The sequence below is a fragment of the Elaeis guineensis genome, chromosome 13, assembly GCF_000442705.2.
Source record: "Elaeis guineensis isolate ETL-2024a chromosome 13, EG11, whole genome shotgun sequence".
Taxonomy (NCBI): Eukaryota; Viridiplantae; Streptophyta; class Magnoliopsida; order Arecales; family Arecaceae; genus Elaeis; species Elaeis guineensis.
This window is the reverse complement of record NC_026005.2, coordinates 74,904,879-74,976,967: the sequence shown is the minus strand read 5'-3', so window position 1 is coordinate 74,976,967 and position 72,089 is coordinate 74,904,879. Positions and strand designations below refer to the sequence as shown.

The 72,089-nt window shown below is 38.6% G+C and overlaps 1 protein-coding gene, 1 non-coding gene and 2 pseudogenes across 2 annotated transcripts; 3 read left to right on the top strand and 1 right to left on the bottom strand.

The window, feature by feature from the left end:
• The first annotated feature begins 6,254 nt into the window (after positions 1-6,254).
• On the top strand, positions 6,255-8,038 carry LOC105055964 (probable UDP-glucosyl transferase 73B6; annotated as a pseudogene).
• Positions 8,039-29,384: 21,346 nt separating this feature from the next.
• On the top strand, positions 29,385-49,936 carry LOC105055933 (cholesterol 16,22-dihydroxylase CYP90G4-like; annotated as a pseudogene).
• A 679-nt stretch (positions 49,937-50,615) lies between these two features.
• LOC105055966 (uncharacterized) lies at positions 50,616-64,518 on the bottom strand. Its single transcript, XR_012136160.1, has 5 exons — positions 64,412-64,518; positions 64,029-64,114; positions 55,512-56,622; positions 52,371-52,868; positions 50,616-51,255 (listed from the first exon to the last, which is right to left on the bottom strand). It is a non-coding gene; the product is annotated as an uncharacterized protein (transcript).
• LOC105055936 (probable receptor-like serine/threonine-protein kinase At4g34500) lies at positions 64,428-71,033 on the top strand. The gene is given in 10 exon segments (XM_073247533.1): positions 64,428-64,811; positions 64,814-64,841; positions 65,619-65,723; positions 65,817-65,939; positions 66,334-66,504; positions 66,715-66,844; positions 66,920-66,992; positions 66,995-67,123; positions 69,746-69,866; positions 70,774-71,033. Coding segments are annotated over 9 exon segments (1,011 nt in total). The 5' UTR covers positions 64,428-64,675; the 3' UTR covers positions 69,862-69,866; positions 70,774-71,033.
• The last annotated feature ends 1,056 nt before the right edge of the window (positions 71,034-72,089 follow it).

Below are 72,089 nucleotides of genomic sequence, written 5' to 3'. Positions count from 1 at the left end.
GTGCTGCTGCAAACAAAGTCAAGGGTGAAGTCCGGCTCTGATAGGAGTCCGGATTGAGCTTACCAGCGATTGATATTGAGAGCGGAGCCCGGCTCCCGTAAGAGTCCGGGCGGAGCTGTTTTGATGTCGGTGGCGGAGCCCGGCTCCCGTAGGAGTCCGGGCGGAGCAGCGCTTGCTGATGGCGGTGGAGCCCGGCTCCCGTAGGAGTCCGGGCGGAGCTGTGCTGATGTCGAAGATGGAGCTCGGCTCCCGTAGGAGTCCGGACGGAGCTGCACTTGCTGATGGCGGTGGAGCCCGGCTCCCGTAGGAGTCCGGGCGGAGCCGTTCTGGTGGGAATTTCGGCCGCGGGTATTCTATACCCAACAGTAACCAAGTTGTTTGATTTCATCGAAAACGAAGAGGAACTATATGTATATAAAAGGATCAATGGGAGTGCGATAACATTCTTCGTATTGTACGTGAATGATATTCTTCTCATTGAGAATGATATTCCCATGCTAAACACGATCAAAAGATGTTTGTCCAAAAAATTCTTCATGAAAGACTTAGGGGAAGCATTCTATATTTTTAGAATAAAGGTCTATAGGGATAGACCTAAATGGATACTAGGCCTGTCACAAAAACTGTACAGCATGAAAAACTTCAAAAGAAGACTCTTACCTCTTAGGCATGGTATTAATCTTTTTAAGACCATGTGTCCGACCACATCTGAAGAAGTACAGTGCATGAGTAGGATTCCTTATGCCTCGATCATAGAAAATCTCATGTATGCCATACTATATACTCGATCTGATATTGCACTTACTGTGAGTGTCACGAGCAAGTATCAGTCGAATCCAAACAAGGAGCACTGGATACCTGTGAAGAACATCCTTAAGTACTTAAAAAGGACTAAGAATTTATTCTTGATCTTTGGAAGAGATTTTGAGTTGCGAGTTGAGAGATATACTGACTCAGACTTTATGTCTGATCCTAATGATAGAAAGTCTACGCTAGAATATGTGTTCGTTTGCAATGATGGCGCAATTAGCTGGAAGAGTTTCAAACAACCCATCATAGCGGATTCGACCACAGAAGTTGAGTATGTCGTTACTTCGGATGCTATAAAGGAAGGTTTTTAATTCAAGAAGTTCATCGCGAAACTTGAGATTATGACATCGGATGCCATACCACTCTACTACGATAATAATAGAGTCATAGCACTTGCTAAGGAGCCGAGGTCTCATGAGAAATCAAAGCACATCGAGCGGGGTATCATATCATATGCAATTACCTCGAAAAGAAACATATCGAGGTATGAAAAGTAGACTCCACAGACAACGTGGTAGACCCACTGACAAAGCAATTGATCCAATCGAAAATGAAAGTCCACCTTGAGAAGATAAGGCTTAGATTAGTGGCCAATTGATTTTGGTCCAAGTGAGAGATTGTTAGATGTATGTCCTAGAAGCCAATATGGCTGACATATTGTAATAAATCTAGGATATAATTTAATACTTAATATATTGATATGATCAATAAAAAGATAAGTTTATCTTTCATTCAAGTGTGATATGTCTTTGTGTCGTCCATGAAATTAACTTTCGATATATATTCTCAAAGAGTTGAGAATTAGAGATATGTATTTAATTCCTAAATGCTCTTGATCATAGGATCATCACGAGGATGGTGATCAACTGGATAGACTGACGCACATATCATTTTCTTCAGGATAGATGGATTTCTAGTCTACAATATAGAGACACTGGACGACGAGTGCGGATAGTTGTTAGAGAATAACTAGTACTGAACGTGACCATACGAGAGATCACTTGATCATCATAAGGACAGTGATCGATCCGGATAGACTGACGCACAGATCATTTTCTTCAAGATAGATAGATTTCTAGTCTACAGTGTAGAGACACTAGACGACGAGTGCGGATAGTTGTTAGAGAATAACTAGTACTGAACGTGACCATATGAGAGATCACTTGCATTTCTATTCAATCGTCAGTGATTATCTTGATACTGTAGTTGTGTGAATGGTCTTTTAACCTGAGATTGTACTACTACTCGCAGTATGACTGCTGGAGTTTGATCGACACATAAACATGGATCTCAATAAGCCCTTATAGTGGATGTTGGTGATAGTTGATCCGCTGTAGGAGTAGGATGCGCTTCAAGATGGGATCTATCAATCTTGATAGAGAGGAGTAGTCTTATGAGATTTGAGAGGCTAAGTCCGAGAATCTGTAGCCACAGTAGTGTGATTGATGAAAAAAAATTTTCATAAAAGTTATAACTGAACTTGAGCTAATTGAATCTATCATATGACTGATGTTGAGGTTTGACGATTTATCCATAACCTACCATTTAGTCGGAACTCATGATAAAGAGACTGAATAACACGTTAACTATATCTAGAGGTTCATTTCAGTTCTACTAGGTTGCCACTATATACTGCTAGATGTCACTGGTAGATTGTGAGAGTACACTAGGATTGTTCTGGATCGACAATCTTTGATGAGTTAGAGTGGAATTATTCTGATCTATTAAAAAGAGTTTCAATGATACTTTGATAGAGATCATTGTATATCTCACTATCAGATATAATTGAACCTATGGGATCACACAACAAAAAAATTATATCTGAAATTAGTAATTGAACTTATAAAGTGTCAATTAGGTTTAGAGAAATTCGATTGGATTCCAAATAGCCTTGCTAGCACATGGTTGGACCCAATTTTTTTCTTTCCGTTTGAATTTTTTATTTGATAAGATAATTCAAACTTAATTATCTACTAATAATCTAATGAATTAATTCATTAGACTCCAATTGTTGGGTGTCTAAGATTTTGGATTAATTGAATTAGGGTGTAAATCTCTAATCAATATTTCTTGATAGTTATTATGGAGCGCCACCTTGATTAGATCAAGTTGGGTATGTCCCATGATTAGAGAACACTTTGATTTCATATAGGACATCCCTTGGGTGTAAAAGAGGGTGTGAAATAATAGGTATAAGGGCTCCAAGAGTTGGCACCTAATAGAATTTTCAATATAAGTTGAATAACTTAAGTTATTAGGAAATCCAATGCAAGTATGTAGGACTTGTATTATGAGATTGAATAGAATTCAATCCTCATATCTATTTAAAAGGACATCTCCTAAGATCTCTAGAGCATCCAACCAGCAAGCCCCACGCCATAAAGAGATCCCCCCACGCCCTCTCTTCCTTTCCCTTCTCCTTCTCCCTTGGCATCCCACACGCCCCCATACCTTGGGCATCCCACTTCTCCTCCACGCCAAGGGCACTTGGGTGTCCACCTTGTGCTGGTTTCCACCTGCTGATAGCAACATAATTCAAGAGGAGAAAGGTAAAAGAAGAAGAAGATCAAAAAAAAATCAAGAGTTGATCGTGATCCAGACTTCGTTCAGTTTAGTAGGTTGAATTTTCTTAAAAAAGAAAATTTAACTTGAAGAGGGCTGATCCAGGCAGATTCTGAGTAGATATCCATAGAGACTGGATACTTGTGTAGTTAGAAAAAAAATCTCTTCTCTTTCAAATTCAGATTTGAAGAAAAGAATTGCAAAACAGGTATGTAATTTGATCACAATCTGAATTTCAGCATATGTCAATTTCAGCACATAAACTAGATCCTTGTGGTTTTATATTTTTATGCATGCATAATTTAGATTAAAAATATTTTAAATCTTGTATTCTACTACAGTGTTTAGAAAATAAAGTTTTGAAACACACATGCATGCCCCAAACCTTGAATTCCAACAGCAGTTGCTTGTGCAGTTTATTTATTGAACAGGTTTTCCTCAAAAAGGCTTTATAATATACCACCTAAGGAAGCATGGAGTTCATACAAGCCTAAAGTTGATCATCTTCGCATCTTTAGAAGTGTTGCTTATGTCAAAGTGCTCGAAGAGAAAATGACCAAACTTAATGACAAAGGAGAAAAGTGTATTCTTTTAGGCTATGTTGAAAATTCAAGCGGCTATAAGTTGTATAATCCTATTATAAAGAAAGTGATCTTCTCAAGAGATATTGATTTTGATGAAAAATAAATGTGGAGTTGGCAAGATAATAGCAAAATACAAAAAAATAAGATATATATTAAAGAAGAAGAAGAGCCAAAGTATCAAGAAGAAATTTCATCAACCCCACAACAAAGTCCAAGATATCCATCTCCACAAAAAAGTTCAAGTAGCTCATTCTCAAGAAGAACATACAAAAGTCCGAGTATCCAAGAATTGCTTGACGTCACAAGGCATCTTGATGCTAATGATTATACTATATTTTGTCTTTTTGCAAGTTGTAATCCAATTGAGTTCCATGAAGAGTAAATAAAGAAGAAAAATAAAAAAATGCTATGTATGAAGAAATTTCATCAATCGAGAAGAACGACACTTGAGAACTCACAAATCTTTCCCAAGGTCATCAAGCCATTGGAGTCAAATGAGTGTACAAGATAAAAATAAATACAAGAGGAGAAATTAAAAAGCACAAAGCTCTCTTGGTGGTGAAAGGCTACAAACAACGATATGGTATTGACTATGATGAAGTTTTTTCTTCCGTTGTTCGAATGGAGATGGTACATCTTCTTATTTCTTTAGTGGCTCAAATGAAATAAAAAAATTTTTAAATGGACGTGAAATCAGCTTTCTTGAATGGCTATTTGGATGAAGAAGTCTATGTAGAACAATCTTTAGGTTTTGTTCAAAAAGGACAAGAAGACAAAATCTACAAACTCAAAAGAGCTCTCTATGCATTGAAACGAGCTCCGCGAGCTTGGAATACAAGAATTGATAAATATTTTACTGAAAATAATTTTTAAAAATATTTTTTTGAACATTCTCTTTATATAAAGACTAACAATATTGATGGTATTCTATTTGTCTGCCTATATATGGATGATTTGATATTCATAGGAAATAGTTTTGTAATAATTAAAGATTTCAAGACTTCAATGATCAAAAAATTTTGAGATGATGGATCTTGACTTAATATCTTACTTTTTAGGCATTGAAGCCAACCAATCAAATGAAGACATATTTATTTTACAAAGTAAATATGCAAAGAAGATTTTGAAGAAATTCAACATAGAGAAGTGCAATTCTAGCAACACTCTAATCGAATATAACACCAAATTGAGCAAAGATGAAGAAGAAGATCTTGTCAATCCAACATATTACAAAAGTTTGATTGGAAGCTTAAGATATTTCACAAGCACAAGATCGGATATTGCCTATAGTATTGGAGTTGTAAGTCGTTACATGGAGAAGCTAAGAATGAATTACTTAATTGCCGCAAAAAAAAATTTCGATATATCAAAGGTACACAAAATTATGGTATCTTTTATTCATCTACTAATCCAATAAAGCTAGAATTAGATTTTGTGATAGCAATTGAGCTGGAGATATTGATGATAAAAAAAGCACAAGTAAATTTATTTTTTATATTGAAGGTACAGTATTCATATGGTCTTCAAAGAAGCAACAAATTATTACACTTTCATCTTATAAAGCGAGTATGTTGCAGTAGCAAATTGTGTTTGTCATGCACTATGGCTTCAAAGACTTCTACAAGAAATGAGGATTTCACAAGAAGAGCCAATAAACATTTTTATTGACAACAAATCAGCGATACAACTTGTCAAAAATTCAGTCTTCCAAAATCGAAACAAGCATATCGACACAAAGTTTCATTTTATTCAAGATTGTATCAAAGACAAAGAGATATAATTTCTCCATATTCTAACAAAAGATCAAGTAGCCGACATCTTCACAAAACCTCTCAAGATGGTGGATTTCAAAAAGCTAAGAAGCATGCTTGGAGTTATGAAGGTTCAAGTTTAAGAGGGGGTGTTGGAATTAAATTTGATTTCTCTAGAAAGTTCTATGAATATAGAAGAAAATTTTTTTTGAAGGCCTACGAATATAGTGGAAAAATTTCTCTAGAAGGCTCTACAAAAATCAAAGATTTTTGTAATGAAATTTTAAAATAACTAATATGTAGAAGGTTCCATGAAGTTCTATAAATATCTCTTGTAATTTTTTTTTATAATCAAATAAAATTTTTAAAATTTAATTTTTTTTTATTTATCTATCTCCTATCCTTTATCTTTTTCTGTAATAAAATTTCTTTCTACTTCCTTTCATCAAAGATTTAAGCTGAACTCATGGCTAATTTAAGGGCGGACCTCCTAATATGTTATGAGTTTGTCGTTACCGGTTATCTAATATCTATTGAACGGGCCAGCTTCGTACACTCCGGTGATCGAATATTTTGGATCAATAAGTTGACCACAGGATTTTAAAGCATGTGATCTCCCAAGACCTAGAATGCTGAGTCTCTAGTCCCCCCAGTCACCCATCTCTCTCTGCCTCTCTCCCCGTTCCTGGTCCATCAGCCATGGGAACCGAAGCTCGAGATCCATTAAAGATATTCTTCTTCCCTTTGATGTCCCCGGGCCACATGATCCCCATGCTCGACATCGCCAAGCTCTTCTGCCGGCGTGGCGTCTCCGCCACTATCGTCACCACCCCCGGCAACGAGCCCCTCCTCCGGCCTTCCATTGACCGCGCCAACGCCACTTACCACCACCCTCTAATCCACCTCCTCCTCCTCCCCTTCCCCCCCTCCGTCCACCACCTCCTACCCTCCGGCAGCGAGAACCTCGGCTCCATGTCCACCTCCGACCACGTTGACTTCTTCATCGCCATCGACGCCCTCCGCCGCCCCTTAGCCGAACTCCTCAGCGCCCACCGCCCCGACTGCCTCGTCTCCGACTCCATCTTCCCCTGGACCGCCGACGCTGCTTTCGCCCTCGGCATCCCCCGCCTCGTCTTCCACGGCCACGGCGCCTTCCCCCTCTGCGTCCACCGCAGCCTCGAGCTCCACAACCCCCACGCCGGCGTGTCCTCCGACTTCGAACCCTTCGCCGTCGAGGGCCTCCCAGACCACATCCAAATGACCCGCTCCGAGATCTCCCCCATCTTTTTCCACCCCGACTTCCTTCGAATTGTAGCAGAGGCCCAGGAGAAGAGTTTCGGCGTCGTCGTCAACACCTTCTACGAGCTCGAGCCGGCCTACGCCGAGCTCTACCGGAAGCCACCCGGTCCGCGAGCGTGGTTCGTGGGCCCGGTCTCCCTCTCCGACAAGGACGACGCCGATCGGGGTGGCCGGCCCCCCCGGACCACCGCCGATGGCTCAGCTGGTTGGACTCCAAGGCCGAGAACTCCGTCGTCTATGTGTGCTTCGGGAGCCTCTGCGAGTTCACCGGCGAGCAGCTCCGAGAGATCGCGCTGGGCCTCGCGGCTTCCGGACACCCGTTCTTCTGGGTGGTGAGGGAGAAGGGTGACGTGGCTGGCGCGGATTGGCTGCCAGAGGGGATCGAGGAGAGTGGGATGGTGGTGAGGGGGTGGGCCCCGCAGGTGGTGGTGCTGAACCACGCAGCCGTGGGGGGTTTCGTGACGCACTGCGGGTGGAACTCGACGCTGGAGGGGGTGGGGGCGGGATTGCCCATGGTGACGTGGCCGCTATCGTACGAGCAGTTCGTCAACGAGAAGCTGTTGACCGAGGTGGTGGAGATCGGTGTGAGGGTGAGGAGGGGAGGGGGCGGAAGAAGTGGGGTGGTGAGGAGGGAGGAGGTGGCGGCGGCGGTGGCGGCGGTGATGGGCGGCGGAGAGGTGGCGGAGGGGAGGAGGAGGAGGGCGAGGGAGTACGCGGCGGCAGCGAGGGCGGCGGTGGAGGAGGGAGGCTCGTCGTACCAGGACATCGGCCGGTTGGTGGCGGAGCTGGCAGCCGCCCGCGCGGCGAGGGGCGGGGAGAAGTGACCGTGAAAGGAGACGAGTGATGCCGTGGCGGTACCGTCGTAAGATGGGAAAGCTTTGTCGTTTACTTGAATAAAAAATAAGATGGGAAAGCCTTGTAGGATTTACGCTTGATTTTTGTTTTTTTAAAGAACTTTTTTTTTTTTTTGTTTGGGGTGGGTAAACGCTTATTGTTCAAACCAGCAACTGATTCGCCAGACTTGTTTATTAACCTCCCGCCCTGCGTCATCATTGCTGCGCTGTGTTTCTTTGTCGCCGTTGGACTCTATGAAAGTCCATGTAAAAAGGACCGGCGCCTAAAAATACAAAAGCCAGCACTCTCACCTAAAAAGGACCTGTATCTAAAATATCCAATCCCGTAGAACGTTGGTGCGTGGAACGAGTATTTGATGAATAAATATGATATAAATATTTATATCGCGTGTAAGCAATCCCGACGCATCGCAAGTCATTTCAAATAGAATTAAATTTGAAATGAAGAACAAAAAAGAGATAATGACTGATTTGAATTTCTAGGTAATGGAGAGGCTATGGCAATTGCTTAATTTCCTTCAAAGAAGATTATGGTAACCTCTCAAGGGATTCTCGGGAGAATAAATTTTAAAAGAGAAATTTTTATAGCTCTAAATTTTCATGATAAGAAATTTTTAAGTCCTCGTTCATTATTCCAGGAGATTTTTAAATTTTTATTTATTATTCTACTTCTCTTTCTTGTAAATCAGTAGGACTATGAGCTATCATGAAATTGAGATAAAGATGAAGGCTGAGGACAAATGGAATCCAAGACCAAGATGGAAGCCAAGATCAAGATCAAAATAAAGGCTAAGATCAAGATGAAGATTAAGGCTAAAGTAAAAGCCAAGGATGTGGTAATGAGCGAGGTCGAAATGAAAGCTAAAATCAAAGAGAAGACCGAGCTCTTTGTTGAACGTAGAGAAAGGAGTAAAAGAGAGATTATTTTTTATTATATTCAAATGGGGTAGAGTAGTCCTATTATATACAATATTTAGTCTTTTTACAAGGAAATAGTACAATCCATTGTCATCTTGATTTTTTCTAATTAAAGAATCTAATTAGAAAATATATTATAATCCAGAGTTACCACTATCCCTAATTAGAATATCTAATTAGGGTAATACAGCTCATTTTCCAACACTCCCCCTCAAGATGGGCGAAGATATCATGCAGTCCCATCTTGTTACAGATATATGAAAAGATTGGAGTACTAAGCCCTTTTGTATAAATATCAGCTAGTTGTTCGGAGGATTTGATAAATGTAAGGCAAATAACACGCTGATCTAATTTTTCTTTAATAAAATATCGATCAATCTCAATATGTTTTGTCCGATCATGTTGAACAGGATTATTAGTAATATTAATGGCTGCCTTATTATCACAGAAGAGAGTCATAGGAGAGGTTCGAGAAAGACGTAATTCAGTCATGAGTTGCTTTAACCATATGACTTCACAGACCCCTTGAGCTAAGGCCCGATATTCAGCCTCAGCACTGGAACGAGCGACCACATTCTGCTTCTTACTTCGTCATGTCACAAGATTACCATCCAAGAAAGTACAATAATCTGAGATAGACTTTCTATCATCCAAGGCTCCAGCCCAGTCAGCATCAGTATATCCCTCAATCTTAAGGTGTCCATGACGAGAAAACATAAGTCCACGTCCAGGACATCCTTTAAGATATCGTATAATTCGATAGACAGCTTTCTGATATCTTTTACGAGGATCATGTATATATTGGCTTACAACACTGACAGCAAAAGTGATATCAGGACGAGTATGAGAAAGATAAATCAGTTGTCCTACTAAGCGTTGATACCTTTCTCGATCAACTGGAGTACCACCGTCAGCCATAAGACGATGATTCTGCTCAATCAGAGTAGCTGCAAGTCTACAACCCAACATGCCTGTTTCTGTTAGTAAGTCAAGTACATACTTTCGTTGGGAAAGAAAAATATCATGAGATGATCTAGCAACTTCAATCCCAAGAAAGTATCTTAAAGGTCCAAGATCTTTGACTTCAAATGACTGAGCTAAATGAATCTTTAGACGATTAATTTCTGAAAGATTATCGTCTGTCAGAATTATGTCATCAACATACACTATCAGAATTGAAACCTTTCCACTGTTATGTTGAAAAAATATGGTATGATCAGCATTACTTTGTTGGTAACCCATTTCTAGTACTGCACGTCGGAATCGATCAAACCAAGCCCGAGGTGACTGTTTCAAGCCATAAAGTGATCGACGTAGCCGACACACCTTTCCAGCAGTTCAGTATTAGAGAAGCCTGGAGAAATTTTTATGCACACCTCCCCCTGAAGATCTCCATGTAAAAAGGTATTTTTGACTTCCAGTTGAGAAAGACTCCAGCCAAGATTAGCAGCACAAGAAATAAGAGTCCTCACAGAGTTAATTTTTGCAACTGGAGCAAAGGTTTCATCATAGTCTATTTCATATGTCTGAGTATAACCTTTTGCTACCAATCATGCTTTATAGCGATCAACAGTCCCATCTGGAGTTTGTTTCACCGTAAAAATCCATTTGCAGCCAACGACTTATTTTCCAGCAGGTAGTGGAACAATCTCCCATGTATTATTCTTGATCAAGGCCTTCATCTCTTCAAGCATTGCCTCCTTCTATTTTGGATCTGCTATAGCATTCTTCCAGTGCGAGGGAACAGAGATAGAAGCTAGAGATGCAATAAAAGTTCTATATGAAGGTGAAAGAGACTTATAGGAAACAAAGTTAGCAATATCATAACGATAATGAGAAGAAATAACATATGGACGAGAGGCTTTTCTATGAGCAAAAAGATGTAAATCAGTTAAAGAAATATTACCATCATTATTGTGGGAGGAAGAAGATACCGGAGCCGACTCTGAAGGAGACTGTTAGGTAGTAGGAGAATGCATATCAGGCTCAATGACAAGTGAAGGAGACTGTTGGATAGTAGGAGAATGCATATCAGACTCAGTGACAAGTGGAGAAGACTGCTGCTCTCCCTGTCGATTACTATTTGATTGCTCATGCTCTCCATACTCTGAGCCATACTCTTGGTCAGACTCTCTCTCACGATTGGTGTAATCAGATGAAACACGAGGAGAGAAGAGAAAGTCGGATAGAATATTAGGTTGATTGGTGGACATATCCATGGTATCACTACTAAAAAATATCTCAGATTCTCGAAATTTCACATCCATACTGATCAATATACGCCGTTCGGAAGGATAATAGCATTTGTATCCTTTCTGAGTAGCAGAATAGCCAACAAAAATATATTTGAGAGCCCAAGGATCAAGTTTACCAATAGTAGATCGATGATCTCGGACAAAGCATACACACCCAAATATTCGAGGAGGTACAACAAAAGAAGATACTCCTTGTAGGCACTCAAGTGGTGTGCAATAGTTCAAAGCTCGAAGAGGTATCCGATTAATAAGAAAACTGCAATAAGAACTGCCTCACCCCACAGGTACTTAGAAACTTTCATAGTGAAGGACAAAGATCGAGCTACTTCCAATAAATGTCGATTCTTACATTCAGCCACTCCATTCTGAGCAGGCGTATCAACACATGTAGTCTGATGGACAATCCCATGAGTAGCTAAATACTCACAAATTCTCTATTAATATACTCAGTGCCATTATCAGATCTCAGAGTTTTGATTGTTGTATTAAACTGAGTATTTACAAATTTATGAAATTCTTGAAACACCTGAAAACCTCATCCTTTGTCTTTAGTAGGTAAACCCAGGTTACTCTACTATGACAGTTAATAAATGTCACAAAGTATCAGTGTCCAGAAAAAGAAATAGTGCTACACAGCCCCCACACATCCAAATGAACAATATCAAAGATTTTACTACTTCGAGTGCCAGAAATAGGATAAGTAGTTCGTGTGTGTTTAGCAAACTCACATGCATCACAAACCAATGTATGCTTATCACAAATATTATATAAATTAGGAAAGAGTCTTGCTAACACAGAGAAAGATAAATGCCCACGCCTACGATGTTGTAACTGAAGTTCATGCACAGCATTCTTAGAAGAACAAGATACAACCAAGCCAGTTTTCAGATTACCTTTCTGTCCTCTTTCAGTCAGATAGTACAGCCCATCATACATTCTACCATACCCAATCATCTTCCCCGTTGTCAGCTCCTGGAGAACACAATAGGTAGGAAAAAAAATTACTTTACAATTTAAAGCAGCTGTAATGGAGCTTATAGAGAGAAGATTAGTGGAAAAACTAGGAACATGTAAAATTGAGGACAGTGTTATGGTTGGTGTACAGTTGACAGTTCTTTTTTCTGATACAGTAGAGAAGGATCCATCAGCTATACGTACTTTATCCTGACCAGAGCAAGGTAAATATGACACAAAAATTTGGATTGTCCTGTCATGTGACTAGTAACTCCTGAGTCTAGGATCCAATATTCGGAAGTATCTAAAGCAGTAAGTGCACTACTATTATTGGAAGTATAAGAACTAATTTGTGCAAAATTGGAAGAAGAATTGCTAAGCAAATCCGTAGCAGATGAAGAGGTAGTGCTAGAAGTGTTCAGCTTGGTCAAAATTTGATGTAGATTCTGAAGTTCCTCCACAGACAAAGAACCTCCAACAGTAGTAGATGGAGTAGCAGAAGTAGACGAAGTCGTAGTAGACAGAGATGCTGAAATAGATGAAGTAGTATCGAGGACTTTAGAAAAATTGGCTTGACCATGGCTATTTGTTCCTCCAGAGCGCCCACCTCCTCGTCGACCTCCTTTACCACGACCTTGGATAGATGAAGGACGACCATGTAACTATCAGTATGTATCATGGATGTGCCCAGTTTTGTTGCAATAAGAGCATACCCACGTATCTCAATCACTTCTATTGCATGGTTGTGATTGGGGCTGAGCGATCATCGCAGAACGGACTGTTTCATTAAAGGAGACAATCATCACACGTCGACGGATTTTCTCACTTAAAATTAATGAGAAGACTTGATTGAGAGAAGGCAGATCAGAATTTTGACCCAAAATTTGAACTTTAATTGGATCAAATTCTTCATTGAAGCCAGCAAAAAAATCAAAGATTCGCTCCTCATCTGTAAATTTTTTGAACTCAGCAGCATCACTAGCGTAACTAGCTTTGAAGGACGATAAAAATCCAGCTCTGACCATAAACGTTGAAATTCAGCCATGTAATCGATGACAGAAAAATTATCCTGTTTGAGTGCACGTATCTTGCGTTTGAGCTCAAAAGCTTGGGTTGTGTTGCCATATTATGAATAAGTTCAAGCAGCAGCCTCCCAAATTTTTTGAGCGGTTTCGAAGAATAACATGCCCTGAGCAACTGAGGGCACCATAGAGTTGATTAACCAGGCCATCACGAGTGAGTTCTCTAACTCCCACTGTACAAAAGCAGTGTCTCTTGTTGGTGGCTGTGGTTTAGCTTCGGTAAGAAAACCCTCCAAACCATGGGCTTTAATGAACAACCGCACATTTCTAGCCCATAAAAGATAAGTGAGGGATCCATCCAATCGAACAGAACTGATCTGAAGAGAAGGATTATCCATCCCAGATCGAGAAATAGAGGAACGAGTCACCACCTCACTTATTATCTTCTCCAACTCCTCCTTAGTGAAACCGCCTAATATTTTTCTCACAAAAAAATCAAGGAAGCATAATCATCCTCACTTTTATTTTTGAAAGGAAAAAAAGAAATCAAGTGGAAAGGATGGAAAGGAATCTTGATACCATGGCAAAAATTTTGATACCACGGCAGAGGGGTTTCCCCCGTTCACTGGAATTCATGGCGTCGCACGATGAGTTTGCACAGCGAGATGGCATGGCGGGGCGGCGACGTTGATGGAACCGTGGTGGCTCTGAGGCGGTTGCAGCAGCGAAGAAGAAGTAGAAGACGTCCGGTAACAAAGAAGAAGAAGAAGAAGAAGGAGGAGGAGGAGGCGGCGATGGCGACAGAAGGCACGATGACGGCGTCGGAAGGCGCGACGGCAAGGCGACGGCATCAGCAATGAGATGGCGACAGTGAAGAAGAAGAATACGGTGGTGGATCGATGAGATCGGAGAAGAAGAAGATGGTGTTGGTGGTGGCAGCAAGACGATGCGGTGGTTACAGGATTGGACGGAGACGGCAGCAAGACGGCAGTGGTGGCGGGATTGGTCGGTGGAGATGAGGGGATAGGGTGGTGCCGGGATAGAGATGAGGGGATGGAGATGAGGGCAGGGTGATGCCTGGGTGGTGGAGTTGAGGAATAAGTGGGAAAGGATTAGAACGAGTGGGAAGGAGATGAGGGAAAGGATTAGAAGAAGGAGGGATTAGGAATCAAAAAATTCATGGATTAGGACCTGGTGCTCTGATACCATGTTGAACGTGGAGGAAAGGAGTAAAAGAGAGATTACTTTTTATTATATTCAAATGGGGTAGAGTAGTCCTCATTATATACAATATTTAGTCTTTTTACAAGGAAATAGCACAACCCATTGCCACCTTGATTTTTCCTAATTAAAGAATCTAATTAGAGAATATATTATAATCCAGAGTCACCACTATCCCTAATTAAATATCTAATTAGGATAATACAGCTCATTTTCCAACACTCTTAAATGCAAAACTCCCGAAGATCGAACTCTTAAAGGTCGAGCTCTTAAGGCCAACCTAAGAAGATTGAGGTAAAAAAGCTGAGCTCCTAAGCCAACATAACAAGTCGAGATAAGAAGATCAAGCGTTAGCTATCCAAAACCTCATCAACAGAAGATCCGACGAGCCAAATGCCCACCTTTTCAGTTGAGGCGAATCAAGTATCGAGATAAAGAGTTGAAAACCCAGCCAAATAATTCATCTTTTCAAATAAGGGATAGAACCAAGCAAAGAGATAAAAAGCTGAAGACCCGATGAGCCAAACGACTCATCTTCTCAAATGAGAGTAACCAGGCACCAGCATAAAAAGTTGAAAAACTGAAGAGCCAAATGACCAATATTTTCAGACAAGATAACCCGATACTGGGATAAAAAGCTGAAGATCTGAAGAGCCAAATGATCTACCTTTTCAAATTAGGGGAACAAGGCAATAGGATGAGAAACCAGCCATAACGTTAATGAGACAACAAACCCAATAAGGTATGAGCTAAATCAGCAAGCCCAACTACGACGGTAACGAGCAAAACTAGCTGATAAATGAGGGGCAAGCACCTCATAGCTAATCTTAGGCCACATTAGCTCTTAAGCTAATCTTAGAGAATAACAATCTCAATAAGCTAACCTCTGATCACCTATTTGCACAACTATAAGTATATAGCTTTTGATTGAATTTTTGCTTACCAGGAGTACATGGATCCATCTAGGTAAGATGAGCTAATCTCTTGCAGGAAGAAAGGTCAACCTATAATAGGCCGACGAACCTACATTGCACGGATCAATGAATATAACCTCATGCAGGTTGTAAAGTCAATGTAAAATAGCTATTAGCATAAAAAGTGGACCCCAGTAGCCCTTAAAATAAAAAGGATTCAACGGTCTATTGCCCAGATGTAAACAACCCAAAAGGAGAGGGGTGAATTGAATTTTTCAAAAACTTTTATAATCTTCAAATAAGCATGTGCTTAATTAAGGTAGATTAAAAGAGTATGCAATGGAAGTAATGAATCAAAACAAGAAATATGCTGAAGTAAATAACAGCAAGACAGAAATAAATAAGAGCATACATAAATATAAAGTTTATAGTAGTTTAGTGTGCCAAATCCAGTACTTACGTCCACTCCTTAAGTCTCCCTACTTGATAATTCCATTATAATTTTTTTGATTACATCATGACTATTTTAACTACATCACAATCAACTCATTCGATTATTTTAGTAAACTCACAATCAATCCAGTTGATTTTGCATAAGAGATCAACTAACATCTTTCTAACAAGTCATCCTTAGATTTAGTCAATACAATATCTAATTATAGGCTTGGACAAGCTTATCCTATAAGTTTCTATCCCAAAAAACTTATAAAGAAATAAATAAGTATAATAGAATAAATATAAAAAGAGCCAAAGCTTAAGAAATAATAAACTCATTGAAGCGCAATGAAGTCGATGATGGTTGTTTTTTGAAACTTGGACTTCTTCACTTGAATGAATGAGAGGTTTTCTTTTGATTGTTGAGAATATTCTTTTAGAAGCTCCTCAATTAATTGTATTTGATTTTTCTCTTTTTGACTTGCTCAAAGATATTTAATGCCCTCATAAAAAATTTAGATTTTTTTTCTTTTCTTCCCTCTTAGATCTACTTTTCAAGTAACTTCATATCTTAAATATACTTAAATTTAGTTAAACGAGGTATATTAATTGTTTGAGAGGTCAAATTAGTACTAGCCGTTGGAAGTCAAATTTGTTGATTAAAAATTTATAGAAAAACTAGCCCTTAGGTTATCTTTACAGTCGAGTCGACTCAAGTAGATCTACAGTCGACTCAAACTATCTTCAAGTCAACTCTAGATCTACTCAAGTCAACTCGAGCTGTCTATAAGTTGACTTGAATAGATCTGAAATCGACTCAAACTATCTTCGAGTCAACTCGAAGTGATCTTTAAGGATCGACTTGAGGATTAAACTCAAAAAATCTGCTCTCTGTCTTTCTTGAGAGAGTCAACTCAAACTTTTTAGAAGTTGATTCGAGGTCCGTGTCCCTTAAAAAATACTTTCAAAATATTTTCAATGCTTCTTTGAACGTTCAAGCTCATCCCAAACATATATAATTCATCTTAAAAAATTTTTGGCTTGATTTTTTTGATAGAATTTTTTTTTTGACTTCATATATCTTTTTGAGTACCTAAGAAATCTTACCATTCTTGAAATACGCAATTGATACCATTTGTACTCGATATTTTGTTATCATCAAAAATAATCCTTAAGTCAATAATTTTTTTCCTTTTTGATGATGATAAAATCTCAAGTATATGCACAACAAAATATAACATGTTTCTAAAAATTATTCATCATTGATCTGCATGAAGTAAAAAATAGATACACTAAGAACATACTCATGAATAAATTATAAAATATTCAGATTAGCTCAAATATATACTCAAATTATTTTCTACTCAACTTTTTTCTTTTTTGATAATGTTAAAAAGTTATATTTGAATATTCTGAGTGCGTCAAGAAATTTACAACAAATCATGTTTATGCAAATCAAATTTTAGATACAAGCATGAAGAATCAAATTTAGAGCATCTAATTATTTCAATATTAATGTATTGAAGCATTTTGGGCTCAAGAGCAAATTTTCTTCAAAAATTCAGATTTATCTACTACAGATATGGTTTGCCCCATTTTCATTAGAATTAATTCAAGATGAGTTGTATTGGCCCTAAGAACATCAATATAAGAGTTTTAATTTGATTTATAATATGATCAAAGAAAAGATCATAGCAACTATTGACAAGCATTAAAATACATAATATATCAAGCAAATAGCAAGTTTCAAGTTTTACAAAGTATATCAAAGCAAATTTTAATTTGCATATGACTTGATATATAAAGTACCAATTATACATCAAGATATAGTTAGTTTAATACCAATGAGTTTTATGATCTTGACTCTTTTAATTTGACATTCTTGCAATATAACACTATGAATATTATTTTATATTTTATATAAATAAAATTTTTAATTACTCTCTTTTTGTCTTTACAATTAATACTCTCCCTTATATGTGTTACTTATATATTCTTTTCCTCCTACTATGATCTCATTTTTTATTGCAAATTGAGTCATGATATATTAAAGTAGTAAGACATGGAAATATATATTTCAAAGTACAAGAGCATATTTATTTCAAAATATATCAAAAATTTTATCAAAATAAAGTTGAAATCTAATATAAGGATAATATTGATAAGTTTTAACAAGTATCTTAGTATTACAACATGTATTAAAACATTAAGTATTAGAAGCATATAATGTATTACAAAGAGATTCAGCAAAATCAATCTATTGTAATATGTAAGATCACTAAGTATTTTTAGTTCTAATTAACTTATTCATTTTGAGAATTCATTTTGTTCCAATTTAGATTAAATTATATTCTAAACTTCTAGAAGCATAATATTTTCAGCAAATATAGAAGAAAAGATTCTAATATTACAATACCAATAATTTTTTCTTTACTATTGTCACCAAATATTACTGTCCCTTCATCTTTAGCTTCAAAGATGATGAATTAAATTTCATCTCTCATTATGTACCTCGAGCATCCATTATCTAAGTACCATCACCTCTTTAACGCATAGAATACTAAGCACACCTATAAAATAATTATTTTTCTAATTTTAATATCTAAGTTTTTTTTGGATCTTTTGGGGTTATATGGAGATGTATCAGGGAGATGATGGAGTATTCATTTGTCAAAAAAAGCATATCGAAAAGATTCTCAAGAAGTTCAGTATGTTCCTATATGTACTCCACTTGTCACCAGTGAGAAGTTTAAGAAGGATGATGAAGGAAAAAAAATTGATGCTGCTCTTTATAGAAGCATGGTTGGAAACCTATTATATCTCATAACTACAATATCAGATATTATGTTTGCTGCAAGTCTACTTTCCAAATTCATGAACAATTCATATCACCTTCATCTTGGAGCTGCAAAGAGAGTCTATCAGATATCTTCAAGGTACACTGAATTATGGAATCAAATATAATAGTAACTTAAGTATCAAATTGATAGGGTTTTGTGATAGTGATTGGAGTAGTGGATGTGTTGATGATATGAAGAGTACCTCAAGATATGCATTTTCTTTTGGAAATAGTATATTTTCATAGAGTTCAAAGAAGCAACAATCCATTGCATAGTCCTAAGCTGAAGCTGAATATGTTTCAGCAACAATGGCAACTTCACAACCAATATGGCTAAGAAGAATATTGGAAGATATTGGTGAAAGACAAGAGGATGCTACTGAAATTTTTTGTGACAGCAAATCAACAATCTCAATAGTGAAAAACCCAGTCTTTCACAATCGGACTCAACATATAGCAATCAAACATCATTTCATAAGAGATGCCGAAATGGAAGTTCAACTCAAGTTTTGCAACTCAAAAGATCAGGTGGCTGATATATTCACAAAAATACTACTAAAGGATAAATTTCAGCAATTCAGAGAAAAATTAGGAGTTCAAAGTAGCACATTAAGGGAGAGAATGTTGAGAGTTAATGTGTTGGGGTTCCAAAGCACAAATTTAATTTTTTATGTAATTAATTAGTGTGTGTTTTACTAAGAAGCATGCCCTATTTTCTAAGAGATGAATTGGGAAGTGGATGAGTCATATTAATGAAGAAATTATAGTTGGGAGTTGAAAAGACATTTGGTGAACTATAAATAGAGGAGAATTGCAGAATGGAAGGCAATATATGAAGTTGTGAAGAATAAAAATAGTCTCGTTAATATGGCTTAAATTTTAGATATTTTTTATGGGCTCGAACTATGATTCGATCCGAAAATCGTTTGCGATCTGAATGAAATTTTTTGGGAGGTCTGTGGTAGTAGCGGAGGGCACGGATCAATATAAAATTGTATTTCTGCCAATCTCGACAGTTTTATGAGAGAGGTTTGGGAAATCAAATTGCGGCTAGGATTTGGAGAGTTCTGAGTGATTGTATCTCTCTTTTCATCACAGTAGAATTTTTCTCTCGTATCTTATTCGTAGACGTAGGCTTTTCAGTCGAACTACGTAAATCCTGTATTATTTTTTTTTTCTTCTTTATTTTATATGTTTGTACGAATCTGTGTATATCTTATTTTTGTGCTTGCTCTAACCGTCTCTTTCTCTCGGGCCTTTTCCACCAAAAATTTTAGATTTAAGCTCTTACCATATCCTTCTGCAAATCAAATTCTTCCAACAGGGTGGAACACGGTGATGGAGGGGGTGTGCAGCGGGGTGGCCTTGGCCACTTGGCCCCTCCACTCGAAACAGTTCGTGTTAGAGAAGTTATTGGTGGATGTGCTCAAGACAACGAAGCCGGTGTGGGACGGGTTCAAGAGCGTGGCTGACGGCGAGCGAAGGCGCTCGCGACGGCGGTGGCGCGGCTCGTCGGCAGCGGGGAGGAAGTGGCGGCCTTGAGGAGAAGAGTGCGAGAGCTGGCGGAGTTGGGCACGAGGGCGGTGGCGGAGGGGTGCTCGTAGGAGGATATGAGCCTTCTGATGGAGGGGCTCATGGCTTGCCGAGAGGAGCGTGAGAAGTCAAAGTTCTAACATTGCTCGTGCGATGCCGTGGTATTTTTAGTATGCTGTATTCGTCGGCCGATATGTACAACGAATTAATGCTACTATTGAGATCGGCCATGACATTTCCAGATTTGATGTAATAAAATGGAGTTTTGGAATATATTTCCTTTTTCCTTGAGATCTAATCCTTATCTCTTACTTTGCTTATTTTACTGCAGAGAGGTGACAATGAAAAAATGGAACATATGGATGTGCGGTGGGGTGCAGCGGTGGGTCGGAGGGTGGAGGTGGACTAATTCCTATCTTTTATCCTGTACCTATTTCATGCTGGATTTACGTATTTCTCGGATTAATTCTCACCTTCTATCATAAGCTATCCTGTGGATAGGTAGAAGTAGAAATCAGATCAACTTGGACCATATATGAATCCAGTTACATATATGCAGGGCTGGCTTAAGGATAAAGCCATCAAAGTCCTTGCTTTAGGTCTCCACTTATTTTAGACCCTCAGGCCCCTTGCTATCTGTCTCCACCGCATCTAGCCATCCACCCGCAAGAAGATGAACGATGCCGGAGATGGGAGACCGCGAGATGAGAGATGACGAGATGGGAGCCAGGAGATGGTGAGACGGAGCCGTCCACCCCTAACATCTATCAGGGCCGTCTTATCGTCGGAGACAGTGAGATGGAAGTCACGCCTCACGGGACTCGAGAGTGGTTCTTGGTGAGAAAACGGATAGCATCGGTGGCAGAGAAGAACGGGTGCCCATCGAGGCCGCAGGTGAAGAAGTCAGCAATCTGGATGGTGAGGTCATCAGAAAGCTTGTAGAGGAAGATCTCGAAGTGGATGAGGGCGACACCGACAAGGAAGCCATTGAAGATACCAACAGCACCACCATCGATGGAGAGGATATGGACCCGTCCGACGGCAGCGGTCTGACTTGAGCAGTGTCTCTTGATCTCCAGTGCGGACATTCCAGACTTGAGGGGCATCTTCGATGGCAGCGGAGTTCCAGGCTTCGACGGCGGGGGGGTTCCAGGCTTCTAGCGATTGGATGGTGGCAAGGAAGACAGAAGGGCGCGACGGTCAGTTTTTAGCTTTAGGCCACCCTATGTGTTGAGCCGTCCCTACATATATATTTATGATAAAATAAAATTTACAAGGGGTAGTCCCCATAAATTTATTCAGGACAGAGAAGTATATAAAAAAGAATATACATATATATGCAAAAGGCAATTGGGGAGGAGAAGTGGTAAGAAGAAAGGATGAGGAGAAAGAGGAAGTCACGGAAGGATGGAAAATATAGTCACTAAGAAGATGCCTATGAAATTAGTCTACTCCAAAACTCATCATATTTTTTTGTAAATTTTGGTTATAAAGACACCTCTAACTATGGTATTTCAGTGAAACGGGCCTTTGTTTCTAACGACGTGATCCGGATTCGACTCACAGCAGATATCGGACTGTGATTAAATACCAAGATGTGAATGACTGTCGAATGAAGCATATCCTGACGGTTCGGATACGGCATGTGGAAACGACATCTAATCCGTTGGCCCTTGATGGTACTGGGGTGACGTACTCATCCGTTAGGTTCGTTCATATAGTAGGAAGGAGGCCGTTTATTCATCCAAATTCGGTCTCGAATCGAATATTCTCTAGTAGAGGTTGGAGCCCTATGGTCACGTCCAGATGAGGTAGATATGTCGGGTCGGCCCCCTCCAACTCTTTTTTTTTTTTGTTAGCAAAAAAAGGAAACACCCTTGGCTATGGAATTTGCATAAAGCCTCTTAGAGGATGGCATAGATGAAATGCAAATGTTTCAAAAAGATTTAAGAGTTTTGTTCTCTTCAAATCTCAAGACAAATGTCTGCAATGAGCTGATCCCTGACTCTTCTTTCTCCATTTATCGAAAGATCCTTTAGAGTTGTTGGCTATCTTCTGAGCTTCAAGTGTCAATACATGGTGCTCCAAATGCTTCTTGAAAGGGAACCTCTGACAAACAAATGGTTAGCCAATTCCAAGATACTACCACACAGGAAGCATCCAGAGTTAATATTCCACCTTTTATTGATAAGGCTATCACAGATGTGCAAGTTATTCTGGCATGCTAACTATAGGAAAACTTGAGTTTTTTTAATTTAGGAATTGTAGATTCCAAATAGTCTTATGAAATTAATGGACATCTTGCTCCTCCATTATTTATAAGGGAATAAAAAGATTCAACCGAATAGATGCCATTGGTTATGAGCTTTCATATCGATGCATCCAATACTCGTGATGGTCGAATAAGAGTAAGAATTGACAACGGATGACTTAATTAAATGCAATGAAATATAAATTAATAATATAATTATATGATAGAATAAATAAGTAATGAAAGGTGATAACTATTTTTTTTTATTTTTATGTAATTGGCTATATGAGCATGTAAAATATAGCTGAAATATGAATTAAATAATAATAAATAATAATAACAAAAAAGATATAGATTTTTAACTAGGTTTCAATTATTCAGTTGAGCAATATAGTAATGATATTTACACGATCTATTAGGATCTATTAGCATTGTTATAAAGTTAACTAGTTTGCAAGTATTTCAAAATAACTAAGAAATCTATAGCAATCATATGCTTAACAAGGTCTAACTGATTTGATTTAAATATTAATGATGAAGAAAGTGTGAATGGGTATTGATGGCTAATGAGTATGGAATGAAGAAGGTAGGCCGTAGATGGTGATTGGGATAGGTTATATAAGTTTTGGGATTTTGGAAATAACTAGACTAATAAAAAGACGAGGATATCAGAGAGAAAATAATAGAGTTATTGGACTCACTCCGACGGTGATCTCCCACCACATCGGTACTTCATTATAAGAAATTAAAGTATTAGTGATGGTCATTAGCGACGGCTAAAATACCGTCGCTAATAAATATTATTAGCGATAGTATTACCGATGGCAATAATTTCGTTACTAATAATTTTTTACCAATGGCTATTAGCGACGGTATTTTTGCCGTCTCTAATAACAATTTTTACCAACAAGAAATAGCGATAAAAAATAAGTCATCACAAAAAAATTATTTATTAAACTTATTAGCGATAGTTAAAAAGGTATTAGAGATGGTACTTGCCTCGCTAATAATCATTAGCGATGGTACTATTAGCGATGGATTTAGCCATCTCAAAAAAGAAAAAATATATTTATTAAATTTATTAGCGATGCTGAAAAGAGTATTAGCGACAAAATAAGTATTAGCGATGATACTATTAGCGACAGAAGTTACCATCGTAAAAAATAAAAAAAAAATATACATTAAACTTATTAATGAGGTGAATAATTATCTTCACCGTTCATTATCTAAATAATTATCATTAGAGTATCATCATAAAAATCGTCTCGATCTGATAGCCCTAGCTATGTCGATCAATAAAATTTAATTTCGACAGTCACAAATGACTGTATGATGATCTGATAGATAGAGACCACCGATGGATCCAAAAAATTACAATAATAATTTTGATGATATTTGTAGCATGCTATCAAAATTTTATTTTAATCGGACATCATTATCATGATCAATTTAGTACTTGATAATTTAGATCGTTAAATAAAAAATGAGTGATCAAAAGGTCAAACGCATCCGATTAAGATGATTTTTTAGATAAATAAATAAATAATCTTTATTACTACTTTAATCATTAGTACGGTGGTGATCATCACTGGTAATCTCACGTCATCCGAATCTGAGAGTATCAAGACATCATAAAGAATATGATATTAGATAATAAAAGATAAAGTAACATAAAAGAGAATATCTAAAGTATCAAATTTACCGGTGGTATATATGCTGCAGAATGATGCAAGCTGGCTGCATGAGAGCTCTTTCCTCCAAAGCTCTCTCCTCGGCTGCAACCGCTCCAATCTCGAGAAGATATAATCCATAATCTCTGAAAATAAAACCATTGGTCTGTAACTAAGTTAATTGAAATTAAAAATTTATTGTAATTGATATGTCTCAAGCCTAAACTGACACAAAAAAATATATTTTAATATACTGCTTAATTCTCGAATGGATTGTTCCTATATGTTCCATTCGATGAAACGAGCTATAGATACCTCCGGCCTATCCATGGATGGTTCGATTGAATTTTGATCCTCTTGTACCCATCCTTTCCACCTCAAGTTTAAACCGACATGGAAGAGTATATTCCAATATGCTCCTTCGATTCTCGAACGGCTTGTTCCTATACGGCCCATTCGATGATATGGATTTATCTACACCTCTATTCTATCCATCAAATAAAAAAATTGATTCTACCTTTCAAGCTTGCTGTAGTTAAAAAAATAAAATAAAAACTTAAAAACAGTACTTAAATAGAGACCAACAAAGTAAATAAGGGAAAGAAGAAAAGAAGAAGGCTCAGATCTGCTATTGAAATAAGGCATTGCAAGTTCCTCTGCACTTTTATCCATGAGATGACTGCAAGCGATTATCTGCGATGTAACAGATCATCCAAGCTTACCTTACAACTACAATAGCAAGAACAGAAATGCATCACCTCCATCGATCTCTCTTTAGACTCTTTAAGTGCATCTCGTATAGACAGTCATCATAGCCTCTCCAAGACTCCGGCCACCTTTCGAGCCCCCCATCCCTACCCGAGCCCAGCTTGAAAATTAGGAGTAAAAATTTTTTAAAAAAATAAAATAAAAACTTAGAAACAGTACATAAATCAAATAATAACAAAGTAAACAAGAGAAAGAGAAAAAGAAGAAGGCTCAGATCTGCCATTGAAAAGTAAGGCATTGCAAGTTTCTCTGCACCTTTAGCCATAAGGTGGCTACAAGCGGTTGTCTGCAATGTAACAGAATTCAAGTTTGTCCTGCAACTACAACAACAAGAATAGAAATGCATCATCTCTCTCATCCCTCTCTAGATTCTCTAAGTGCATCTTGCACAGGAAGTCATCGTACCTCCCGGGATGGAATATATATTCATAAAAAATATATATAATATTATACATATAAATTTAAAATATATATTCATAAATTTTTTTAAAAAAATATGACTGAATTATTGGCAATGAAATTATTTCTGACAAAATATTCACCGTCAAAAATATTTTACTAATATAATTTAATTTATCAATAAATATATAATTAACAACGATGAATAATTTTTCATCTCAAATAATTATTAGTGACGTAAATTTCTATTGAAAATTATCTTATTTGCGATAAAAATTTTATCACTAATATTATTCAATTTTATTTATTTTTTATTAAATTAACAAAGATGAATTATTTTTGTTGTAAAAAATATTATTTTCGACATAAATTTTTCATCGCTAAAATTTTTAAAAGTAATAGCGATGAAAATAATTTTATCGTTATTAATTTTTTATTTATCACCGATGATTTTTTCGTCATAAATACTTTTTTTAGATTAAATTTTGTCATCCATTTTTTTTAACGATGAAAAGTATTCGTCATAAATATCTTTTATTAGTGACAAAATTTTTTTTCATCGTAAAATATTATCAACGACGAGATTATTTGAGATGAAAAATTAGCGATGAAAATTTTATCGCTAATATGTATTAGCGATGAAAAATAGTTATTAGCGATAAAAAAATTTATCGCTAATAACCTATTTTGTTATGGTGCCCCCAATCTTCGACCGCCTCCTCGAGCCAGTCAGACTTTGGATCGGACCTAGGGCCTAGAGAAATGCTCCTTCGACCGCCACTGGAGTAGATGAGCACGCATAGTAGGCAGTCATCATAATTAAATAAAACACTTAAATAAATAAATAATAATTATGTAATTAAAATTAATTAAAATATTAAAATAAAAAGACTTTTAGCGACAGCGCTATCGCTGTCGCCGTCGCTAATACTCATAGTGTGACGGTATGAGTTCGACGATGCGGCACTCTAGTGGCTGGGTGCTCCAAAGGAGGGAGATGGGGCCGTAGGTCCAGTCCGATAAGAGGAGGGCAGGGCGGGAGGAGAAGGGGGAGACGGCGGGCCGTTTGATTCGACAACGAGAGGGGCAGGGAGAAAAGGGGGATGCCACCGCAGGTCCGATCCAACAAGGGGAGGGGCGGGGGAAGAAGGGGGAGGTGGCAGGGGGCTCGATCCGGCAAGAGGAGGGGCGGGGGAGAACAAGGAGGTGGCAAGGGGACCAATCCGGCAAGGGGCTCGGGGAGGTAGGAAATGGTTAGGGGCTCATGACCGAGGGCTTGGAGAGGCAGGAGGTGACCGGGGGCTCGCAGTCGGGATTTGGAGAGGCGAAAGATGGTCGGAGGCTCGGGGAGGCAGTCGGGTGCTCGGGGATGTCGGATCCGATCGCACGGTGGGGGAAAACGTGGATCGGAGGACTAAAGGCGGGGGAAAGAGGGGGGCAGCGGGCGACCAAAGGTGGGGGAAAGAGGGGGTGGGGGAAAACAAGGGGGGTAGGGGACAACGAGGGCGTGAGGGTGTGAGGGGGAAGGGAAAAAAAAATTTTTTGGTACAAAACTATTGGCGATGGCATTTTCCATCGCTAATGCCATCATTAATACTTTTTTATTTTATTTTTTATTTAGTAAATTATTAACGGTGGCATTTTTCGTAGCTAATACCATCACTAATAGTTTTAAATTTTTTTAAAAAATATAATTAAATTATTTTAAAATCTATTTTAATTCATTAATAATTTTTATTTTTAAAAATTTTATAATTAAATATTTTTAAAATTCATCTACCTTGGTGCAGATCCAAGGTCGGATCACGTACTGCAACGATCAACAACCGGCAAAGCCTCGAGGGAGCACAGGGAGCTGTAGGATCGGGGGTGGGGTCGACAGAGCCACGAGAGCGACGATGGGGGGGTGAGGGGGGAGAAAGGAGGAGCGGTGGTGGGAGGCAAGGGACGGTCGATCTGTAGGTTGGGATGGCGGGAAGAGGTCGGTGGGAGGCGAAAGGGGAGAAAGGAGTAGCAGTGATAGGGGGCGAGGGGCAACGGATCTGTGGGTTGGGGCGGTAGGATGGAGCCAGTTGGGAGGCAACGGGGGAGCAAGGAGGGGGGCGACGGGTGGGGAGCTTCGAGAGGATTTGGGAGAGGTCCAAAACCAAAAAAAAATGAGGGGAGAATGTGGAAAGGAAAGCACTTGAGGAAGATGAGGGCAAGGCCAATGTCGGTGACGATGGAGATGAGAAAGGCAACAGACACCGACAGAGGTGGCCGCGAGGAGAGTAGGTGAGAACTTTCCAGATGACTCAGGATCGAAGGCAAAAAATTAAAAAAAAAAATAATGCGCCATCTTCCACAAAAAAAAATAATGTTGGGGGGAGTCCGGAAAGGATTTGTCTACCTTGGTATAAATCCAAGGTTGGATCATGCACTGCAATGATCAGCGGCTGACAGAGCCTTAGGGGGACACGGGGAGCTATGGAGGCAAGGTCGGCAGCTGCGGGAGCGACGGTGGGGGGCGAGTGGGGTGAAAGGAGGAGCGATGGTGGAGGCTAGGTGGAGGAGGCCGCGGGCTCCGACAGCGCGGCATGAATAGGGGAACTAGGGGAGGGGGAGAGGGCTGGAGGGGATTCGATCAATCGCCGATGGGGAAGATAAAAACTGAGGGCCGGCGGGGATAATTAAAAAGAAAAATGAGGATTTTAGCGGGGAACCAAAATCGAGGATAGGGAAGGAAAATGAGTATTAGCGACGACAAAATCGTCGTTAATAAGTTTAACAAATAAAAAAATTTATTTTTTGTGATGGCTCGTTCCGTCGCTAATAATGCCATCGCTAATATTGTTGTCGTCTTTGCTAATAAGTTTAATAAATAATTTTTTTTTATGATGACTTATTTCGTCGCTAATAATACCATCGTTAATAATTATTAGTGACGCACTTGCCGTCACTAATATTTTTTTCGTCATTGTTAATAAGTTTAATAAATAATTTTTTTACAATGATTTATTTTTTGATCGCGATTGGTGATCGATAAAAATTATTATTAACGATGATAAAATTATCATCATTAATAGCTGTTGTTAAAAATTATTTTTTTATAATAAAAAAAATAAATAAATAATTATAATAAATATGTTTAAGTGACGACCAATAACACAATCGGAGGATCACACATACAATCATCTAGTTTTCTTTTATATAGTTACATGATCAGTACGAGTGGAACAGAAAAAACACGTAGGATATCCATGCGAGTGGAGATAAGACACGCGGTGTGTCCAATTTTTGAAGCTATAAAATACATATTATGAAGAGTGAAAGGATCCTGTTACCAAAAAAAAAAGAAAAAGAAAAAAACAACCAGACATGGATTGATGTACACAAACGTCGACACATCCCAGATACCTGAGAAGATACTCGCCCCATGTAAAGACAAAAAGGTAAAGAAGATTCCCATATGCACGATGTAATACAAGGCTGAAAGCCTCTCATTCTTATATCTTAGCATTTGCAAATTTTATACATAATTAATCTAACAAGCATCTGGTCTTATAAAATAAATTAATTTGAAATTTTAAAAAAAAATTGGCTGTCATGATTCGTAGCTGCCATCCCCGAAAATCTTGCAGCGCCGCTCATCCTCGTCGAGCACGTTGTTGGAGCAGCTATATATGCTGTGCCTTCAAGACCTAATAGAGGCAGCACACCTCCTCCTCACTCCTCTCTCCGGCTGAGTATGGACATGCCCGAGTCGCCGACATTGGTGGCGATAGAGGCCAGGCCAAGAGGAGGAGGACGGCAGCTGCGATAGAGGTATTGGGATCCATGGCACTAGGATATGGATTGTAGAGGGAAAGAATGTGGACAAGCTTTTTTTTCTTTTTATGTAGAGGAATGGCAACCGCGAAATTGTTCCTATATGGCAATGAATCTACGATTTCATACGTACTCCCACACAATTTGAATGTCATTATCCATAAATAAATTTGATTTTATGATAATTTTAAAAATATTTTTTTTTAAAAAATTCCCCACAGGACTATCAAAGTTTCTTTCACACTACTCGCTGCCCTTCTTACTGAGAACAGTTACAAACGCCAAATTGATCCCCATAACTGAGGACTTAGCTGGAACCACGCCGCTGATGTTTGCCATGCCTCGAATCCCACAGTTCCCCAAGATCACGTGACACACGGCTCTCTCGTCTCTTCCCAGGGCTCCGATAAACTGATGCCAATCTCCCATATCTTAATTTACTCGGCAAGTCTCTCCTCCATTTCCCCACCCCCCTCACTCATCAAACGATCGCCATAGCGGGTGTCGGTGAGTAATAGAGGGAGTGAGATAGGACACCATGTCACCCGTGGTTGTACTCTTCTTTCTGTTCCCAACCCTATGAGTCCTCACGGTTGCAGCTCTGAGCCTAAGGAACAATGAGAACTCGAAGAAGAGGCCTCGACCTCCCACCGGGAAGCAAGGGGTGGCCCCTCCTTGGAGAGACCATCGCCTTCCTCAGGCTCCATCCATGCACTTCTCTTGGAGAGTACATGGAAGAACGCGTACAGAAGTAGAACCCTAATTACCTTAATCTCGTAGGTTCCACTCTAAAGCGTCAAGAGTACGAGCTATATAGCTGCTAAGTTGTTTTTGGACTGGCAGGTACGGGAAGATCTACAAGTCGAACCTCTTCGGTGCGCCGACGATTGTGTCGGCGGACGCAGAGCTGAATCGGTTCGTGCTGATGAATGGTGGGAGGCTGTTCGAGCCGAGCTGGCCGACGAGCGTGTCGGAGATCCTCGGAAAGACGTCGATGCTGGTGGTCACCGGAGAGATGCACCGCTGCATAAAGTCGCTCTCCATCGACTTCATGGGCATCGCCAGTCTCCGAGCGCACTTCCTCGGGGACTCGGAGCTGTACATCACGCAGAACCTAAGAACATGGAAGGAGAATATCTCCTTCCCAGCCAAAGAGGAGGCTTGCAAGGTGATATAATTAATTAATTAAGCATGCACCCAGTTCGTTGGGATTGCATATCTTATTAGCTAGGCGGCATCATCTTAGTTCTCTCTATAGCATTCTTAATGTTTTTGGACTTAATTTTTGGGCTATGATAGGTAACGTTTAACCTTATTGGTGAAGAATATACTAAGCATGAACCCCGGTGAGCCGGAGACGGAGGAACTACGAAAGCTTTACATGTCTTTCATGAAAGGGGTGGTGGCCGTTCCTCTCAATCTCCCTGGAACTGCTTACAGAAAGGCCACACAAGTCCTACTGATCTTTCTCTTCTTCTTCTTCTTCTTCTTCTTTTCTCTCATCTCATTTGTATTTCTTTCCTTAATTATGAAATCTTTTGTTATTCCTAGCTTATTGCACGAACTTTAAAAAAAAAAAAAAAAACAAAGAAATCACACAAAGTCTCCTTATTGGTTTGGTGTATTTGTGATGTTTGATGATATTTTCTTGTATGACGAAGGCACGGGCGACCATTTTGAAAACGATAGAGAGATTGATGGAGGAGAGGATCCAGAAAAAGAAAGAGGGAACGGATGAGATTGGAGAAAGCGATCTGCTTGGTTTTATTTTAGAGCAATCAAACCTTAACGCCGAGCAGCTTGGTGATTTATTGTTGGGATTGCTCTTCGGCGGTCATGAGACCTCATCCACGGCCATTACGTACCTTGGCTATTTACTTCGTACAAGATTGCCCCAGAGCGGGGGAGCAACTGCAGGTATGTTAAAGGTGATAAACCTTTGTTTAGAATTATTCGCAGAATGGTCCTTTGTGCTCATATCCTAGTTTTACGTTCTATCGGGAAAGAGAGAGAGAGAAAGGTATAATTTTGTGATTTCAGCAATTTTTTAGATGTGCAATATTGTAATAGTTCCAAGTCTTCGGATTTTAGTGGTGATTTGATTGCTAGGACGAGCACGTTGAAATAGTGAAGGCAAAGAAGCGAAGGGGGGAGCCTCCTGCACTAACTTGGGAAGACTGCAAGCAGATGGAGTTCAGCCAATGAGTAAGCCACTTCTCTCTCTCTCTCTCTCTCTCTCTCTCAGACACACACACAAATTATTGGTTCAGGTACTAATTATCAGATCCACTGCTACTCCTCTCTCTCTCTCTCTCTCTCTCTCAATATTGCCTTCTTTTATGTGAAGGTTGTCAGCGAGACTCTTCGTTTGGGCAACATTATCAAGTTCGTACATAGGAAGGCAAGAATGGATGTCCAATTTAAAGGTAGATAATGAACACTTCATATTTCCTTTTTTTTCGTTTGGTAAGCTAAAATTATGGTATCCAGTAAAGAGCAATACTATAAAGGCGGAAACTCATTAAGTTCAAGAAAGCATGATTAACAAGTGTCTTTCTGAATGTTTAGGATGTGCATTGGCAATCAAAGATGATGCAGGAATGATTAGATGTGATTTAGGCAAGTTATATCTTACACTCCGTGCACTAATGTGGTCATGCATTGTGCCAATGCACAAGCCTCCTTTCTCTACATTAATCACCAAGACGTTCTGTACATTAATCACCAAGACGAGCACGTAATGAATATATAGGGCCCATAGGAAAAAGATATGAGAAATGTATGTATGTCATAGGATTGTATGCATAGCGTTGCTCTTTACAAGATTTGTTCTTTTTAAATTTTTTTCTTATCACATTCTTAAATCATTAATTTTCTCACATCTCATACATTTTGTATGACATCCCAAGTGGGTGGAGCATCATTCCAGTCTTCGCTGCTGCTCGTCTGGATCCTTCTGTGTACGAAAATCCTCAAAAGTTTGATCCATGGAGATGGCAGGTTGGTATATATAACCAGTCCCCAGAAGGGCATTTGCTTGTTTTCTATTTACCAGACTTCTTCATAAAGTACACGAATCTATGAATTTAGAGTTAGAGTCAGATCGATCCGCATTCTACCTGAACAGCTAGTTGTATTGTTTCATGCGTTTTTTTTTTTTTTTTTTCTTTTTGATGAAAAAGAGAAGGAGAGATTTATTTTTATTTTTCTTCACACTGAATCAAAAGTGTGTACAAAGACCTATAAATACAAATATGTAGACCCAAATATAGATAGGGAATAACAAGAATATGCCAAAGAATAATCAAGAATATGCTACAGAATAAATCCCTGGACCTTTAATTAGATTTTTTCCAATTAAGCTCAATCCTTCCAATACTCCCCCTCAAGATGAGGCGAAGATATCTCGAAGCCCCATCTTGTCAGTCAATCCAGAAAAAGACAATGAGCTAAGCCCTTTGGTTAGAATGTCTGCCACCTGATCAGAAGATCGAATATAGGTAATGCAGATCTGACCCTGATTAATCTTTTCTTTGATAAAATGACGGTCAATCTCGATATGTTTGGTACGATCATGCTGTATCGGATTGCTTACAATCTCAATCGCTGCTTTGTTGTCACAATATAACCGAAGAGAAAATTTGTTTAAAAGTTGTAATTCCTGAAGCAGCTTCTGAAGCCAAAGAAGTTCACATATGCCTAGAGCCATTGCTCTATATTCAGCTTCTGCTAATGATCTAGCCACCACTGACTATTTTTTGCTTCTCCAGGTAACTAAATTACCCCTACATATGTACAATATCTAGAAGTAGATCGCCTATCATCCAATGATCCAGCCCAATCTGCATCAGTAAATCCCTCAACCTAGAATGTGTTGTGTTGGGAGAACAACAAACCACGATCAGGACATCCTTTCAGATAGCGTAATACTCTGAAAGCTCTCTCCATGTGTGATTCTCGTGGATCATGCATGTATTGACTGATGACACTGACAGCATAGGCTATGTCGGATCTTGTATGTGAAAGATATATCAACCTTCCAACTAACCGTTGGTACCTTTCTCGATCAACAGGAGTTCCACCATCTGTCACTGTTCGATGATTCTGATTTATTGGAGTAGTAGCAGGTTTACACCCCAACATCCCAGTCTCAGAAAGCAAATCTAGTACATACTTTCGTTGTGACAGAAAAATACCTTTGGATGATCGTCCAACTTCTATGCCCAAAAAATATCTTAGTGGACCCAGATCTTTTACCTCAAATGCTTGCTTTAGTTTTCCTTTGAGTTGTTTAATCTCATGATGATCATCTCCTGTTATTACAATATCATCAACATAAATCAAGAGTATAGTTTTCTTTCCCTTGAGATGTCTATAGAATAGAGTATCATCTGCATTACTCTGTTTATATCCCATTCCTTTTACAGTCCGACTGAATCAATCAAACCAGGTTCGAGGAGACTGTTTAAGACCATAAAGTGAACGCTTTAGCTTACAGACTTTTCCAATTGTTGCTTTAGTCTCAAATCCTGGTGGTATCTGCATGTATACTTCCTCCTGAAGATCTCCATGAAGAAATACATTCTTCACATCTAACTGATGTAATTCCCAGCCAAAATTAGCAGCACATGATATAAGTGTTCGAACAGAGTTCATCTTGGCCACTGGAGCAAAGATTTCATCATAGTCTACTCCATATATTTGAGTGTATCCCTTTGCTACTAACCGAGCTTTGTATCTTTCCACCTTGCCTTCTGGAGTCTGCTTTATAGTATACACCCATTTACACCCTACAGGATGCTTCCCAGCTGGCAGAGTGACCAGATCCCACGTCTGATTTTTGGATAAAGCAGTCATCTCTTCTAACATTGCTTCCTTCCACTTAGGTTCTGCCATAGCCTTTTGCCAGGTACTAGGAATACAGACAGAGTCTAATGCAGCTATAAAGCTTTGATAAGATGGAGACACATTCTTATATGAAACATAATTAGTGATATCATAACGGTAACGAGCAGGAGGAACAATTGAGCGAGTACCCTTCCATTTTGCAATAGGAATATTAAGATTAGAAATGGAAGAAGTAGTAGAAATATTGTTACCATTAGGAGACTCTGGAGAAGAAGCTTCAAGCGGTGGAGATACATGGGCAATTGGTGGTGAATGCACACTGGACTCTTCTTCTTTCTCAACACTAGGCTCCCTCTGAACATCATTCTCAATACTAGGCTCCCTCTGAACATCATTACTATGATACTCCCCCTGGGCACCAGAATTTGGTGTGTATAGAAAGTCACCCGGAAGAAGTAATTCTGGTGTCTTATTATCAGATAGACGACTTCCATAATAAGCTTCAGTTTCTCGAAAAGTAACATCCATAGTAATAAGCATTCGCCGCTCAGGGGGATAATAGCACTTGTATCCCTTTTGAGTAGCAGGGTAACCAACAAAGACACACTTTAATGCTCGTGGATCTAGTTTTCCTACTGAAGGTCTATGATCACGAGCAAAACAAACACATCCAAAGACCCTAGGAGTGACTACATAATCAGTAGACCCTTTCAAACATTGTATGGGAGACTTAAACCCGAGTGTTCTTAGAGGCATACGATTGATCAAGTAAGCCGCGGTCAAGACAGCCTCACCCCACAAAAATTTAGGAATTTGCATGGTAAAAAGTAAGGATCGGGCTACTTCCAATAAGTGCCGATTTTTTCTTTCGGCAACTCCATTTTGAGCAGGAGTATCAACACAAGTGGTTTGATGAAGAATTTCGTGAGTTTGAAGATACGCACGGAACTCCTGATTAATGTATTCTGTGCCATTGTCAGAACGTAGAATTTTAATTTTAACACCAAACTGAGTACCTACAAGTTTATGAAACTCTTTAAAACAGTTTAAAACTTTCATTTTTTCCTTCAATAAATAGACCCAAGTTACTCGACTAAAACAATCAATGAAGGTAACAAACCACCTATGGCCCTCGAGAGTATTGGTACTACATGATCCTCATACATCAGAGTGAATTAAAGCAAAAGGTTGAGAACTTCTAATTCCAGATATAGGAAATACTGCTCTGGTGTGTTTAGCCAATTCACAATGATCACAAACTAACAAATTTTTATTGCATTTAGTTGATAAAGATGGAAATAAGCGACTAAGAATAGAAAAAGAAATGTGACCCAGCCTACGATGATGTAACATAAGTTCTGAAGTGGCACCTTCAGCAGACAATGCATACCCCATCAAAGAAGAGCTCATACTTTTCTCATCAGTTGATAGATAATAGAGTCCATTGTGCATTCTACCACCCCCAAGTATCTTCCCCGTTCTCTGCTCCTGAAATAGACAATGTGAAGGCCAAAAAGTGACAGAGCAGTTCAAATCTCTAGTAACAGAGCTGATAGAGAGTAAATTTGTAGGAAAGGATGGAACATGCAATACTGATGATAATCTTAAGTTAGGAGTACAGTCAATTGATCCTTTTCCTGAAACAAGGGTAAAAGATCCATCAGCTATTCTGACTTTGTCATGTCCTGAACATGGTGAATATGAAATAAAACTATTAGGTGCCCCTGTCATGTGACTGGATGCTCCTGAGTCTATTACCCAGGAGTTAGATGTCCCGCAAGTAAATGCATGTGATAACTTATATGAAGTACCTGAGTGTGCAAAAAGAGAGGAATCAAGATATTCGTCCTGGTGGCTAGACTGCTCCAGAGTAGAAGGTGTGGTGTTAGAAGATGATTCATACTTTTTCATCATTCGTCGGAAGGTCTGATACTCCTCTGTAGATAAGCTGTGTATAGCACCCTCGGTCTCTTCAGAGAGATTGGCTTGGGCAGGTCCATGAACATGATTCTGTCCTCCAGTTCTTCCACCACTACGACGACCACCACGGCCCCGACTACCACGCCCAGGCTGATTTGGGCGGCCATGGAGATTCCAGCAAAATACCTTAGTGTGCCCAGGCTTTTTACAATGAAAACATACCTTCTCACCTACTTGCTGTGGCTGTACGGTAAGGGCTGATCTTATAGAACTATTGGAGTCAGAAGTCACTCGTCGCCGTGTCTCCTCGCTTAAAACAGTAGAGAAAACTTGATCTAAACTAGGTAAAATATCTCTGGCGAGGAGCTGAACTCTGACAGATTCATATTCCGGATTCAGACCATATAGAAAGTCCTGGACCCATTCTTCTTCTAAATATTTCTGAAATCCATCAACATCGATGGAACATTGTGGAGCAAAATTTTTATAATGATCAGCTTCGGACCAAAGACGTTTCAACTCGGTGGCATATTCAGTGATAGATAAATCTCCCTGATGAAGCTGACGCAATTGAGACCGGATCTCAAATGCTTGAGCAGAATTCTGCTTCTGTGAGAACATTTGGGCCACCGTCTCCCAGACTTCCTGTGCAGTCTCCAGTAGTTGCACACTTCTTGCCACATTTGGTGTCATGGTATTTAGAAGAAATGCTAGAACAACAGAGTTCTCCATTCTCCATTGAGCCATATCCTGCTCATTATTAGCAGGTTTCTTCTTTGTGCCGGTGAGATATCCTTCCAAGCCTCGCCCTTGTACAAGTAGACGAGTGCTCCTCTCCCAATGTAAATATGTCGTTGGGCCATCAAGTTTTACAGCCACTTGAAGAGCATTCAGCGATCCACTATCTCTTGACGAACCCCTTGATCGAGTGGCAACTGTAATAAGCCGATCCAGCAGACCTTCAAGATCTTGCATAGTAATTGGATTGGCCATACAAACAAAATGATAATCTCACTGACACACTATCAATGAATCACCAGACACACGAATTACCGGACACACCGTAAACACAGGCTTCTAGGCATAAAAGTTCTCCATTTTTTTTTCTTTCCCTTTTTTTTTTGGTAAATGAAATAAAAGAAAGTGTTAAAAAAGGAAGCTGTGGTTTTTACCAATTATGTATCCCGTGAAGCACGGGATTGCTGCCACTACCTCGCCGGCGACGCCGTCGGGGGCTGGAGGAGGAGGAAGAGGATATATTGCAGTGGCCGCTACGACGCCGGCCGGGAGGTGGAGAAAGGGGTTTTGGCCGGGAAGGAAGGGGTTTCGGCCGGGAAGAAAAGGGGGGTTGCGGTGGCGATGGCTGCGGATGGACTTGACGGATGCGGAGGCTTTGGAGGGGCTTCGGTCGGGGCTGCGGATGGACTCGGCAGATGCGGAAGCTTTGAAAGGGCTTCGACCGGGAAGAAGGTGCTCGGATGGACTCGGCAGATGCCGGCGAAGGGGTTTCGGCCGGGAAGAAAGGGTGCGGTGGCGATGGCTACGGATGGATTTGGCGGATGCGGAGGCTTTGGAGGGGCTTCGGTCGGGAAGAAGGGGCTCGACGGAGGCTCGATGGAGGCGGCCGATGAGAAAGAGCGCTGCGATGGCTGTGGTGGCGACCGGGAAGAACGTTGACGCCGGGGTTTCGAAGGGGTTTTGCAGGCACTCGAGAAGAAAGATGGCAGCAATTTGCTGTGAAGAGAGAAAAAATAATAATAATAATGGAAAATGAGGGCAGAGGTGGGCGGAGGAAAAGAGGTTTTTTTTTTCTTTAAGAAGGGGAAGGAAGAAAGAATGGATCAGAACCCGGAAGCTCTGATACCATGATGAAAAAGAGAAGGAGAGATTTATTTTTATTTTTCTTCACACTGAATCAAAAGTGTGTACAAAGACCTATAAATACAAATATATAGACCCAAATATAGATAGGGAATAATAAGAATATGCCAAAGAATAATCAAGAATATGCTACGGAATAAATTCCTGGATCTTTAATTAGATTTTTTTCAATTAAGCTCAATCCTTTCAATACTTTTTTTTTTTTTTTCCTTCTATCTCTAGGGTAACTTTAGGTACATGATCATGTTTGTCAGTAGCACATGAGACCCATAGTCTATTATTCTGAGGTATTTGTCGGGAATGATGGATAGCACATATCAGGATCCATTCTTTGGGTGCATACCCCTTTTTTTTTTCTTTCTTTTTTTTTTTTTCTCTCTCGATAGGCATTTGATAACTTCAACAAAAATATTTTAGTAATTCAAAATTGTGAATCAAAAAGTCACACTTCTGTAGGCAAAGAAGTACAATGCAGTATGCATTAGAAAAAGGAGGACATTGTAGTATCGTGCCGCCACCCTCGCGTAAATTGCTGCCAAGCACATGTACCATTCTACTGTCTCCTGTGCAACAACCGACATGCACACCCATGACCCAGGACGATTAGTGGCAAGATTTGGATCCTCTCTGGGCCTTAAAACAAGTGGATCGTTTTGTCTAGTTATTCGCAACATTCGCAGATCTGAATGGAAACCCAACCCATTATATATATATAGAGAGAGAGTATCAAATGAAAGGAGTGACTTAATGTAAGAAATGAAAGAACATAATAATAATCTTTAGATCCACATCAACAATTCAGATGAGCATCGCGCGTGCTCATACGCACATGTTTAAAAAATTAAAAAAAAAAAAGAAGAAATGGATAAACTTTAGGAATATTTGGGCAGTTTGGATAAGCACATTCTTATCTAAACTTGGATCCATAGATTATTATTGTGTCCTCTCATCTCTCACATTAAGCCACTTCTCTCACTTGATACGCTTTTTCTCTCTTTCTCTGTGTACACCAAAATTATCAAATGTGAATCTGCACGGATATTAAAGCAAAACAAAAAAAAGGGAAAGCTGGAGTCACGATGAAAAGGAGGGAGACGAGTCCAAACAAGACTCATCTCATCTCTCGCTTCTCCCCGACTTCACCGGACAGTCCGACTTCGAGCCGGAGTCCAATGCCCCTAGCTCTATTTAAGAGCCCCTCCACTCCCTTCCGATCCCAAGCTAGATTTCATAAAGTTCGCTCCTGATCCGCCGAAGTTTTTCCTCATGGAAGCTATCACCATGCCACCAGATTTCAGCCTAAAAATCATCGAAAAAGCTAGGTAAGAACCTAAGAAATTTAGGTTAATCTTTTCTCTAGATTCTCCAACCACCAGAGTCTTGATTCCACCCGACAATTGCTAGATTCTGTTAGAAAAAATTGAACCAGAAAATCCCCCGTTTCCCCTTTTGTTTTTGATTTTCCGACTGCTGGTCGCCATTGCTAATCACCGGACCTAGCATGCCATCGCCGCCACAGCCTTCTCCTCCGACCATCATGGTTGTCGATCGGGAGGGGAATTCTCTTACCTTGGGAACAATGGGATCAAAGGATCTCCTGTTCCGTGGAAGAAGAAGGAAGAAAGAGGATGCGAGTCCTCTCTCGCGTGAAGAAAAAAAAAAGAAAAGAAAAGAAAAAAAAAGAGAGAGAGATTTTCTCTCTCTTCCCACTCCCTTCTCTCCTCAAGGACTTGCATTTTTTCTCTCTAAAAATTTTACTTTCTCTCTCTAGAATTTTCTCTCTAGACCGTTTCTCTCTTTTGATGGATTTCTCTCTCTGATAGTATCTCTCCATGATTAGCCAGTGAAGGATCTTGATCCGATCCCAACAAAGAAAGTTTTGATTCATGATCGTCGAACAGCGTGCCGGCACCCATTTTGATCAGACCGAAAATCTTTAGATTTGATCATCCTTGATTGGATAAAGTTAATATGATTGGACCTAGACCATAGGATATGACTACGATGCACCATGTCTTCCTTAATTATTTATATCTTTTCTGATTATTGAACTCAATTATATTTAGGGTTGTAGTTGTCTCAATAAGAAAATATCCAGTAGAGGGATACTATGATCTGATCTATGAATTGAAGATTTTAAAAAAAAAATTATAGAATTATGTAGATTTGTTGGAGTATGTATAAAGTAAGTAATGCTTCATTTTTTTCTAGATTATTAAGTAAATTATAAAATATTTCTATATTGAACTATATATGATTTATGAATATGATGCATGGTGTTTTGAATTGTTGAATATGCTCCTTGTTGATTTATAAATATGCATATTAAATTCGATATAGATTATATTGATTAATTTGATATCGTCTGATTTATGATTTTCGAATTAGAATATAAACAAGTGTTTTGAATTGAGATAGATTTTGATTTGCAGACTGACTAAGTTTCAAACCCTGCCAGTGGGGTTATATACTGGTATTTCGATATTTTGCCAGTAGGGGTTATATACTGGTATTTCGATACTCTGTCAGTGAAGATTATATGCTGGTATTTTGATACCCTATCAGTGAGGATTATATGCTGATATTTCGATACTCTGTCAGTGGAGATTGTGCACTGGTACTTTGATACCTTACCATTGGAGGTTATACGGTGGTACCTTGATTTAGTTCATGGTTGTCGAGATATATATGTTGTTTTAAAAAAAATTAATTTATGAACCGAAGAATTTGAAAATAATTTTTGAAAGACTAAATTTGAATGATCATATTTTGATTAGTGTTTTATGTTTAAACTAATGCACCTTATATGTTTATTTTTCAGTATATCATTATTACTGACCTTATCTAGCTAAAGTGCACATTGCTTACTAGGCTATTTAACTCAAGATGAGTTTCTATTATTTTTACAGATTGGAGATCTAGCTTCATCTGGGGATTCAATATGGGATAGTGAATTAAAGGAAGACTTTGATATTTTATTTTAGATTAGAATTTATTAAGATTTGATTGCAAGACTATGAAATTTTATTTTGTAAGATATTTGATTTAGTTAATTGAAATAAAGTTGAGCCATAAATTATTTGAATTCTATTCCGCTGTGATGTATTGATATCGTGATAAGATGCCTTACATGCTTTTGGAGAGAGTTCTTCATGAGTATGCGGTAGTTTCTCTGACGTCCGACTCACAATCTCGGATCGGAGGTGTGACAATTAATATGGTATCAGAGCAATTTATATGGTATCAAAATATAAGTGGATAAACTATATGACATATAGAATCAGACACGACTATAGGTGAGTAGATACTAGGGACATTGGGATAATGACTTATACTGATCATGATATAATTTAGAAACTTAAATTGATCCAAATGCACTAGTGGATTAAATCAGAGTGCGTAGCGAAAGTTTAGTGGTCTGAATTATTTCTAAGTCGATAGAATAGTAAATTGATTGAATGATATTATGATGAAAGATTTAATTTTAAAATTTGAGAATTAATTATAATTTGAGATAAAAGTGATCCTGAATTCTGAATACTTAAGTAAGAAAAATTTCGAGAACGAAATTTTTTTTAGGAGGAGAGAATATGATACCCTAAAATTATCAAATATGAATATGCACGGATCTTAAAGCAAAAAAAAAAAGAGGGAAAGCTGGAATCACGATGAAAAGGGGGGAGACAAGTCCGAACAAGACTTGTCTCTCACTTCTCCCCGACTTCACTGAACAGTCCGACTTCGAGCCGGAGTCTAATGCCCCTAGCTCTATATAAGAGCCCCTCCACCCCCTTCCGATCTCAAGCTAGATTTCATAAAGTTCGTCACTGATCCGTCGGAGTTTTCCCTCACGGAAGTCATCATCGTGCCATCGAATTTCAGCCTAAAAATCATCAAAAAACTAGGTAAGAATCTAAAAGATTTAGGTTAATCTTTTTCCTAGATTCCCCAACCACCAAAGTCTTAATTCCACCCGACAATTGCCGGATTCTGTAAGAAAAAAAACTGAACCAGAAAATCCTCTCTTTCTCCTTTTGTTTTTGATTTTCTGACTGCTGGTTGCCGTCGTCGGTCACCGGACCTGGCATGCCATCACCGCCGCAGCCTTCTCCTCTGACCATCATGGTTGTCAGCTGGGAGAAGAATTCCTTGCCTTGGGAACAAGGGGATCAAAGGATCCCCTGTTCCGTGGAAGAAAAAGGAAGAAAGAGGATGCGAGTCCTCTCTCGCATGAAGAAAAGAAAAAAAAAGAGAGAGAGAAAGATTTTCTCTCTCTTCTTTCCTAAGGACTTACACATTTTTTCTCTAAAATTTATCTCTCTTTTTCTCTCTAGATCATTTTTCTCTTTTGATGGATTTATCTCTGTGAAATTATCTTCTAAGATTAGCCAGTGAAGGATCTTGATCCGATCCCAACAAAGAGAGTCTTGATTCACAATCATCAGACACATGCCGGCACCCACCTTGACCAGACTGAGAATCTTTAATTAGATTTGATCATCTTTGATTGGATAAAATTAACATGATTGGACCTACACCATAAGATATGACTGCGATGCATCATGTCTTCCTTAATTATTTATCTTTTTTGATTATTGAACTCAATTATGTTTAGGGGTGTAGTTGTCTCAACAAGAAAATATCCAGCAGAGGGTACTGTGATCTGATCTATGAATTGAAGATTTTGAAAAGAAAATTATAGAATTATGCGAATTTATTGGAGTACGTATAAAGTAAGTGATATTTTATTTTTTTTAGATTATTCAGTAAATTATAAAATATTTTTATATTGAACTATGCATGATTTATGAATATATGCATGGTGTTTTGAATTATTGAATATGCTCCTTGTTGATTTATAAATATAATATTAAATTCAATATGAATTATATTGATTGATTTCGATATCGCCTGATTTGTGATTTTTGAATTAGAATATAAACAAGTATTTTGAATTAGATGGATTTTGATTTACAGCCTGACCAAGTTTCGAATCCTTTCAGTGAGGATTATATGCTGGTATTTCAATACTCTATCGTGAGGTTATATGCTGATATTATTCTGCTAGTGAAGTTATATGCTGGTATTTTGATACCCTATCAGTGGAGATTATATGCTGATATTTCGATACCCTACCAGTGGGAGTTGTATCTGGTACTTTGATATCCTGCCATTAGAAGTTATATGATGATGCTTTGATTTAGTTTATGGCTGTCAAGATATGTAGTTATTTTGAAAAAATTGATTTATGAACCGAAGAATTTGAAAATAATTTTTGCCAGACTGAATTTGAATGACCTTATTTAGATAGTATTTTATTTTAAACTAATGCATTTTGTATGTTTATTTTTCAGTATATCATTATTACTGACCTTATCTAGCTAAAGTGCACATTGCTTACTGGGCTATTTAACTCATGATGAGTTTCTATTATTTTTATAGATTCGGAGATCTAGTTTGATCTGAAGATTCAATATGGGAGAGTGAATTAGAGGAAGAATTTGAATTTTATTTTAGATTAGAATTTATTAAGATTTATTGCAAACTATAAAATTTTTTTTATAAGATATTTAATTTAGTTTATTGAAATAAAGTTGAATCATAAATTATTTGAATTTTATTCTACCGTGATATATTGATATCGTGATAAGATGCCTTGCATGCTTTTGGAGAGAGTTTTTCATGAGTATGCGGGGTTGCCGTGATCTCTGACTCATAATCTCGAATTGGGGCGTGACACATACACACTCTCTCTCTTTATATATATATATATACATATAAACTCAAAGGGCCCCTCAGTGTAGATATCTTCGTAGGTGACTCATTAATGGTTTGGAAAATCTCATAAGAATACTACATTGCCTTCTATTTCAATTATATTTGTCAAACTGCCCACTATGTTCTTCAACTTTAAAGATATGAAACATTATATTTTTTTTCCAGACTTTCTCTACGAGCACTGCGAGGTTTGACAATTAATGCCATTTGGGCAAGGCCTGCGTAACTGTGCCGGGTTGGAGCTCGCCAAGATGGAGATTACCGTGTTCCTTCACCATCTTGTCCTTAATTTTGAGTGGGAGCTAGCCGAGTCAGATCAGCCTCTTGCTTACGCCTTCCCTGAGTTCCAGAAGGGCCTTCCTATCAAGGTCCGCAAGATCTCCGTCGACATTAACAGAAGGAGAGGATATGTTTCTATGAATAATGATGCTTCTTGTGTGCTCCTTTTTGATCCCAATGCTTGTGCATTGCCAATGACAAGCGTTGTAGGTAGGATGTTTAATGGGAATAAAACTTGTTGCAGAGAATACTTCATTTCTTCGTGTTACTGCATCATGGTATATTGGTATATAGCTGCAAGCATCGAGTTAGCTTCTATCGTAATTTTGTGATGGAATTTTTTTTTTTTTTTTTGGAAATATCCCAATATCACAATAGTGCATGCGCTCACCAAGTTTCTGAACTTAAGGATGTTTGGTAAGAGAATAATTTTTTTGCGGGACTTAAATTATAGAATGCTGTGCATGGTTAGACGCCATCCATCATAAAAAAAGATGGCGCGTACATTTTATCCAGACTATCAAAATATCTTTGGGTCTCTAAATCTCTTCTTTTTTAATATTCCAATACGCATGCCTGCGTCCATAATAGATGATGCCAATCATGCATAGCATCTTACAGTACTTAAAAAAATACTGCAGAGGATCTATTCTCTCGGGGAGCTAGAGCACAGTAGCCCACGTAACTTTGAGGGACATTACGGCTTTACCCTCTGAGGAATAAGTGTTATCTTGGAATGATTAAGGGGGTAAGCGTTTTACCAGATAAAGAAGTGATCTTTCCAGAGCCACTAAACATGAAAAGTTACAATCCGACCAAAAAAAAAACACGAAACATGTAGAATGACAACTATACACTAACTGTTGGCTCTTTTCCTCTATTTCCGATTGACAGTTTTTCCTCATTTTTGGAGCGTACAAGGATATGAGTTTTAGATGTTGGATCCTGATTCCAAGTTGCGGAGGAGGAAGTCTTCTATAGAAGAAGCCTTGAAGCTTTGGCCATGGTTTTACCCTCAAGAGGCGCATAGCCGAATCTGTCCAACTCCAACCGGCCCCTGCAGGCAATGAAAGCAAGTTAAACCTACAAGCCCTGCCAATGTACCGGATTGTGTGGCCGGTTCGACAGTTCAATGAAGAAACCTGTTGGGCTAATCCAGTTGGAAATCTGGCCCGATCCTGCCGGATTCATGAATTAGACAGCCCATTTTGACACGGCCCACATCAACCCAACTTCACCGCAGCTTGTACCCTGTGAGAGGTGAGAGAGAGAGGAAGGGAGACTACCTTGGTGATTTTCTCCCCATTGCTTGGGTCTAGATATTCTTGCAAAATTTTCTAGACAAGTCTTAAGAGGAACTCTCTCTCTCTCTCTTCTTTTTTTTTCTTTTTAGTACAAGCGGTGCTCCCATCAATCTAGTATAAAAATAGTCCAAAGGTCAAAAAATAAAATATCTTATAAAACTCGAGGGTAGGTTTGACCCTAATGCCAGATCTAGTCATTTATATGCTCGGTCATATATATAAGAGGCAATCCAGCCAACGCACTGTTCGTCTTCCAAAAAACATAGTGAACAAAAATTACAATGAAGTCACGAAAACAGATTTGAATATCCCGAAGGAGTGGGTGGGCTCCCAACAGTGATATGTCGCTCCGAATCCAATCTATCATAGTGGTAGAATCTCCCTCAACGATGATCCTCTTTGCTTGCAACTCCTGTCAGGTACAGACAATGCCAATTCAAGCGGCACAAAGCTCAGCTTCGAGGATAGAAGGCTCAAAGATATATGATCCCCCCACCATCAATAATCTAGCAAGGTTCCCAGATAACAAAGCCAGCGCCATCCCATTGTTGTCGATATTTATTTTGACGCACCTCGAGGAGGGGGCTCAGAATGAGAATAATCCTCCAGATCACTACAAGAGCAACATGGGATCCCAAGGATCGGAGGCATCTAAGAGTAGGCTGGCAATATGAAAACAAATACTCAGTGGGTAGGCAAAAGGCTGTCTCCAACACTTGATGAGCAGAAAGGTATTCAAAGAGCAAGTTGTTCTTAGAGAGCTATATCTGGTAAATGATCGACATATACCATCCTACTCCTCCAGACATAGATTGACCTCTCAATACTATTCTAGCGAATTACATCCAAGAAAAAGAACTCTCTTAAGGCTCGTTGGGCTCGTAGAAGAACAAGATGAGCAAGTGTAGTTAATAGAAAAATAAAAGGATACTTTATATTGGAGTTTTCAAACAAAGAGATAAAAAAATAGTATTCTCATAGAAATAAGATTCTCATTTTATGAAAAAAAATCTATGTAAAGATACTAAAAAGTTCAATTTCAACCAGCTGGGCATTTAGGTAATTTTTTCCTCCAAATGTGTTCTTAAAGCTCTTAATAGGACGAGGTACAATCTTATCTTTTATTAAAATATAACAAATATTTTTATATTTTTTTAAAAAAAATATGCTCAACTAAATATAATCTATTTTTTTATTATCAACTAAATATGTAAAAATATTTTTTTTTCAGATATCAGATATCCGGATAACTTCCTAGAAAAAATATTCTAATGAATGAAAATTTTTTCCGTGGACAAACATGCCGTTGGGGGGAAGATAAGATACATCAGAGATGAAAAGTACACATACTGTTGCCCAATTTTATTACGTTATATTAATAGCTCTGGAAGTATTACTTTTGGTTATGACCACATCGCTCCCCCATATAAAAATAAAAAAAATAAAAATAAAAATAAAAGAAAGAAAAAAAATAGATTACACTGAAATAAGCCAGAGACGTAATTAAAGGTTCACTGGATCTTAGGCCAGGCTTTAAAATAAACTTGGGCCATAAGTGGGCCCCAACCTTGATTCGAGACGTTTGTAGGTGATCCTAGCTCGCCATCTCAGGTGACCGTTAGCCCAACTCTAAATGACTCCATTCAACCATGTGGCCCAACCCATAACTGGCTCTCAGTCTCGCCCTCGCAGGGCTATGAAAACAGATGGAAGCAAAGATGAAACACCTCATCACACTCATCAGCAGTGATTTCAGATTCCCCTTAACTTGGCCATCGCCAGTGCTGGAGGTTTGAGTAGATGATCCGAGGGGGATGAGAGGCAAGCTCAAATAGTGATCTCTGGACTTGACAATGAACGACCAAGTCTTTGCTCAACAGGGGTGAAGCTATGGGACGGCGAGACTAGAAATATTAAATTCATAGACATGAAAACTGCCACAGATACAATGCTATGAGATCAGAATAGAATAAAAATAATGTTGACGAATTTTTTATTTTTTATATATATGACATAATCTTAATTTTAATACTTTTAGCCCGTGTATTGCGTTTGGGTTCTAGATCTGATCATGTTGAAAAAAAATTATATATGAATAATAAAATAATATTCATTTAAATTTTAATATCATATTATATTCTCAACTATCTATATAAATAATTTTAATTATAAACCAATAATACCATACATTAATAATATCATTTAATTCATATAAATAGGATTTAATCTAGTTTTTTATTAATCCAAGATTTGAATTTAATGCTTGAAGGATTGTCAGATAGAAAACATATGGTATAGAAAAAATTGCTTATGCGGATAATCTCAAATGTAAAAAAATTTTCTTTCAATTTCTATTTGCGCAAGGAAGGATTATTTTGTTCTTTTCACCGGGATAAAATAAGGGTGCAAGGAACCCTGCCCCGGTCATCCCTGGTTTGACTGAATTGTTGGGAATTTGATCAGTTTGCCGCATATCCCGGAGCACCCCTGTCTTAACCCATCCATTATCTGCCTACAGTCAAAATTGGGCCATAAAGAATTGGGTGATCACGGAGATGTTTGCTTTATAAATCTGATTGTGAATATTGGTCTTGTAGGTCAACATTCTATTCCAATCAAAGCTAGTCCAGATACCTAACCCTAGCTCGGCTTAATGGTAGCGCGTGGTGCCATTGTCCAAGATCATTAGGGTCAGAGATACGATGGTCCACTACTAGATTGTACACGGGACACACATGGGCCATAAAGAATTAAAATGATGAAATGATGATATTGTCTGTCCTAAAAGTGAAATAATAATAATAATAATAATAATAATAATAATAATAATAATAATAATAATAATATAATAAAAGACCTAAAATTTATGTTTACGGCTACAAATGGATTGGATTGACTCATGACCTATCCGCTTAGATCCGATTGGATCCAATTAACTATCTATAGAGCTAAGTTGGGTTCCAACTTTGAACCCATTCCACATTTTCAGTTGGATTTGAATTTTTTAAATTTTAATCCTACTTGGTTCAATCTAGATTGAAATTTTTTAAATTAAAATCGAGTTATATATGAATATAATTTAATCTGATCTTTTATTTGGTGGGATTTGAGTCTAACATTAGGAGCTAATAAGGGTCTAGATCGAATTGGAATCACTCATGATCCGATCCAATCCAATTCATTTGCATCTTTGTCCTTGTTGTAGTGGCTCCTTTTTTTTTTTATTCCCAGAGAGCGGCACATGCCATGTACGTGAAAGGTGATCAAGACCAGACCAAAGTTGCAGCATTTCCAAAGAATAATTTGGGAATATTACAAGAATGGAGACGGGAACGAGAGTTGATGGGAAGGATAGATGGCACCTGATATTGCAGCGGATGCAAACACAGCTTCGAGTCCCTAAATTTGAGACCAATTAAGCCGTAGATTTATTGAAAACTTTATTGGGCCACAACTCCGCAATCAAATTTGGTATTCGAGAGGAAGAACAATTTTTTGTGCACCGTGCACGATGGTTGAATCAAAATCATGCGCAAGAGGGGTGGAGGAGGGGTCGTTCATAATTCAATTTTTGATCGAAAATTCATCCGTGCCGATCCAAAAAGTAAATCAAAATGAATAAAATATATTCAATTTAATTTTTTATTTTTTAAAATTTTAGATTTCGATTTGATTCGATAAAAATCAAAAAATTAAAAAATTAAATCAAAATTAAAATCATAATTTAAATTTATATTATTTAATATTTTAAAATTTGTTGATTACATAGATAAATGATTGGATATTAGATTTGATCTATTGTTATAATTTATTGTGATACTTGATTACTTGTTTGTATCGTAGATAATGTAATTTTTGATACGTTATATTTTATTTATTATCGATTTATTATTTATCAATTATCAATATATATTATTTATCAATTATTAATTTTTAATATAAAAAATTAGCAAACAACAAATTAATATATCTTAAATTTAATTAAATATAATGTAACAAACTAACAGTGAATTGATGATAATTATTTGAATATATTATATTAAAAATAAATAATTAAAAATAAAAAATATAAAAAAATCAATAATCAATCGAATCAAATCGAAATTTTCAGTTCGATTTCGATTTGATTTTTCTTTTATTAGGATAATTTTTATTGTTGTTTTTTTTTATTCGATTTTCGAATCGAAATGGTTCAGATCGGATCGGATCAGTTAAAATCGAAAGAACAAAGAGCGATGTGGAGGAATTTAAAAATTAAATTAAATTAAATATATATATATATTGAAAAAAAAAAAAAAAAAAAAAAAAAAAAAAAAAAAGGAAGAGGGGGGGGGGGGGGGGTGGGGCGGAAGGCGGGGGTGGGGTGGGGTTGTGTGTGGGTGTTGTTGTGGGGTCCTCCGTGCGCGCCGGTGCAGCTCGGTCGGCACCGCACTGCGAGCGGTGCATAAGAATTTCGCCCAAGAGGAATCACTAAACAGCCATTTATTAGCCCCTGGATGAATCCAGAAGCATCCGCGTGTCTGATGGCATCAGCAACCCACCTCGCAAGAAAGAAGGCGATGGGCAACGCGTGGATGGTCAACTACAAAGGAGTCAACGGAAATTTAAACGAGAACTCCTCCTAGTCGTCGTACACCTCCCCTCATCCAACCCAGCTCTCGCTTTATTTTATCCCTTTCTCCGCTAATTTGGCCTTCCGAAGCTAAGAGCCTTGCGATTTTGGAGAACCAATGGAGATGGAGCTGAGCGGAAGCTCCACGCCACAGCGGAGCGACTCCTACCTCAGAAGAATCTTCGGCAGGTCATGGAGCTCTCGGCTCGTGCTCGAGTCGGTGTCGTCCGAATGCGCGGCGATCGCGGCTTACGGCAGGCTGTCGCAGTCCATGAGAGCCTTCGACGATCCCCAAGGCAGCAGCACAAGGGCAGACTTCGGGTAGCTCTTAGCCGACTCTTCTCGAGAAAAGATGGTGCCGTGCCGAAGTTGGCGACCGAAGCGGTGGCCGGGAAGACGAAGGAGAAGAAGAAAAGGTCTAAATGGCTGCCGGACCCTGACAGGAGGTGGCCCGTTCAAGGATGGTAGAAAAGTTTGTATGTGGTGTAGGTTTGTCGATTGTTTGTGGGTTAGCACTTAGTTTGGTTTGATTTGTCGAGGGGATTGGGGATTTGGTAGCATGGAAGAAGGAAAAATCAAGCCATCAGAAATAGAGTATTTGTTATTATTTGTTGTCGCACGTGCTGTTTGCCGTGTATACGTGTGTCTGATGTTATGCTTGGCATTATGCCGAATGTCCTGCACAATACACATTAGAAGGGCAATTGGTTCGTTACAACTCATTAATTAGAAGCCAATTCGGTCGAGAAATAGCAACTGCTGAGAGAACCAACAAATCCAGGAATTAAGAAGACGACATGTTTGGATAGATAAGAGGTGCCAAGTTGATTTCAAAAGCTACATGTTCCAGTTTGGGAGAGCATACTGTTGCTCCCGGAAATGCAAGAGAATTTCATCAAACAAGTGTTGGAAATATCGAAGTAAGCCGGATGCTAGGGTCATTCTTCACTCTCTGTGGGCAAATGAACTAGGGAGGTGCCTGATAGGGTTTGTGATTTTCCAGCTGATTGGAAAAGCATGCTCTGATCAAGTACTGGAAATCAGGTTACTTGGATGCTTCGTTTACTATTATATTAGTATTCGCAGTATATTTGATTGAATTGTTTGTAGTATAAGATTTTGAGCATGTCTTCCCTAAAAATGAAAATTACAACCAAGAATCAGCATTAAAGCATTCGAATCTGATCTCAAGCACTATAATGCAGTTGCGCAACTATGTACAGTTTCCATTGTTTCCAGTATGCATTACCATAGCATGGTTCCATGCAACAATTATGCACAAAGAAACAGAAAACAAGCTACACCACTGGAATCTCCAAAAGAGGACTTGTACAAACACTTGACTGATAAAAATTGATCAATATCCATGCTGATCAACAGAAAAGGAGCAATTTAGAAGATACAATATGCACATGTTTTTCAGCTTGTGCAGCTACAAGTAAATACCAGTTGTCCTGAAGGGCATGACCGTCTCGAACAATCTTGTCATTGCTTTGTATTCATTGGCAAGTTTCAGTTCCACTAGCTATGTGATCATGTAGCTGCCGGTTTGCATGGGTGAACCAGGTTTGGAATTCTGAGGTCAGACGGAGGCAATCATCAGCATTCCGAGTGGAGAAGCGTAGGCATTGTGGCAGAAATTCTTGGGCATCTGACATGGGAAGTGTTGACATAATCCTCAGAAATGTTTCTTCCAGTTCCTGGGGAACTGAATTATGACCAGTCGGCATCTCTGAAGCTATATCCCTGCAGACCGGAAGCCAGCCTTTCACAAAATTCATCCTTAACTGAGATAAGGAAACGCTCAAATTAGGAACTTTATGCTGTTAAAAATGCATAACTATCAGGTCAAGCATAGCTTAACAGGTGGTGGGTCTAAGTTTATGAGCAACTAAAATTCTGAAACCTGAAACACTGTACCAAAGATTTTTCCTTTTTATGCTAAATAACACCCCAAAACAACATGCATTCTATCAGCTCAAGCATAGCTTAGCAGGTAGTAAATCTAAGTTTATAAACAACTAAATTTCTGAAACCTGAAACATTGTACTCATAAGAATTTTCTATTTGGTGCTAAACAGTACCCAAACATAAATGATAACAACCACTTCTTAGCCAATAATTCATTGATGCCTCTCAGCAACTTGAAAAAAATATGACATCGGGTTGTCAATGAAATACCATAAAAGTATAAAAGTAGGTATGATTATTAGATAATCAACAGCCAAGCATAAATAATTCAAAGGATGTCATATCAGGATTTTCTCATCAATCATACACTAAAACAAGGACTAGAAATGGTTATGCATAAATGATTCCTGATGGACTCGTACAGTCATACTTTACCCAAAGATGAGCCTATGAAGAAACTCTACAATAGAGTGAATAATGTGATATATCATCCAAACAATTTGTGGGCAGAAGAAAGGAAATGCAACAGGTAATGATTTAAGTTCGAATTGGCTGGAAATAGGCAACATTAATTACAAGATCACATACAAACTTACCCATATGCACACACACAAGACACATGCATGAATACATACATATTGTGGCACCATGAAGTTTGTCTTTCAAATATTCACATATAATATCCCAATACCAGGGCACATCACAGAATTACTTGTAAAAATTAAAATGCTCAAATCATGCATCCAATGAACATCAATCACTAACCTATATTTTCCATAGCTTCCTGCAGATATAATATTTAAGGTTATTAATTGTCATAAGCAGACAATGATCAGCATTCCTCGTAAAGGTCAGAATGAAGACATCAGAAACTAAAGAGGTCCACATATAAGATGAGCACAGCAAACACCACATAATTGAGGTAGTCTTGTTATTACTCTTGTTACGGTGGTACCATGAATACCTCGGATCGGCGTGTTATATAGAATACCTCAAGCCAGCGAGCTATTGTCGTGATTGCCGACTCAAGCACCGAGCTGAAGTATGTGGAGCAAAGCTATTTGCACTCAGTCTGCTATGCGGCCTGTCTGTCACGTGAGCTTCCTTCGTTACCTCGGTCTATCAGTTCCCCGACACGTACGGTAGCTATCCACCTCGAGTGGATAAATTTGGGTGTAACCAACTCCCCATATCTCGTGGGAGTAGATAAGGGCTAGAATATCTTGCTCACTAACAGCACATCCAATAATCCGACAATCTCGAAACCACACGTTCCCACGATTGTTGGGCCATATTCTCTACAAATAACTAAAGCCCCAATGACCCAGATAAGTAACCCCTCTCAGAAAATCAGTTGCTACTTTCATTGTTCTCTTATTTCTGACTTGAGCGTCGGAGGATTCTCGTCGGAGCGAAAACTCTGGCCCGAACTTTGTTTTGCAGGTCGCTCATGCACCACTAGGTAAGGCCCAGTCGTCCACCTTCCGACCTTAGCCGAAACAAGCAGCAACAACTCTGAATAGATATAGTTCGAGAAAATAATAAATGGAGCTTTGAGCAGCACCATTGTTAGGTGAAGTAACAAATTATTAGTTGTGATGTTGTAAGCACAAAGAATGCAATTAAGAGGTAAAGTTGCAAGGCAAGGGGCATTTTTTTCTGAAAAGGACAAACAATATACGTAGACAGAAGCTACAACAACGAATTTGACAAGCTTAACATAATTTAGCCATCAAAAAAATGGTGAGATACAATCCTCTGTCTAACAACACAAATGACAATGTTGTTATATTGTAATTGCAGTTGCATAAGTAACTATGGAATGAATATCATTGCATATAAATGAATGTCCATATATGCATGTAGATACCATGGCCAAAATGATCCATTTCAGCCAAGACCCGTCTGAAACTGACCAAAATCTTTGGTTTCGGTTAGTTTCCACTTTCAGCCAGGTTCAGCCAAAACTAACTGAAACTGATGACAAATACCAATAAAGGAAAATGATCGAAGATTAGTCATGTTGTTTAAGCTTCTGAGGAAATGGCAAAACTCTTGGTAGGAAATTGAAAGTGTTTTATTCCTATGGAAGATAGGAAATTCACCAAGATTTTAAAGATCCTCAGTTCAAAGATGGCATCGAGAATGCAACTTAATTTGGTTCAAACAAAAGATGTAGTGAGAAAGGGCATGTGCATGCATTCAAATTTCAAGATACTTATTGACAAAGTAGAGGCTGTAAGAACCAAAACTAAAAGTTCTAGAGTAGGAAATATGTTATTGTTCATGGGTCAGCATCATCAAATTTTCTATATGATGAAACAGAAGGATCACTATAGGCCACCAAATTGTATAAGACCCACCACTTAATGGAGCATTCTCCACAACCAAGTGGGGAAATGCAAACTGGATCATCTTATCGTACCACTGTAGAATTTCTGATAGTAGATCTACAAAAAAGATCAGTGTCAGAATGGTATCATAGTTCTGAATTGGTCAAGATTTAGCTTGTCATGAGTGTCTCTAAAATTTTGACATTTTTGTAATCATCAAGGCATTTGGGTATGAATAATTTCTTCATGGATATAAATTAATCATCCACATAATAGGGGCATCTTTTGTAACTGCTTAGTAGTGACATAGTAGCTCTCTACTTTGAGGATAAGATGGCTCTATACTTTGATAATAAGAAACTCTTGGTAGACAAAAATTACAAGCACTACTGGAAGTACACCATGTTTTTTTTTTTTTTTTTAAAAGGACAAGAAGGGACATAAAAGGAAACAGCATCCTGGCTGGTTGATATTGTGGCACTTAATTTACAAATGAAGTTTCGGGCTTTCTTCTCTATATATTATCTTTATATCTGAAAGTCGGCTAAGAACACACATGATTAAGAAAGTAGGACTCCAGACTATTATGTTCAAAAAAGACTAATTACTAAGTAACTTAAATGATTGTGAGAGAATGAACAAAGTTATGAGGATTAGCATGGGGTCTAAGAACATGACTGCATGAATCTCCAATTTTGCAATTTTTGAGATAGCCATATTTCTCTTTTCTGTTGAAAAAGGAAAAGTTTGCATTACCCTTCGACCCCCTCCCTTTTCCTCTCTCATCTAGGGAGAAGTCTTGGGTAAGGCCTGTATTGATTAAATCATAGATATCCTAGAAAACAAACCTACTCAATCTTTTGTCCAACTTATTTATCTTCTGCCATCACTGTCCAACATAGATTGTAGACATCAAGCATACAACAGCACCCCCCCCCCCTTCTTTCCCTTTTCCTCCCCAACCAAAAGAAGCAAGCAGCAGCAACAACAAAAAATAAAGTTAAAAAAAAAAAAATCCTAAATAGCATTTTGTCTTCCCTTGGCCTAACTAACTTTACAGGACTACATTCTAAAACAAGAATCTCATGGTTCCTTTCATAAACTACCCATTCAGTATCCTAGGTTCACCATTTAATTAATATATTTTTAAAGTATAGCTAGAACAGTGCTAAGAAAAAAATAATATGGAAAATGCATGTATAAAGCTTTTTAACCCAGTCTTCTTTGACAATGTTCCTTTTCTTATATTATCATAGCACCTTTTAGAATTCATGCTGGCTCCTGTTGTTATGTTGGAAGATAGCCATATATAATATACCACCACGAGTTTACAAAGATTTTAACCACAAATAGGACACTTCCATTTGATTGTGCACTAATATCTTAACATTGAGTTTTAAAAACCATAATCTCCAAATATTTACAAGAATACCCAAGAGAAGGAATAGAAAATTCACTATACTCCTAAGTAATATGTCATGTTTCCTTTTTGATCCATGGTTTTGTTTCGTAAATTATGATACCATCATATAGCAAAAGCAGCTTAGCCCCTAATACATTCAACAATTCAATAAACAATATCGAAACCATGGGGTGAAAAATAAGAGTTAGAATGACAAATCTTCTCAAAATGAAGGGGCAAAATAAAATGATCGGAATTGCATAATTCATGATCAAACAGCTAGAGCATCAATTTTTTCACCAAAAAAAACAAAATATACTGTTTATCTTTGACATTGACATAAATTAGCAATAAGCTTTGTCCCATCAGTTTGGTGTTGATCCGTTATACATCCTACCTAGCATCGTTCCCTGCCGCCCGGAAATTTTGGCTCGCATACTTCCGCAGCAAGTCCTTCACCGTCTCCAAGCTCGACAAGAAGGCTTGGTCCAGCACCCTCCGCAAAAAGCTCAGGCTTGGGTCATTAAGCAATAGCTTCGCCACGAAGGCCTTTACATTTGGAAGGTCATGGATCGCCGAGTGGATCAATTCGCCGAGCATCTCCTCCGATATGCTATTCCCGTCTCCGGCGGCTACCTTCGGCGAAACCCTAGCGATGAGATCCGGGGATCCTTCTTCGCGAAGGGGATCAACCTGACGACCCCCTCCTCCTCCTCCTTCTCCGTCCATGGCACGGCCTCGAGGAACCGGACGCAATCATCCAAAAGCAGCTCCAGCGCCAAAGGATCAACACCAGGGCGTCGGCCACGGACTGGATGGCACCGGCGAAGTCGGAGACGTGAAGGAGGCGGAGGTCGGCGACATGGGGGTCGAAGGGGCGGCCGCGGCGGTCGCCGGCGTGGGGAATCTTGAGGGAAAGCCGCCGCATCCTATCTCCGGCGCGGCCGGGGGCCTGCCATCGGTCGGAGTGGGGATTGGCGGAGAGGAGGTGGAGGTCGAGGGAGTGACGGATTCGGGGTCGTCGGGATGGAGGCGGAGGAGGACGTCGGCGGCGGCAGGTTCGTTGAAGCCGCCGGGGATGGGGGCGGGATAGAGGAGGGCAGCGGCGAGGAGTGGGAAGGGAAAGAGCTCGTCTGTTAGGGTTCCGTTTGGGGAGGAGAGGCGGCGGCTGCTCCCAACGCACTGCCGTTTCCTCAGTAACGTAAAAATGGACGGCGGAGGAAGGAGGTATAACTGCAAGGCGGAGCGAGGGGCTGGGCGAGAGAGAGAGAGAGTTGGGGAGGCGGGGATTGGATTGCTTCGCGGTCGGTGCAACACGAGCGAAGGGAGAAGGGAGAAGGGACACGTGGAGGAGAATGGACGGTTGAATCGGGTGCGTGGAGTGGATCGCGTATTCGCGTGGGCATTGTCGCGGAGACTCTCTGGAGAAGCGACGGTGGGGCTGGAACTTGGAAGGGAGCCCCCGGAGTCGGATGGATTCGGGTTGCAACTTCGCGCGAATGGCCGTTAGGATCGTGCAACAGCCAACGACCACTTTCATATCTGTACAGTGGATGGGGAAAAAATCTGTTAGAGATAACCCTATGTAATTCCATAAAATTTATAAAAATGCAGATTAGATGAAATTTATTTAAAGATATTCACAAAAATTTTTCAGAATGGATCGATTCGAATCTCATAAGAAAAAAAAAAATTTATCAAATCCTATTTCCATCCTATAAGAATGGATCGGAGGAGATCTAGTTGACATGGATTGGACCGAACCTCATATTCTATGAAATTAGATATAATATATATATATATGTATATATATATATCGAATAGGCCAAGGTAGATTTACGTAGGATTTTTAGTTCAATCCCGTAAGAAATCCAAACAGAGCCTAGAGTGTTTTAAAATTTATGAAAAAGAATGTTTTGAGATTTATGTAAAACGTGATCTAACAATTGATATTGTAAAAGAAGATCGATCATTATTTTGTAAAAGATACAACCTAAACCCTACTTAAATAAGGTTTTGAAGCCGCATCTTGATGTGGGTCCAAGGATTGGTGTAGTAAGTGCGATCTAATAACCTAGATGATTTTCTTTTCAAGGAGTATAGGAGAAATTCTAAACATCTCCAATTAATTGTTATATTTTTATTTTTTACTAATATTTTTATTTTTCATCTACTACTTCTTGGTGCTTGGCATTTAGCATATGAGCAATCAACCAAACTCAAGAAATAAAGCGAAGGTGAATAGCATATTATCCAAATAGGAACACCACATTATTTTGAATGGAGTTCTTACGTAGGTTTTTCTAGTGGCATCATTTTTTTTATTTAGAAAAAAGTATACTTTGTTTAAAAAAAAAATTGTGATTTGCACACCTTCAATTTTTCTTTTTTTTCCTTTTTGCTATTTGCAGAATTTCTATTTATATGATAATGTCTTTAACTTTTGTTACATTTGCACATTCCTCCATGCCCCTGATCCAATAACTATAAAATTTATAACAACTTATATGCTATGAGGCTCATAAAAAAAAAAAAAAGGGAGGGGGGGGTGTTAGTTGGATCCATATAATGTAATGGTGCAATTCATGATTCAATCTCCTTTTATAAATTGCATCAATAATCATGAATAATGAAACCATTATAATATTTGACAATTGAAAAAAAATTAATTTATGAAGAAAAGATAAAATTTCAAATGATAAAACTATTGCAGTAATTTTTTTGCCAAATTTTCAGACCCAATCATTTTAACAAGTGAGCCGAAGGAACAACTAGCTTTTCCTACCATATTTCATGGGTATCATCCATTGAAGAGTGCAATTTCATTTGAAGTATATATTCAAGGATAAGGATCTAAAAAATTGCTATTATTGTTCATTATGAGATAATTATCGAGTCTCCTTCAAGTTATAGCCTTCTACATCAAGTTCAAAAAATGCAACGCCACTCCAAAACATTTCTAAGTTTAGCTAAGAAAATTGCTTGAGTAAGCAAATAATTAGTTTAATTGTTGACACCATCTGAAAAAATAATCTTGTCATGTAATGAAATATCTAGCAATGTTAGCAAATGCGCAATATGTTATTATTGCTATTATTGTTTGGAGTTTCTATGCATTGTGGGGAAAAGGAACTCTTTTCTAGTCATTGTGACCCACAGTATTGTAGATGGTAATTCCTTTACAGAATCACCTTTTGGACTCTTGTTATCTCCCACTCCAGAGAGGCCTTGGTTATCATTCCATATGAAATTTATCAAGCCACTGGCTGATTAGATCTTATTGGAAGCTCCAAATTAGATGGACCACTCCAGAGAGTAAAACGAGTCTAGGAAGTAAAGGGATAGTGACCCACATCTTCTATAAAGATCAAAGCATCCAATTATGTGAATATAAAAGGATTACAGTTTCCTCATGGTTGCTCTTCTTCTTTCTAGAAAATATTTTTGCCCTTATGTATGGGTTTTTAATACATATATGCAATAGTCATGTTCGAAGCAGATAACACATACATTATGCCATATTTGTGCCGCATGCCATGTTTAATTATAAATGTGCAAACCATAACTAAGTTAGATTGCCCTAAAATTGATATCATATTTTGCTCATTGATCAGGAACTATATAGCACCAGTCAACATAAACTATCGATCTATTTTGATTATTGTTTTTTCATTTGGATTTTATATTATGAAACAAATAAGACTACCAATATTAAATATTCTCTCCTCTGTTTTTGTCTTCTACACAAAATCTAAGTATGAGACTTCTTTACATGATTCTTTTCTTCTCAAAATACAATGGGATACCACCATTCTAGTGCAAACATGAAGAAGAGGGTTGACAACCAACGGATCTGAGCTCTGTTGGCTTTGTACATTATCTGTTTTACACCTAGCAGTTGTCCAAAAGGATACAGCTGAAAGGAGAGTGTAGCTACATGATCAACAAATTAGTACTTGGCTTCGCATTCTAAAACAAGTCCAGGGTTGCATCTTTCGCATAAAAAAAAGGATTCACCTTCGTGTGAATCCACTGCTTGATCATCCATTGCTTGCTTTAAGATCTATGCAGACGGCCGAATGGAGTTTGGGGTGCGTTGAGAGCCGTGCGATGTGTGATCCAACGTGGATTGGTTTGATGAAAGGTGAATCCTTCTTTGATGCAACTTTCTTCCTCTAAAACATCTAGTTGCATCAGTGATTCGCTTCTTCCAGTTATCAAAATCGGCTTCGCATAAGAATCGCTCCAAGGCCCCGAGACTATTCTTGGAACCTAGCTGGCCCCTTCTAGTTCTCGCCTCTTGATGCCACGCCTGCTGCTGCTGTTTCTTACCAAAAAAAAAAAACTGCTGTTGCTGTTGCTAGATTTGAATCGAGTGGACCCCAATGCTCTAACGTTCACCCGGCGCGCTCCGCTTGGCTCGCTGATAAATGCGCCATAGATGAGCTACTCGGCTTCGAACTTCCCTGTTCTGCCTTTACCCCCTCTCGCTGCCATGTGTCCGGGGATTCATTCTCCCCCTATTGTATTTTGGTGGGACCCACTTTGGCTGTGACGCGTCTTGCTGCGACGCGCTGACCATAGTTTCCTTAGAAACGGAATTATACAGGAGTCATCCGGAGGATGGCAGGCTCACGTATTTCTCGAATAAACCATAAATATGGTTTTTAAATTCTTCGGATCAGTCTTGTCCGGTTCCGACGGTAAAACTGAACAGAACTCAAAAAGCGCTCTCGGCCGTTCCGGTAATTCAAATTACAAAGACACCCCCACATATCCCTATAATTATAAAGCGCCCATGCAGAAAATTACTCAGATGCTCACGTGAAAGGGAGGGGGCAGGTAACTATCCTGAGTATCCTCCATCCTTGGACCATCAGGTGAGAATAACTCCTTAGTTCTTCAAACAAGACTGATCAAGCTCTATAAATTTTAAATCAATTTTAGCTTCTTCAGGAAAACTAGATAGTTTTTAATCAAAGGAAGATCTGAGGCAAATTTTAAGTTAAGCACAACATGCTCACAAAATTACTTATTTGACAATTCTAATTAAAAGTAGTTGAATTTTCATACATTATGGAAAAAAAAACTTGTGAAATGCTTTGACATCACAATTAGGAAGTTTAGATGTATTTTTTGATATTGTATATGTACTACAATTAGGAACTTCTATAACTAACTATGCTGCCAAAATTTAAGTATAGATATGTTAAGATATGTATCAATGTATAAATTATACCAAATAATACTAAAAGATTATTGATAGTAATATATCTCCCATGTTGATGTACTTTTGTTTTGCCACCTGGTAACCAAAGTATGCAATATATCACTACAACATAGTATGAATCTTCAATTATTGAACTATACCTTTTTTTCAATTATATAATTTTATTTTTTATTTATTTGGTACAATTGGGGGAGGTAGGTCTCAAAATTAGAATTTAATGTGAGTGCAATTAAAGGCACCTACCCGCACCAAAATAAACAATAAAGAAGGAAGCAAAAATGTCTCCATATAATTGGTATCGGTCTTGACAACTTCATTTACTAACTAATCAGCTGATTGTATAATTTCAAGTCAACCACTTTCCAACTATACTTGGATAGCCTTGTAAATATAAACAGTTGTACATAAATTCTTCTAAGAAGTTCTAAGCTCGACATGTGGGGATAGGGCAAGAAAATAGAGATTTGGGTGCTAAATTTGTTGAACTAAATAATTTTAAATGATAAAACTTTCTCTAACCCTAGTATCCTTCATTGAGCCATCATAATTTTATTTTCATAAATCTAAGTTAAATATGGTGTAATTACACAGCTCTGGAATAAATACATCTATTACATAATCATATAAGACATCACGCACTTGAAATGGAGCTGATTGAACGAACCCCTAAGAGATAGAACCAGAATGGTAATCCATTTGCTATCATGTTCATCCCTCTATAAACATGACTAGTTTTGAACGATCTCATAGTAACAATCATACTACCCAAATCTCCAAGCATAGGGTGAGAAACATTAGCATCCATCAACAGCTTAGATAGCTAGCTAATGACCTCTCTGTCTCTCCCTCAAAGACAATGTTGGGGGCTCTAAGGATGATGAGTATAAACTAACCCTCCCATGCACTTAGCTCTCACCTATGCTAGTAGGTCAATAATTGCATAAAGGTGGCACTCTCCTATTGCTACCAATGCAAATCCCTCATTATGAACTACAAAGCCAACACTACATTTGCACCAATATCCACGGCACTACCATCAAAGTTGATATTGAGAAAATTAGGAGATAGAGGCTTTCAAATAAATTATGTTATCCTAGATATCACAAAGGATACTATATGTGAGGCTTAATTTTCTCTAATTGTCTCGATCCTCTGAGTAACATTGATCGGAACATAATTAGCTGCATGCAAATGTGCTTTCATGAAAATTGTAAAAGAGCCCTCATCCGCCTTTGCAAGATGCATGCATTCAAAGATAGCCAACTATGATAAATAATAGATAAAATTATAGAAATAACTCCTCAATTTTAACATAATATCACTTACATCTTCTGTACTTTAAAAAATATTAAACTAGTCCTTTAGTTATCAATATGCTCCAATATGTCCAACCGTCTATCTTCGTTAATAAAATGATGTCACGTAACTCACATAATACTATTATTTTATAAAATATTAAAATATTTTTATCTCCACCTCCTCCCTTCTTTCTCCTTCCATTCTAATTAATCCTCTCCTTCTCCATTGCCAGTGTCCTCTTTCTCTCTCCTCCTTCTCCCTCCTTTCCTTTCTTCCCACTCATTTCTCCTTCTCCATTGTGGCTCTCCCATCTCATCCATCCCTCACAATGACCCCTCTTCTCCTCCTCTCCTTTCTCTTCACCTACTTTCTTTCCTCCTCATCCTCCTCCAAACATGTCCATAAGCCCTTTTCTTCTATGATAGCTTTTTTCATCTTCAATCATTCTTTGCCGATAACCCATCCATCCCCTTCTTCCAGTCTTTCTCATCCATTTTTTCTCATTCTTCTCCTCCAAGCCAACCATGAGTATCCCCTCTCTCCTTCTCCCCTTCCTCCTCATTCACTGCTTCTCCTCATCTTCTTCCTCCTCCAAGCCACCTATGAGCTCTCTCCTCTCTTTTCTCTCCTTCCTCCTCATCCTCCTCCTCCTTAAAGCTGCCCATATGCCATCTGCTCTCCCCTCCAAGCCACCCATGGGCCATCATCCCCTTCCCTTGCCTCTTCTTCCTTGGCACCCACTTCTATTCCTTATTCTCAACCTCCTCCCAACCATCCATTAGCCATCCTCTCTCCCCTCCACCCCTTCCTCCTTATCCACCTCCTCCTCCAAGCCGCCCATAGGCTATCTTCTCTCCCCTTCCTTCTCACTCCCTCCTCCTCCTTAAGGCTGAGCAAATAATTGAAATCCGAAGAAATCCACCCAATCCGATCCAATAAACATCAGTTTCAGTCGGTTGAAAGATATAAATTTGGTGAAATCATATTAAAGTTTATAAAAAATCAATTATTTATGATCGAATTCGGTTCCTATACTATTAATCCATATAAAATCGAATCCAACCGATATAGTATTTCACAAACTCACTTTCATTTTGGGATGGCATCGTTTAGACTTCAATACTTCATTCTAAAAAATATCCCGTTACTCATTTAGATTTATGAAAATATGAATATTGAATTATTGATGGAAGCATATCAATTTGAGATAATTCTAAAGTAAAAATTTTCATATGTAGTTGCTTTCATACGAGTAAATTTTTTTTTTCTATTTTATTTTGTATAAATTTAAAAATAAGTCCAAAATTTGTAACTTATAAGGCATAGGCCTTTTTTTGCATTAAATTGATAAAAAAAAAAGATAAATAACTTAAGTGGGCAAATATTGGACTTAAAATGAATATTGAATCAATATTAAAGTTTAAACCGATACAATCTATCCAAACCTACTACAAACCGTTCACTTCGATTTCAAACGTTGATACATGATAAACGATCGACAGTGGATTGAATTTTTTTCAATCCGGTTGGGTTCGATCGGATAAAATTTTTTTCTCAATCCAATCGAATCCGACCCATGCTCAGTCTTACTCTTCCTCTTTCGATCCTACCTATGAGCCTTCGATGCCATCCTTCCCCTCTATATCGATCTCCACATCCTCACCCTCTCTCTTAATGGTGGCTTCTCTACCTCCACCTCTTCCTCACGACGATTCCTTCTATATGAGTGGGGATATTTTTATCTATTAAGAGAGAAAGCTAATATCGTTTATTGATAAGTGAATAGTTAAGTTATATTGGAATATATTGATAATCATGATTAATTCGATGTTTTTTAAAATACAGAAGTATAAATAAAATTAGATTAAAATTAAAAAAATATTTTTCTGATTTTTTTTTAAATAATATAATAGGAGATGATTGCCCAAGCGGGTTCTTGATCACTCACCTTTCCATCTTTAGACACTCGCATTCAAAGGTTGCTAGCCAGGAGCTCTAATTACATTATGATCTAAAATGACTTACATACAATATTCTGCGAGCTTTCACATAACAAAGTACAGCGTGGTTTACGGTCTTCTCCATCTTTTATCATTGCTTTTATGACCAATTTGTTCGGACGCATGCCAATAACCAAATTATAGGTGGTATCAACTAGCTCCAACTTTTCCGTATAGAACCTACCTCATGGGTCAGTTTTGATGAGTACAGCCCAGCTATAATTGCACTTCCTTTACACGTTTCCAACATCAAGTCATCCCCAGTGAAGGTGAAACCATAAATCGGCCCAAATCACCGACGGTCATCCGGCGCAAGGCCATCTCGATAATTTCTCACCCCGACCGCCAGTAAAAAGCCAGACGTTTCCCTTTAGAAGAGGGTTACCTCTCCAGTCCCTAGAAACACGACTTCGTAGTTTTCCCCAATGTAAGCCCCAATTGACCCTTCCACCTTCTACCAGTCTACGTCCTCTATGTTTTCAAAAGAAAAAAAAAGACAAAAACAATAAAATGAACTTTTTAACCGCGCTTGCTCCAGAAGCTTTCCAAACACCGTCGCTTGCTCCACAAGGCCTTCGCTGCAACTCTCTCTCTCTCTCTCCAGCTACGCTCCAAAAGAGAGGAGTGAGTAGTGACACCACTCTCTCTTTCGAGGGTCTCTCTCTCGAGGAAGGACGCTTCCCTTGCCCCCGGGAAAATGGACCTGGAACCATCATCTCCGGCGGCTTCCTGGCGCAGAAGACGGCCGTGCTCGGCCTCCCCGTCTACGTCCTCCTCGCGATCACCGCCGCCCTCCTCGTCGCCTGCGTCATCCTCGCCCACCACTTCTTGCGCCGGCGGGCGGCGGCGGGGGTGAAGCACGCGTCCGGCCTCATCACCTCGTCCACCAAGGAGATCGCCGCCGATCGTGAGCCGGAGGGCGACGCCGGGGAGGTGGAGGTGCAGGAGGAGGAGAAGGCGTTGGTGGGGGTCGATAAGGCAAATGGAGGGAAGGGGTGGAGAGAGTCGTCGTCGTTGGAGGCGGCGGAGAGGATGGGGAACATCGGGTGGGGGCGGTGGTATTCGGTGGCGGAGCTGGAGGCGGCGACGGGGGGGTTCAGCCCCGGGAATGTGATCGGCGAGGGGGGTTACGGCGTCGTGTATAGAGGAGTCTTGCCTGACCTCTCCGTCGGGCCGTAAAGAATCTCCTCGATAACAAGTGAGTACGGTTCCATTCTGTTCTATTCTAAAAGAAAACAGGGAGAACAAATAACAGTCATACCGGCATTGTCTCCATATCAGAATGTAGGTGCTCTGTTTCTCTGATTTCTCGGATTCTTGTAAGCTATAGTCGTAGTCAAAAAAGTAGTGCCAATGAAGAAGTAAAATAACACGAATTAAGTTAACAATGGATGGAAATCTCTAATGCTCTGGTCTAGCTTTTATTCAGATTTTTGTCTTTAATTTATAACTGGATTTATATATGTTGGAGATTTTATAAAAAATATGCTCTTGGAGATGACTTTTTCTCTGGATAATTTTACTGTTTTAAGTGCGGAATAAAAACATCAACACCTTTGATCCATGATGCGTTGTACGTTTGAGGAGGCACTGGTAGACTATCCTATGATGTAACAAATTGTTAAAGTTGGCAATTTGTTAAACCTGAAATTTAGCTTCAAGCTATCGCTCAATTTTGATGTTGTTTTGCCTGGTCTGAGAATTGTATGTCATGTTTCTAAAATTGGTATAGTATGCTAGTTTGAAGTGGTGGAAAGAATGCAATTTCTTATCCTGAAGCAAGGAAAATGGATAATAATTATAACAAAAAAAAAAAAGGTTTTACTGCCAGAACAATTTTCCTAATTCTGCAAAACAGAGGGCTTCATCCTCCTTTTTCTACTGGAAGGAAGTAAGGTGCAAGAAAGAAACTATGGGTGTCTCTGTAATTTCCTTTATGTCACTTGTCTTACTGATTGTTGAAAGGCTTCTCTAGGGGTCAAGCAGAGGAGGAGTTCAAGGTGGAGGTCGAAGCCATCGGAAAAGTACGGCATAAGAACCTTGTGGGTCTGGTTGGGTACTGTGCAGAAGGTGCTAAAAGGTGATCTTAATTTCTCACCTGAATCTATGTTAGCTGGAAATGCAGTCAGTATGTCAAATTATCATTGTTTAAGATTTGTTGTTTCCAATTCAGGATGCTTGTATATGAATACATTGATAATGGGAACCTGGAGCACTGGTTGCATGGAGATGTTGGCCCTGTCAGTCCACTGACATGGGATATCAGAATGAAAATAGCCATTGGAACAGCAAAAGGGTTTGTTCCCTTTAGTGATCTCCATGTTATTAATTTTGTTATATCTCTCCCTATTGAAGATTACTCTGAAACAGAAATGAGAGTTTCAGTATGTTTACCAGACAATTTTTTTTCTCATGTTTTTTATATTTATATCATTGTGATACATTTCAATTGCGATCTAAAAGACCAACCTTCAAGAAATTTTGGTAATGCTAAATCGATACTTAATGCACGAAGTGATTTAAGCACTCAAGTTTGGAGGTGATTAAGATTTGGTCAATATATCTTTTTCTGTTTCAAAAATTTGAGAAAAGTGCATTTCTATAGTCCATCTTTACCTGTTCTAATGCTCTTCCTGAGAGGTTTTGCCAAACTTGTGATGCAATCTGATCTTCTTGAAATGGTATTGCAGAATAGCATATTTGCATGAAGGATTAGAGCCCAAAGTCGTGCATCGAGATATAAAGTCCAGTAACATTCTTCTGGATAAGCATTGGAACCCTAAAGTATCAGATTTTGGACTAGCTAAGCTCTTGGGCACTGATTCTAGCTTTGTAACAACACGTGTAATGGGAACATTTGGGTATGTTTTATCTCTTTCACCCTTACACATATCTATCAGTCAACAGCGGGAATGCTTGTCCTGTTCTACTTTGATATTTGTATAATGATAATTCATCACTAATGAGTATATGAACTAAGTGCACTTCTTATTGGAAGAACTTGTTACCCTTCATCCAGACATCTCATATATTCCATTTTTTCTGAAAAGTTTTCCTAAATTCCTGCGCAGGTATGTGGCTCCTGAATATGCATGCACAGGCATGCTTCATGAGAGTAGTGATGTGTACAGTTTTGGGGTTCTACTGATGGAAATAATTTCAGGAAGATGTCCAGTAGATTATAGCAGACCACCTGGAGAGGTGAGTTTACATAGATCACTATAAATGTGATTAAGATATCCCTGGCCTCATGAAAGTGATTGGATCTGTTTGCAGGTAAACTTGGTAAACTGGTTTAAAGGAATGGTAGGAAGTAGACGTGGAGAGCAGGTTGTAGATCCATCAATGGAGTTCAGCCTTCACCAAGAGCATTGAAGAGGGTATTGCTGGTTTGCCTTCGATGTGCAGATTTAGATGCTCAAAAGCGGCCAAAGATGGGGAAAATTGTACACATGCTTGAAGGAGATGATTTTCCTTTTCGTACAGTAGGCTTATATCTCTAAATCCTTTCCTTGGTTTACTTAACTACAACTGCACAATTCTCTTAAGCGCACAAGTTCCAGGGACGTATTTTATCTTTTTCTTTTTTAGTGTGCGAGCTGTTGAAGCACTTAAACGGCCATTAATAACCTAAACCCTGTAAGAAGTTTAAAGTTTAAACAGGATGAAACTGTTGAATTGTCGATTTGATGGTGCATGTTCCTTCTGCTTGTAGAGGATTAGATGCAAATTGTTAAGGAGAGGGTAAACTATGATGATCTGCAATGCTAGTGTTGCAGATGTAGAATATGAATTAGACTATGTATACAATTAAGAAAGAAGCAAAGTTGAGATACAAATATAAAGGTGATACAAAAGGGCTAAGATCTTGGATCTGTATAAAGAATATGGAGACAGTTTAAATTGAGATAATTGCCTGCTTCATCATTGTGATTTTTCATGCCACTGGCGGTGATTTTAACCTGCCTAGGTGGAATATGGAATCCCCGTATCCAAAATTCGTCACCTCAATACGGGACCCCATACTAGTACAATCCTATTATAGTATTGGTATATCCTGTACAGTATTTGTTTGTATATTGAGTATCAGTATGGCCCCGATTTGTGTATCAATTTGATACCAATACGATGCGATACAACTGGTATGTATTGTACCGACTAGTATGGCAAACCTTGCCCATATATCCACATGAGAATTGAAAGCTTTTTACCATGTTACTAACAAATAGTACACTATAATGCTGCATGCTTTTAAATGGGAAATCTGCAGAGAGAAATTAAACAAATTTCAGATTTTTGATGCTAATTGGAAGAAGAGGACTATAGTGTTTTTCTTTCCTTTTGTTTGGAATGAGATTTTTGAAATCAGAGAATTGTCCCTGTGAGATCATCTTTTTATTTTTATTTTTCCTTTTGCATGTTTCACTTCTTTTCCTTCTTTACCTTCTCCCTGCAGAGATTCAATTGTTCACCATCATGTTATGAAATATGAAGGTTTCAATTGGCCCCCATTTCGATTGAATTTAATTAATAGACCATCTCTTGCTGCGAAGAAAGTGAAAGTTGGTTGATTTTTACTTTTACACATTGCTTGATGATAAGAACAGCCATCTACTTACAAATTTGAGAGAGAATCTTGCCAAAATATAAAGTGGAAAAGGAAAATTCAAGTAGATCTAAAAAATTGCAAGCTGCCATATGAAGGAGAAATTGATGGTGAAAACTTCATTAAGAATCACATTGGAGAGGGGGGGAAGAACTCTTCTTTGAAAGTAATTTGTCATGTAAAAGCAATCTTGATAATTACATTTCTCCTCTGTGTTTGATGATATATTAACTGGTGAGGAACCACCTGTTAGATACTTGTATAGAAGTTATAAGAAAAATTGGATGACTTGGATAAAGAATGAAGCCACGGTTACCAAGAATTTTGTACAAGGAACTTCATAATCTGATGTGAATAATTAAATTTAAAGGTGAGATATTGTTCTTTTTTTATTCTGTTCTGATTAGATCTGCCATATCTGACATATACCTTCACATACATTCGAAACACCATCCAACTTGATTGATAACTGATTGACTATAGTTTGACTAGCCCTGTACCACAAAAGCTTTCAGTACTGCTATACAGAGACTTAGCTTGTAAGAGAATCTGTTGGTATCACTATAGAACTAGTCCTATATTGTGGTCAAAAGATTAGCTGACGATCCATGTTGTATGAAATCTTTAGACCTGGATTTCAGCATGGAGGTATCACTTTATAATGACAGAAATTAGAATAGTGATTATGGGTAGTTGTTAGATGATATTTATTTTCTGAAGTTGCATATATGTGCATCAATATAATAGATCAGGAAGGCAGTTATTCTGTAATCTCTTCTGAATTCAGTTGTGGGATGTCATTCTTCCCTCCAAAGAACATTAGTTCTCAATTAATTGTACAACTGTTCTCAATTATTTTGATTCATATCATCTGATAAGGAAACGAGAATTTGCTAGGAAAATAGAGGCTGCAATTAATGTTTTATGAAACTTTGGAGAAGCGAATTTCAATGCTGGCAGATCTATGATGGCTGCAACGGTCTAAAATTTAAGCACTTGAATATACCATGAAATTGATAAACAAGCAATTGAAGTTATGTGCTAACTGTACTTGATACGGCAATTGTTATTCTATCTTTTCATTGCAGTCCCACATAGATAACCTCATAATTTCCAAGCATGAAAATCATGTGTGAAATTCCACAGTACTGTAAAATGCCCCACAACCCCCCAAGTTCTGGAAGGTGGTTATTAAAGTTGTGCCTCCTAGACCCCCCAACAACAGGTGCCCAAGATGCATAATTATACATCAAATAAATCTCATCAATTACTTTCATGACTATTTGACTGGATCGCACAGTATTTTCATTTATACGGTGGATATTGGACACTATTAACTTGGTCATTCTGAGATGCAATGTAATGTATGAACATGACATTGCATTCACAAAAGAATATATTAAATGTTGCCAACACTAACAATTCTGGCATAACAGAATTTGTTGATTTCTTCAATTTTCTGGTGTACCTGATACGAAGCTAATTATGCTTTGCAGGGGCACCAATTAGCTCAAGAAACAAGCTGAATGCATCCAATGAAGCCATCAAATCAATCCCACTTTTATTTGAGGATGTGATAGCTTATGATTCGGGAAGGTCGATGTGGAGATGAGCCAGGTAGATACATAAGAAGGAACTTGACCTATGCACCTGGTTAATTGTTGTATATGCATGAAAGATCTTACTTTTCGTTTGTTTGGCTGTCCAGAATTGCTTATAATGTAGTACATTTAATTTGTGATTTTTCTTATTTTTGCATATTCCAATGTTTTTAACATGCTATGATTTTCAGGATTTCGATATATGAGATATATATTCCTTGTTGGAAAAGCAAGTCACAAATTGCAATTGCCTGTTCCATTAAAACTTGAGCACAAAAGCTACTGCTCAAACTACTCAAATTATTGTAACATATATATTTCAGGACTAATATATCTTCCATGAATTCACATCCATTAATGAATCTGCCCTGCATAGCTTCTTTTTCCTTAAAAAATTGGTTTGTTAGTTCACTTGGATTAATTTTTCTAATTTGGTTGTCTTTAAGGAATTTTGCGATAAATATTCACTTTGTTTGCACAACTTAGGTCCATCTAAAACTTTTCTAGACCATTCCTGCCCCTAAGACTACTATAGAAACATTTTTACATGTATATCAACAAATATTATGTGTGCATTAATTACCAATATTGTGCTTCGATCTAGAGATGTCATTTACCTAAAGATAGAGGCATCATGGTTCATTAGGCTAACCCCAAGTGTTTCTGGGCCTGTTTTTGGAAATATGATAAATAGAAAGGTCGACTTCTCTGCACAATAAATCTATCACTACCCCTCCAATCTTTTATTTTTTTTTATTTTATCTGTATTTATGATTTTTTTGTAATAGGAAAGTTCCTTTTTTTTTCTTATAATATTTGTTTCGGTTCAACTATGTAGTATGATTCTGTCATTTGTAATCAAGAATTTCTATTCCGGTTCTTCATCACAGTCTTATGCAAGGGTGTTTTTCCAAATTTTGCAGGGCCAAACATCATGTTCTGCTTTACCGGCCACTGCAAGTGTCAACCCTGCTTGTGATCAGCGACCATGAATCAATAATGCAGCATGTGCGAGATGATAATTTGCTTGGCTGCAAGACAGTTTGAAAGCTCTAACCCACAGCGGCTCACATTCAGAGATGATGGATCTTACTTATAGGGAATTTAAAGCTAGGCATGTCTCGGGTGAAATTCCATTGTAAAACTTCTATTTAATTCCATTGTAGAACTCTCTTTCTCTTCAGCTTTCTCAAATTCATGACAGTTTATCGCAAATTTACTTCAAGCTATTGCTTATACCATTTATCATTGTCTCTCATTCATGCCCTTTTAAGCAGATTTTGTGGACTGCTCTATTCTTCTACATTCAGGCAGCCTCGCATTTAACTCCTTTTATGCCATTTACATGGAGTGGAGACATTCATAATTTCTTCTCTTTGTGCCAACGACGGTTAGGGCTAGAGCTAGGCTTGGGCAGGCCTGCGAGATCCATCGAGTTGGCTCTTTGGCTCGGGCTTTGGGTTAGATTTGAAACAATTCATCGAGCTTGGGCATAATTAGAAGATCTGTTTATCTTTCAGGTCGGATTCAAGTGTATTTCTAGTCTGATTCGGGCTCAATCCGAATTCGAATTCAAATCCGACCAATAGTTCGATTATCTGATCTGAGCCAGTTCTCTAGTCAAATAGATTCAACCATTTAGAATGAGTCATAACTCCTGAGTTAGTTCAATTCTAATTAATTTAGTTAGCTAATTTTAAAGCTTAAAGTTTTGTTTTGCTGTCTGTTTGTCGCTTCACGTCAAAGAGCCTTAGTTTGTGTCTGGTCCTCAATGGCAAGCAGGCAGCCAAAAGACAGGATGAATTTTTTCCATTGTATCTGTCGAAGGTAAGCAAAGACCATGGAAGAGGGAATGCCATAGCTCTCAGCGCAATCAATATGGAGTAATCAATTGGATGATCGGAGTCCTCAAACTCAGCATGAAGCTTTGCATCCAAAGAGGTTTGAGCAACCACATGACTCTCCTCTTCTTCTGAACTTGCCTCTTTGAAAAGATCATCCTCTTGTTCTTTCTTCTTTGATTGTTGCCAGCAGCCACCCCTTTGCTCTTTCTTCTCCCATCGAAGTCGCTATAGCCGCTACACCTCTTCTCTTTATTCCATTCAACGTCTCTCCCTTCTCTATCCCTAACTTCAAAATATTCGTCACTGCTAATAACCGGAGCATGACCATGCAGCCAATTATTTGTAGACTCGGTGGTGGGTAACAGGTGGGTCCACATCATCGGTCACGACATTGC